The 72,089-nt window shown below is 45.7% G+C and overlaps 1 long non-coding RNA gene and 1 pseudogene across 1 annotated transcript; one reads left to right on the top strand and one right to left on the bottom strand.

Annotated features, from left to right (window-relative positions):
- Window positions 1-7,849: 7,849 nt before the first annotated feature.
- LOC149356402 (uncharacterized) lies at window positions 7,850-8,760 on the top strand (annotated as a pseudogene).
- A 30,137-nt stretch (window positions 8,761-38,897) lies between these two features.
- On the bottom strand, window positions 38,898-48,490 carry LOC149356401 (uncharacterized). The gene is made up of 3 exons (XR_016291641.1): window positions 48,204-48,490; window positions 44,326-44,478; window positions 38,898-40,613 (listed from the first exon to the last, which is right to left on the bottom strand). It is a non-coding gene; the product is annotated as an uncharacterized LOC149356401 (long non-coding RNA).
- Between the last annotated feature and the right edge of the window lie 23,599 nt (window positions 48,491-72,089).

Raw genomic sequence — 72,089 nt, 5'->3', positions numbered from 1 at the left:
TGTATTGATTACCACTGTTTTCATAATGGCTTGTATATAGTTCATGTACATAGAACATTACATCACTGTAATAAATACCATGTTGAAGAAAAAAAAAGCTGTTCTGTGGCCGTGTGGTCTAACGCGTCGCTCCAGAGAGTCGACAGGCAATGGGAGTGCGTGGGTTCAAATCCCGCATGGTGAAACTTTTTTTTCCGCATATTTTTTTATTCATCGCAACTTGAACTTCGCGTGACTTGAATGAGAAAACTCGTTTTGTTCAGAATCGCTTGAATATTGTGCCGTGTTCTGAAATGAACTCCATGCATCTGTTCATTTGATGCATACCGCGTTAATGTGAGCTGTCCGAAATTCGTTGTCAATGAGCTCGCACCGGCTTTTGGTCAGCAGTGGCGGTTTTCTTTCCGATTCTGCAGCATTGTGACTATACTTTTTAGATGCACGCGAGAGGTTTGTGCGAAAGATGACATTCATTCGTCGGGCTTAATTAATTAGCACAGTGGTGAGTGCTCTGCAGTGGCCCGATTAACAAGTTGCCGTCTGCAACTTTCGATTTCGCCGTTGCCGAAGAGCCCACTTTTTGTAGGCCTCTCTTAAGGTACCTGACATGTTATTAATTGTTCTGTGCAATCGGTTAGCTGCTGATCAAGTCTTCGCCAAAAGAGTCTGGCACCGACTTTGGCACTGTGCTGTAGAGTAGCCCAAAGAACTTGGCGAGAACAATTATTTTTTACTGATCGCAAAGTTCAGTAGCAAGATGTCTGTTAATTTAGAATGCTGGTTTATCATGCAGGAGCGCAGAAATCATGTTCTAGACTTATTAATCGCCTATTTTCTGACTGTATATGTGTCACATTCTTGTGCATATCTGCAATTCTTTTGTTTTTGATAAGATATCTTTCGTTCTTAAGCAAAGCACATTTTTCTTTGTCATTGAAGAGAGCTCTATAACTTGGCTATTACATGCGGCAAAAGAGCAGTATATTTAAACTGATTGGTCAAATTATTTGTACACACACCACCTCGATATGACCTTTTATCCCGTGTTAAGTGTTAAATTTTGAACATAGTGTTGATTCACAGAGTGACAGAAAATAGTACTGCCTCAAGAGTCAGCTTGACTCGATTTCCCTGCTCTCCTAGAAGAGCAGAAGCTGCTCAGACAGGATTTTCATGCAGCCAGGTAAAAAGAGTTCCAAGCTGTGGGAGCGTCAAGTAAGAATGCAGAAAAAGTTGTACAACGCTCGGAAAAAATATTTCCAAAGAGCAAACAATAAATGAGACAGGACAATAAAGAATGCTGACCCCGCAGTGTTTGCGAGAAATGGTTTATTCTGGAAGCAGCCAATGGCATGGATCACAGTGCATACAAATTAAAGGATACGTCCAGTGGATGTACACCAACACACAATCAGTCAAGTTCTCCAAAATTGAAAAAAAAAATGTGGAGCCATCGAACAACACTATTTGACAAAACGAAAACCTGACCAATGTACTAACGAAGACATGACTCGAAACAAATTCACACTCAACTGAGCAAGAGCCAGCTTAAAATCATTCACACGTCCGAAAAATTAAGGACAAAACGTACAATGCTGGCTACCTCAACACTGGCACTGCATAACATGTCAAAACGACCAGAGATTGACAGTAAAGCAAGACAGCACCAAACCAGGAATCTCTTTTCAGGACATGAAGATCAGACACCCATACATACCATTCCCAACCCTCCCACACAAAATCAGGACAATGCCTAGGGGTTTGTGAATGTTCGAACTTTTTGGACAGCATAATTGAATAAATTTCTGTTCAGTTAGTTGAACGAATCAAACAGTATATGTTCAAAATTATTTTAAATGAATCCAATTTGCTCTTAAATTTTCAGATACTTTTTGAATAATTGACACAACGCTTGATTAAGCTCCACCGTATTTTTCTGCAATTAATCTTCCAAAAACTGCATACATTGACGACGTGTACCAGCATACATATTCTAATTGGAAAAAGTACTATTTGCACTCCCTTACAAATTCTACTTCTATACAGATACTATTAACACGACCACCTCCCCACCTACACTACAAGTTACTGCCCGATACCATTTGATGCAATGAATTGCAATGATGCAATGATTTGATGGAAATATTACAATTTTTATGGAAATGTTACAATTTCCTCGGTAGGCTGATGAACACACACACCCACATGCGCACATATTTCACATTTCCAACCACACACGTACAAAGGTGCTCACAGCAAGCCGATGAGTCCTCTCTCTTTCCTCGGTAGCATATGTATTACACATCAATTCGAAGTCAGACAAGTTCCTCGATGCCACTCAAACTTTCATCACTGGAATCAGTGCTCGACTCATCTGAGGAGGAGTTGCACGAGTAAGAAATGCTGAAGACAACCGGTTCAATTTCAGCGTCAACAATCATATCGCGTTGCCATGCTTCAGCCTCAACTTGCTCCGCATTTGGGCTAGTTGGTGTGAATTCATGGTGGAAAAAACAGCGCAAACTAAGACAGAAAACAGCGCTTGTAGTGTCTCCCCTCTTTTCTGTGTTTTCTGTCTTAGTTTGCGCTGTTTTTTTCCACCATCAACTTGCTCCACATGAACACAACAGTTTTGCCACTTTTCCTGGCTTACAGACGCCAGTGCTTCCGGCAGGAGCTTTTTCACTTCAGCCAAAGTGAAACATTTTTTGCGACTATGAATTTTGCATAAGAATGCAATATCTGCCAAGCGCTATAAATGCTACCGTTTAAAAAGCCATTAAAATGTAAAATGCATGCATGAAATAGGTGGAAAAATCCATGCACTCATTACATGCGCAAACATGAGGTAAAACAAAAAATTATCTACACTGTGTGTAAAACTGCTCAGTTACTGATAAACGGAAGCGGTTTTTGAGGTTTAATGCCCCAAGGTAACTCAAGCGATGAGGCATGCCATGGTGAAGGGCTGCCAACAACTTCGACCATATGGGGTTCCTTAACATCCACTGACACTGCACAGTACACGGACCACTATCACTAATAAATCGGAGAACATTCTATTAACCATGACATGCATGAAAGCAAGAACAGAGCATTCTTACAACCATTGTGTTCAATGCATAATGCGCCTTTCTCGTGAAATAGTTGGCCTTCCCCATCTCAGCGCTGAACTTCGAAGGGGCCTTTACGCCAATGTAGGTCCCGTCGACGCATCCCACGACGTCTGTGATGCCGCCGCGCAGAAGGAAACGCTCCTTAACATACGCACGCTCGGCCGCAGTCGTGGGGAAAGCGAGCCACCGCTTCTGCACAGCCGCGTCGATAAGCGCGTCGGAGACGTCCCTCACCCAGCGGCTCACATTGCTTTGGTGGCGTCCAAGAAAGCGGTCTGCGTCGACGCTCCCCTGGAAGCTCCCCGTCGCGAAGAACCGGAGGGCGCAGAGGACTTGCTCGTCGACCGAAAGCGAATGAGGCCCGGTACGCACTCTCCGCAGGCGTGGGTCGTGGCCTAACTCTTTACACAACCATCGTACCGATGTTTTGGAGAGGCGAAAATGTCGCTGGAATTCGTCGTCGGCCATGGCAGTAAACGGGTCCTGCCGGCCGTACTGACATTTGCCGTCAGAGGAAGCGATGACCCAGGCTGCTGCTGCTGCCGCCATGACAGTCCCGAGATGAATTCGGGGCACTTCACCATTCACGAGTTTAGCTCCGAGTTCACCTGTCAATCAAAACCATTGGTCACGCCCCCGGCGTGCCGTACATAAATTATAGGCGTACGCGCTATGGGTGGGCCCCTCCCAACATCACTGCCGGCTACAGGTATGCTGCGCGGCTGTGCTGATTGCTGACAGACATCGACGATGTTGACCATCGAAATACAACAGGCAAAACGGACGTCATCGCTGATTAATGTAAGCACCTCTGCGAAGGAAACGCAACTTGGCGACAGCCGCCGATTTCTTCGCTCGCATACCAAGATTGCACAACACTATAGCCTGTTGCAACCACGTAAGAGACATAACAACGCTGACGGCGCGTCACACCTGCATGCAAGGCGTCAAACACGGAGCACGACGACGAAACGGTGCTTGGAGCACGTCCTACTCCAACAACATCACATCACAGGTGTTTGGCTTGGCCGTCCTTTCATCGGTGATAAAGCTCAGCATCAATGTGTCAAACACATCCGGGATCGACAAACGGTCGCTGCTCCAGACCCAGTGCAATATAGAGTTTGTAATTTCCAGTACGCAAGAACTGCGTACTTCACAACCGTAACACCTTTCTCTGTTATAAGTCCGATTCCATTATTACAAACAGGATCCCTCATCTGCCGGAATGATATTATTGCGATGTCACTGCGGTATACAACGGCGATCGACGTTAGTGAAAAAACCAGTCCGCAAAACCTTGAAGTGTGCGACGTAAACAAATACTACACAGATACGCGCGCCACCACCTTCACAGCTTTTAGTCGGCGTCTGATGACATAGGATGAGTTGTGCCGCTGGGTAGCACGCTCTTCGCATCGGCAGTGCACTAAATAGGCGTCACACACAACAGGCATACGTAATGAATCATTGAATACAGCCAAACAGCATTTTTTTTTTCTCACACCGCATCACATCCGCTCGCACGGCCAATTTCTACCGGTGAGATTCGCCAAGAGCGTACTAAAAGCAATGGTTGGCCATAGCGGGGTGCGGCAGCGGCCGTAGCAGCGGAGAACTCCACCTGAGGTCACTGCAGAGAGCAGCAGTAACGCGGCGGTGCAGTGCAGTTCAGTTTTTTGCTTTTGTGTATTATTCAAGCCGGAAGATGAATGACTTTTATATTTTGATACACGACAAAATAAAATATATTATCGCAATGGCCGAAAAATAAGACCGATTCAGCGTGTAGTAGTTGCCCAGTCTTTCCAGTCGAAGGCAGCGCTAACGGCGGCGTGTCAGCGCAGGAGCTCTCTCGTTTTCGGCACGGTGGGCTGCCGCTATAGTTCGTATGCATGTTCGTATGCAAGCCACGCGGCAAGCAATGGCCTCACTATCGCCACTAGCGGCAGAAAGTGTCAAATCTTTGTTAATTTCCTAAAGCTATGCTTTTCAACAACAATTCATTGGATTCAGATTTTAAAATACATTTGGAAATGAACAAAATGTTCATAATATTATCTGTTGCTTTTTAACGTATTCGAGAGAAGAGAAAGGGTTGATACAAGAGTGCACCTAGTGCGCACTGTTCATCTTCGGAAATGGAGAGACAGATAGAGCCTGAAAGAGAAGACACGCCTTCTGCACGCCTTTGATGCGCCCGAAAGGCGTGTCAAACAGCTAGCGGCGAGTGTGCAGATAGATAGCAGAGAAGTCACGATTTCGCGATTGCTGATATGGCGCTGATAACTTCAGGTAGCGCTGCGCCCTGGTATTGCGCAGTGTATTGTGTTTGAAGTGTGAAACTGGCGCGCAGGGTGCGCTTGCATCGCCTTCACGTGGCTTTATCTCTACATTTTATTGACCGCTGCCTGCGCACGTTCCGCGCTATCTTCGTTCACAATCTGCCGTCATCGCAAACTCGGATGAAACTCGGGCGAGCGCCAAACTCGGGCCTTCCGGCATAGCGCCCCTGGTGTGTGTCCTGTCTCTTTCTTGGTCTATGTGTGTTTGCCTGTGGACCGAACTTCGGCTAGCCAATGTGGACCGGACTTGGGCTTGACCATGTGGCCCGAGCATGGGTTAGCCCATGTGCGACCCCGCTGCACTGCCGCCTAAGCCCCCCTGGAGGTCCCCTCTGAGAAGCCCATTACTGCCCCTATGGGTCCCACAAAGAACCGAGGAAAGCCCCCTGTATCTTTTTTATGCATGCAGACCATAGGGGTCCCCTGCTGGTCCTATGTAGCAAGCCCACTGGGTTGCCCCTGTGGGCCCCGCGCGATGCCGAGTTCCAAATCCCGCACATATCCCACACCGGGCCCCCATGGGCTGCCCGTGTCGGGCCCATGAGGGCCCGCAATTCCGAGCCCCGTTTGTGCTACTGGGGGAGGCTGTCCATTTGAAGCTGGCGCTTTGCAGGAACATCAGGGAGAAAAATTGCCAAACAGAGAACTTGGACGTTTTATTCAGCATCAACTATTTGTAGATTGCTTCAATTTTGTACAAAATTGACAACCAACGCTTTGCACAAATGGAAATAAAATTATGCGCTTATAAAAAAACTACGTTTGTTAAAATACAAATGCACTTAGGCTATTGATTCTGGTTCCAGTGGAGTAAATTACATTAATTAGGAGCTGTGAGAAAATTTGTTTGCTAATGCCTTACAGTTCCCGATAAAAAGGTACACTAACCACCGAAGGTGTTCTTAAGAAAAAAAATGTCAATAATCTCTAAAAGCCCCTTTATTCATCAGAGCCTTCGCGGTGGCTGAGTTGTTATGATGCTAGGGTGCTGACCCGAAAAACGCGTGCTTGATTTCGGCTGCGGCGATCGCATTTCGATGGAGTTGAAATGCTGAAGGTCCATGTAGTGTGTGATGTCTGTGCTTGTTCAAAAGCGCAAGGTGGTCGAATATTCCGAAGCCCTCGACTACGGCGTCACTCATTGCCTGAGTCGCTTTGGGATGTTAAAATCCATCAATCAATCGTTTTATTGACCAGAATTTCCTTTAACAGAAGAGCTACATAAGAGGCCCTAGTGGCTGAAAAATATACGACGAAAAATGCCAAATTACAAAATGAAACTTGAGATATGATAAAAATTCTAGAACGTCAAATTCTCGCAAGTATACGAAACGAAGCGAACACGCCTAGGTTCACGCGCCTTTTCGTCTGACGTGACGAAGTGGTGCGCAAAAATTTGTTTTTTTTTATATTAACCAATACCCAATTGTAATATATTTTCTGGAAGGTAGAAATTCTGGATCAGAGGACCGCAAAATCTCAAAATCGAATATTTGAACAAAACACACTCGAACCCCGCCTTGCACCTTTTTCAGCAGAGGTGCGGTGGTCTTGTACGCGGTCACATGACATCGCTTTGGAATTCACGGTGCAGGTCCTCGGCGAAAACAAGAAAAAAAAGTAGAAATGTTCCACTCGAAAGAGGATTAATGGCGTCAGAGTGGAAAAGCATGTGACCACCACCCTTCGGCATAAAAATTGAGCCATCTTATGGGCCACCAGAAGAGAACGACATTTCCTACTCTATTGCCGGAGGTTTGCACTTCAGAGAAGGACGTATCTCGAAATTCCAATTTCTCGAATGGGAAATTGTCGGTTCCGCTTCCACTTTGTCGGTTCCGCTTCTTCTCTCCTTCGGTGCTAGCGCCAGCGGTTTCGCATTGCATCAAGTTTGAGATTTCCTCCACAATTACATAATTGCTACCGGCAGGTTCCCTTGCTAATGGTACCCAAAATGTCCGCATTGCAAAATCATTCAGATTTTTTTTCTGGTATTCAATTCTCTAATCTTTATGCCGGTTGTTTTTTTTCATTCATTTCTTCCCGTAATTTCTTGAAATTCCATACTAAATTCCTCGCAATACGTACCCAAAGTTAAATCATTAGCTTGGCACCAAAAGGTAATCCATTAGCTTGGCACCAATTTGCCTTCATTGGGCTCTCCTCACTGAACCCTGCTCAATCCCCCGTCGTGGGTATGTGCCATGCCACCAAGGCAACAACAACAACAACGCCATTCCCGAGGCGCCAAGGCAGCAGCACTTCGCAGTCTGATTACGAGCGCCCTGCGTCCGAGATACCAGACGCGCCACAGAATACTCGGAGTGTAAATCACTACTCCGGCGTCGGCAGCAGCTTCAGCGCTGCACCTCTTGTGACTTCTCGAACATGGCGTCATCAACGTCGGGCTGTGCTGGGTCCTTTGCTGGGACAGGGGGCAGGCCTAGAGACTACGATACCAAGAAGTCTATGAGTAAAGTTTATGCCGACCTACTGAGGCTATGCTACCTCTACCCAAGCTCTAGCGAGAGCGACGACAGCTGCAGTACCAACAGCAGAAACAGCGATTCTATCAGCGACACCAATGACGAAGATGAAGGCAGAGATTATGAGGCAGTCGGCGTCGTCGACGAAGTTTCACCCGCGGCGCGCCCCAGCATCGAGGGGGCCCAGAACGTGGCTCCGCTGCAGCCGTCGTGCTCGCAGGCCGACGAAGGCGCGGACGACGACGAGGACGCTGATCACGAGAAGCAAGTTGCCTCTCGGCGGCATGAGCAGCGTACCACTCGGACCTGCGGTGAGGGTTCCGCAAGTTACACTCGTCAACAAGGCCCAGTTTTTGCCTAAGATGGAGCTTCAGATCAGCCCACAAGGAAGGCTGATGAAGCCAGCTCCGACTGTCTGCTTCAGTAGCCTGCACGACGAGTTGCAGTACGTGGTCTGGATCAGTTTAATCGAAGACTCCAGCGTATGCGCTGGCGAGTACATGCACCCGGAATCGCCCCGACCAGGCACTTCCTGGAACGGTAAACGATTGTCATTCTCCAAGCTGAAGATTTTCGCTCTCCGACGGCATCTCCAAGAAACCCATCACCCTCATGCTCGGCCTAAAGTACTTCCTTCAGATCAACATCGCCAATGTGGACAACTACGGCCACATCTTGAAGCACACAGTCGTTCGCCAAGCCGTCGCCAACACTTGGTTTGCGGCTGTAAACCACACGAAACCCTTGGCGTCATCCACCAAGAGGTCCAGAAAAGCGCACTCGCCAGCAAACAAGCGGCGCAAGTCTGCGTGACAACTTTACCTGGTCCGAGAATCATGAAGCTGGTTTCTTAATAAAAAAAAAAGATGCCACTAGGCCCTTTGTGTAACTTGCCTGTGCAATAAAAAAAGGTGGATATTGGCCCGTAGCGGATAGATTTTCCATCAACGGAAGAAAGCACAGCATTTTTTCACTCTTTTTAAAAGAAACATTTGTATTGATTAATTTGAAATACGCGGCCTAGTCTACTGCAGTCAGAGCATTTGTTAGCCCGCAACTTTTTTCTTATGGCTCATTGAGTCTGTTATGTTATTATACATTCCTTCGCCTGCTTTTTGCAACACATTTCTTTTAATGCAGGTGTTGTACAATTGAGATAACAGTTGCTTTTCTTTTCTTGAAACTTCAATTTCCTGATAGTCCTAGGAACTGAAATTATTTTCCTCTATAAGAGGCTGCTACTTAGCACAAATCCAAAGATATGGTGATTGCTGTCCGGCGCAATGAATTTATATACCAGCAATGCACTGCTTCGGAATTACCCCGAAAAAGTGCATAATAGGGAACATGTGTGGAACCATGAGCCAGCACTCATGCCTTAAACTACCCATTCCACTTTTTTCTTTGGGTGAGAACTGCGTGCCAAGCTGCGGACTAGGCTGGCACAAACAGTTGGTATTTCATTTCCCAAGAGAATATAGCAGAACGCCGCACCAGATGGGATATGCTAGTGCACCTTTACCACTGCGGTTTTTTCACTGCACTAAGAGAGGCCAGTTCCTTAAAGTGAAAAACGTCGGCCTCATCTCCGTCATGTCTTGTGCCGGAAAATTCGCCGGAAAAGAAGGCCATCATTAGACTAACCGTCGTTTCTGACGGTGACAACCTCATGCCCCGTATCATCACTGACTTCAGAAGAAATACATTCACTAGGCAGCATCCTTCGAACCACCAACGATAACTTCCAGTTCTCCACCACGGCTCAGTTATATGGGCTATACTTGTCACTGCTGTACAGAAAACTTATGGCGAGATTTTTTTACTCTTAATTTTTTTTATTTTAGGCCTCTTAAATCGGGTTGTATGCATTATAGAAGAGCAGAGTTACATCCCTCACGTAGGTTCGGTCGTGGATATTCCTACGGTTACGTCTAAAGAAAAAACAGCCGGAACGAGGAGGGAACGATGAGATCGTGGAGTGGTGCAGGGCAGCCCTCCTTCAGATGTGCAGGCAAAAACAAACGGCCTCTCCTGGTCATCTCTTTCAACGAAGATATTTGAAACTTTGTTACTCAGCTCAACCATGTACAGCCCCGGTCAAAAATATACAGGCCACCGAGCACGGCCGCCGAGCGGCTGAAGGCCCGAGTGCTGGCGTGCCCGTCTCCCAAGCGCGCTTGGTGCGAGGGTACAGAGGGTGAGGATGAAAGGCTCCCTTGCTCTCAGGCGGGCGAGAAAGGCAGAGTCGCGCTGGCTGTAAGTGCGGCTTTCGTGTAATTGCGTCTTTCCTGGCGCCTGTGCTAGGGCGCTTGCATCGATGCAAAATGCAGAGTTACCTTCCGAAACTTCGGAATTACCTTCGGAAAGCATGGTCTATGTGTCAAGAAACTTCTGCGGCCGAACAGATTCCGCGCGTGCTTCGGCAGTTAAAAAACCAACAAGGCCTCAAGCCCGCATAGCGCCACGGAACAAGCAATGCGCTGTGCTCAATTTCTTTCGGGCTCCTTTTATGTGTTTTTTGCTACTCCTTTCGTGAACCTTCCAACCTGCGGAGCAAGGCGGCTTGCGCTCGATTTAAGTCGGGCTGGGGAGGCGAGAATCGGCGTTTCATCTTTCTGTGGAAGTTGGTGATTTCAGCAAAGGTCTGGGTATCCTCAGCAAGAGCGTCGGGGTCCGTGGGGCCGGCCACCGAGTTGTTTAGTCCTCGGGCTACTCGGTCGACCCGTTTGTTTCCATAGTTTCCCGCGTGTGTGGGTACCCACACTAGGTTTATCTTATGCTCGGGAGTGCAGCCGCGAAGGATGCGTGCAGCGGCGTGGCAGAAGTGTTTAACAAAGGCGTTCGTCCCTAAGCTCGACTTTAGATACCTCTTGTTTTCTGATTTTGCTTTAGTCGTCATCCACACGTGTTCTAGAATCGGCTGCAGCCCGGACGGGGAACTTAACAAATGGCCGGGGCAGGAACCAATTTCGTGACACACCCTCACCCTCAAGCCCTGCATCGTGCCCTCCCTCACTCGCCCTCACAAATTTTTTCTGCGCCAATCCTCCCGAACCTCCCCAAATGAACCGTTTATGAGATGGGGATACGGACGTCCTCAAGACGGCCTGCACTCGTGAGAGTGCCCATGTCTGGTGCAGATGAATCTAATATCTGATACGCAGATGAGGCAGGTGAAAATCTTTATTTCCATTTCCATAAGATGCGATGCTTTTGCGGTTTTCTACAGACTATTTTTATTTTGTTTGGCTTCATGATTATGGCGTTCCAGGTTGTCGTTCCGTTGGCAAACCCCTTTGCAATGCTCGAGGCTTCTCATTTCTTCCCCAGCCTTCCTCATGATGGTATTATACCGCAGTGATAGAACTGTATTGTGTAATGGTCCAAAAAAGCTTTTCTTTTTTTTGAAACTTTCTTAAAATGTGGTTTTGTACTAAGCTGATAAGATAATTTAATACACGATTCTTCTGAGCACGTTTCTGTTCTCCTGCAGAGGTTCGCACCCTGCTCACAGGTGACTGAGTCGTGCAGACATTCTTCGCCCTGGTCTGTTTTTAGTCTGGCGCGGTTTGATTGAGACAGCTCTCGTCTTTATGCCACGCAAAAATTTCACGACACCACGCATCTGCATTTTCTTTCCTTACAGAGACTTTATCGAAGTCTCGACCACGTACGACCACCTCCTACACCAGAATGGTAGCTCCACCTGCAGTTATTCTATTTTACTTCGTTTAAAATTAGCCTCGAGACCAGTAGGCGTTACAGGGATGAATCTTAATATGTATTTTGGTAACTGTAGGAAAAGGAGTAGAAAAACGCGCACGCAAGCTTTTAGGGCACTGAATTTCCAAAGCTAGCCGACGCATTTTGAAAGTACTGGTGGTACGAAATTGCTGAAATGAGTCCACGAAGGCTGGTCCTGTCGCCTGATATGCGTGGAAGAAAACTTTTAGAACAGCAATTAGTGCCGGTAGCTAAGTTCCTCACCTGGGGACATATTAAGTAACGGTGAATGACACACTGGATTAGAGGTTGGTTTGTTGTTACGGTGGATGTTGTGGACACATATTTTGTGAAGCAAAGGCTAGAAAAAAGTGGTAGGATTTTAACGCAGTTAAGCCGATTAGACGTGCGAAAGCATGTGTTTAGCCTGGATGGCTCAATGCTTTGCTTTGCTGGCTTGTTGCCACGTCTGGCGACGATATTAGGCTCAGGTTAATCTTTGATCAAGGTTCAGCTGATCTCATCTGTTCATGCCGCAGAAGGAAGTTGATGAACACGATGTGCAATGTGCAGCGCGAGATTGTTGCAGTTCAACGCGAGGCGTAATCGGTTGCGGCGATAGCGCAGTGCTCTCGTGCTGTGGGCAGCGAAAATGCGAAATTCGCGCCCGCATGGGTTCGAAACCTAGTCGCGGCAATATTGATTTCATTTCTCCGTTGTCGAGGCCAGGGACGCCACAAGATGCTTTGTTCGTTTTGAGCCCGTGTACTGTTGCTTTCGCACAAAATAACGGCGAGATGCAAATGTGGCTAAGTGTGAGTTTTGTTTCAGAGCCGAAATGCTGGCAGTGTGGCTGTAGTTGTTAAAAAAAGAGTAGAATTGTTTTGTACAGGTCGGAGTGAATTGGCTTCACATAGTTCGCTGCCCATACGTGAGAGATGTACTAAGGTTACTCGTAGTGAATGATGTCAATAATCGAGCGATTTTGGGCGTTTGGAAGCAGAAAAGAAGTTGCATCGCAGGTATCCGAGCATTCTTATTCGTGTTGCTGGTTATGCGGATTATATAAAGCGACCGGATGAGGTACGATGTAATGGTTAGTCCATGGTAGCGGTAAAATATTACGAGGCCAAGGATACTGTTAATAAGATCGCGGGTAGCTGTTCTTGACCGTCTTCGCGATGCACGTAAAACTCCGTATTCAGAGCAGCGAAATTCCAAAGGCTCATGAGAGGAATCACAAATAGCCTCAGCTTCTGCCTGTAACGTACTCACATCCTGGCGATTAGTAAAATCTCGACGCACGACGCAGTCGTCAGTGGACTAGTGCATCTTCAAGTAATGTGTAATGTGCTAAGGTAGGTGGTTATTGTACGGCCTTTGTCAGAAGTAAGGAGTCCACGAGGATACTTTCTAAGCCGTGCAGTGGGACCCTGTGGGATCCATTGAAGTCGCAACTTTTAGACGCCATGAGGACAAGCGTACCTCTCACCATAAAAACATTTGGAACCCTAGTGATGTGACGTCAAGTTTAGTTTAGGCCACGTAATAACAGCAATATCATAAACTGTTCTTCATTTCTCCTTTATTGCAGCTCTCGGGGCGCGCTCATGTAGGAGTTGTGCTAATTAGAAAGACAACTTGTAGCAACATAGCATAGTGGGCGAGTTGGTATTGCATCTTTAAGGAAGGAAACAGCGCAACTAAAACGTTCCTTAAAGATAGAAAGACAATTCGGTCATTATACCCAAATTTTTTAACGCCTCAAACAGCCTGCACCAAATTTTGACCTTCCGCTCATTGTTAAGCCTTTGAACGTGAAACGAAAATAACAAGAGAAAATGAATTCAGTTATTCATTAGTTCCTAAGGTTGGGCGAATTTCTTATGTTGACCTACCTACGCTGATATTTTAGGCGCCATTGCAAAGAAAAAAAGAAATGCAGCCAATATTTTTTAACAAAAGCCACCCTCCTTTAGACTAGTAAGGGAGCGAGCACCGAGCACGTAAAAAGGAAGTTGCGCTTCGGAGGATCGGGGTCATTTGGCTTCACTCCTGCCGCTAGTCGAAACGTGCCTGACTTGCGAGGCTTGTTTCTCCGCCCCGGGTGTCCTTTATGCCTATTCTGGAAAGACGAAACCGGCAGCCGAAACCTGCCGTGCAGTCTGCCCAGCATTCAAAACCGACGAGAATCCTGGACCCGGTTGCAGTGTGTCCCTCGCCGGACGGTGTTGACTCCTATGCTGTTGGACGCAGGTACCGCATTATAGGTCGCTTCTAGACTTCATTAGGTTTGTCAACTTTATTTTATTCATACAACCGTCCCCGTACTTTCCCCGTATTCAATAAACGCCGGGTGCTTGCCTAGCGCCACCTAGGTTATATAAACAGAACTACTGAATACCACACAACCGTTCCCATTATATGCTCTGAATCAATGAACGCCGCAGTAGAAACAGTGTAGTCTATACTTGTTTGACGTTTCGTCTTGCAATGACTTTAATTCTGAACTAGTCTTGTGAATTTCATGTTAATCATCACGGTGCCATACTCAGTTACTTCAACCAACGAAACCATCGCTTTGGCCACGATAGCGTCGATGAAACGTGCTATATCAACACCTGTGGTAGAACCAGGAAGTCTTCGCCGTCAGTTGGACAGGCCGGAATGTTCGAGTGGCGGTCTTGCAGTCCATAGGGGAGCTGCACCCACAACTTGGGGTTATAAATCTGAGCCTCCCCAAATATAAGGATCCATAAAGCCTTCTAGCTCTGAAAATTATTTATTGTGTCCTTCCATTTTGTCTTTCACACAACCTTTTTCTCTTTCTATTCTTTTGTATGTTCAATGGCCTGTTCATTCCAGTAGTAATGTTCAATACCTCCTCTTCAACCCCAGATGCAGGGTCATTATAAGCGGTAATGACTGGTTAAAAAATTGGCTGTGGCTAAGCTTGGTTAAGCCTGGTAATTGCGAAGCAATACGTGGTTCTGCTGCCGTTCTTCTCGTTCTTCTTCTGTCTCCGTAGCTCGCTGATGCTTTCTCTTTGCAACCTGCCGAAGCGTATAGGCTGGAGGCGGCATCTCATGGGCTTGACGAGAAGAGCGCAGTCAGGCCGCGGCCGTGGCTATGCGCCGCACAAGGCAACGGCGTGAGATGGGGCCCCGTTTTTAAACAGATGGTATGACGTCACATGTTATGACATCGCATAGCGCGCAGCGCCCCTGGTGAGAGGAGCGGGAGTCAGGCCACGGCCGTGGCTATGCGCCGCGCAAGGCGACGGTGTGAGATGGGGCTCCATTTTTACACATGGTATGACGTCACATAGCGCGCAGCGCCCCTGGTGAGAGGAGCGGGACTCAGGCCGTGGCTATGCGCCGCGCAAGGCGACGGCGTGAGATGGGGCCCCGTTTTTACACAGATGGTATGACGTCACGCAGCGAGGTCACGCGAAAGGTCAAGCGTGGCTATGCGGCCGCGTAACGGCACTGGCTGAGGTGGTAGCGAAAGTAGTATTGCTTCGCAATAAAATAACACCAATAAATCCAGTTATCTGCTCAGGGTGACGTTCCTGAAAAGCACTCGGAATGCCACAGATTCGGTGGAGTGTGCAGGGATATTTGTCGGCAAGGGCGACCACAAAAGGAGAAAATGAGCACCAAAATGAGCGCACGCGCTTATTCTCCCGCCGTTCGTTTATGCCATTTTTCCCGTGTGAGGCACCCTGGCCAATACCCCACTGTGGGTATGTGCTATTCCACCAGAAGCCAAAGACAACAAAAAATAAAGAGGAAGACAAAGATGAAGACTCCCGGTGCCTCGAGGTCACGCCGTTATTGGGTTCTCTTCTGAAAGGCGGCGGACACTCTCGGCCCACCCGCCGCTTTTCCTTGACTCTACTGTCAGAGCACGTCCCACAAAAATAGCGCAGCGGACGCTCCGGCTCACTATGCGCCCTCCTCGACACCTCAGGTAAGAGCGGCGGGCCCGATGGCGTCAGAGCATTAGAAATAGCCTTCGCAGGTGTCCGCACTGACAGTTACCTCTGCGCAGGGATATAAGTCCTACATGCCGCGACGGCGGGAAGCAGCTGCTGGCTGGCGTGGTCTCCTCCGCCTCCGTAGCGTTCCTGGACGTCAGCTACCCGCTCCTGCTCTGCGCGCTTCTTTTCAAAGAAAGCCAGGTGCGCATTTCAAACAGGCCTTAAACTTTTTGCGATACTCCCTGTAAGGCTAGGCAAGAAATGGAAGAATACAGGCCTTTGTCCCCGTGCCATGTCAACTGTGGTAGTGTCACTGGGCCAAGTAGTCCGCAAGTAAACAAGTATTATTTTCCCTCCTCTTTTTCCTCTCTAAACCCAGCAAAGAAGCCTCGGCCGAGAACTGAATGCTTGGACCACCGCTTTCTACCCAGCAATTAAGTGCAACTTTCTAATCGCCTGGTTCTCTTCTTGAGCCCGAAAGGCGATGGTGATGGCTACGGATCGGAGAGCGCTCTGTTGGCATTTCGAAGGCATTCAAAACTCTCGAATAATTCTGCAGTGCTCTTTGACCCGAATGTCATCTGAATCGAATGCAGCTGAAAAAAACTTCCTCGCAAGTTCGGCAGATGAGTTCTATGACATACAGTTAGAAAGGATTTGAAACGCCTAACCCGCAAAAAGAGATTAGTGGGGAAGCATCCGCCGTGGTGGCTCAGTGGTTAGGGCACTCGGGTACTGAGCAGCAGTTCCTGGGTTCGAATCAGGCTGCGGCGGCCGAATTTCGATGAAGGCGAAATTCTAAAAGCCTGTGTGCTGTGCGATGTCAGTGCACGTTAAAGAACCCCAGTCGGTCGAACTTTCCGGAGACCTTCACTACGGTGTTAGTCATAGCCTGAGTTGGTATGGAGCGTTAGACCCCAAAAAACCAAAGAACCAAACCTTCCTTCTTTCCATAACGGCGTGATTCTGATGTCCAACGAGATGTGAGACTATCACTCTTGCATTTCCTATCGTCAAGAAAATAATTTTATTTCGAATATAATCTCTTGGAATACTGCTCTCGGAGTACAGTGACCGTTCACTCCTCCCCCTGGCGTGCTCTACTCCTTCCTGTTCGTCCACTGGATTGTGCCATCAGATGGCGCTGTACCAAGCACAACTCGTATGCGTGTGTCTATAATATAACTCAAACGAGAAACATGCGTAAGGTGAAAGGATCCTTTGAGAAACTCTGCAAGCCAGCCTCTGTGTGCAGAGAAAATGCCTTCACCATAGCGGCTAAACCTCCCCTCGAGCCGAAATAGGACGAAGCGCTGTAAAAATCCGAGGTTTTATACTAACAAGACTTACCTTTTTGCAGCCTAAAATACGAAGTCGGGCCGTGTAAGTCTGTTATGCGCGTCGCTTATATAAAGTAGTCCCTAACTCAGTGCTTTCCCAGCCCTTCAGCGCAGAGACATGCTCAACGTCGAAAATGTTCCCACCAGCAATCTGATTTAAGGCCCTACCAGAATGCAGTGTTTGTTCAGCATCGCGGTAGTGTCCCATCTACCGGTGTCGTCACTCCCAGCCTACATGACAGGATGACGGAACACGCGATGGCATGCGAACTGGTGTCTCCTGACGAGGGTGGGCAGAGATCGTGGATACCGCCCCTAAGTTATTCCCTGCGCGTAGCTGATCGCTCTATTCAGCGGAGACGGAAACCTACTGCAGCGGCAAGGGGGACAATAGCAAGGGTACAAAAAGGGCGCTGCTGCCTTCGCAGAAACGGCCTGACTAAGACGGTGGTCAGACCTGTGACGCAACGGAGGATGATAAGAATCTCTTTCTCCGGAGAGGTCACCACTGGAAATTGAACCTGGCGACGGTTCGCCCAAGTACCTTTTCCAGTGAGGCTGGCCTAGCAGTGCTGTTCGAGGAAGTAGCGGGTATGAAATGGAATGGCATAGGGATTAGCTAGCTTAGGAAAGATGAGGCGTATACATTAATAAGGGGCGCGAACATATGGTGCAATCATAGATTCGATGAAAGACATTAAGTAGGAGTCGTATTCCTCAACAATCACGATATAGCTGACAGAATAGAGGAATTCTATAGTATTAAAGACAGGGGAGCAGCTATTGTATATAGACCTAATAAAATGTTCCAACTGAAGGTCGTGCAGGCCTACGCGCCTGCATCCAGCCATGATGACTAAATCGTTCAAATGTTCTATGAAGTCGTGAAATCGGCAGTGAACAAAGTAAAAGCATAGTGCAATGTACAAATGGGCGACTTCACTGCGAAGGTAGGCAAGAAGCGGGCAGGAGAGCAGGCGGTAGCGACTATGGCGTAGGCTCCAGGAATAGCAAGGGGGGAGTTATTAGTAGAGTTCTCAGAGAGAAATAACTTAAAAGTCAAGAGTACTTCTATCTGGAAACGATAGAAGTGGCAGTGGATGCGGAAAAGCCGCAATGGCAGGATTACAAACGAAAGAGACTCATACTATGCGCTCACCCTGGTAACATTAGGTTTGTGGGGGTCCTCGGGAAGGCGCGCTGTGGCGACCACAGAATGGTGAGGTCAAGAATTAGCTCAGACTTCAAGGCGGAACGGAAGAGACTAGTAAAGCGGAAGCCCGTTGACCAGTTAGCGGGAAGAGGGAATGTAGAGGAATTCAAGATATAGCTGCAGGGCAGGTTTTCAGCTTTAACTGAGGAAGGCGATCCTAATGTTCAAACAGTGAGCGGTAATATTACAGCTATTGTTACGGTGTGACGAGGAGTAGTGCGTGGTATGACGGTTCGACAGGATACCGGCGAGCTATATCAGGAGACAAAAGATTTGTTATGAAACGCTGAAGAATGAAAGCGTCTAACCCCTCAGAAAGAATAGAACTGGCAAAGATATAAAAGTTAATCAAAAATTCAGGGGGCACTTTGACTGTCTAAAGTGCGTAGAGGCGAAAGCGTTTTCCGCACCACTTTGACTGTTTCTGTGGCACTGGTGGCGTCACATGTAATTGAGTACTAATTACTAAGTGATGACAAATCACTATTTAATGGTTAATTACTGATTGGTGTCTGAATACTAATTAACTGCTAATGAATGACGCTTAAGCTTCGCCTCTAGGAGTGGAACGCGACAGCGTGTTTTAGCGCTGCCAGGGAGTCCACGGAACAGCACCACCCGTTCAGCGCGATGTCTTGCCCTTTGAACGCTTTTTGAGGAAAGGAAATGGAGCAGTAATTCTCTGTCATCTCCGTGGACACACGAACCGCACTTTAGAGGAAGGGAGGAAGTGGGAGTGGAAGAAGAAAGACAAAGATGGCGTAATGAAGAAAATTAAAATTGTATTTGAGGAAAGGAAATTACGCACTAACTGTCTCAGATATCTCGGTGGACACCCGTAAAAATTCAGGGGGGCACTTTTTTGACCTAAAGTGCGGTCACTGATGTGTGGTTAAGGTGTTAAGCTTTGCCTCTAAGAGTGGAACACGACAGCGTATTGCAACGCTTCCAGGGAGTCCATAGAACGCCATCGCCCATTCGGTTCTACGCCTCGCTCGTAGGTAAATTTGTTTTTGAGGAAAGGAAATGTATCCGTCTCTCATATCTCGGTGGACGCCTATACCTCGCCGGAAGGGAAGGGAGGAGGATGGGAGTGAGCGAAGACACCGTATTCACTAGACGCACCTTTGTTCTTCCCAAACCATCGAGCTGGCATGGCGGAGTGGATAGCATGCTCGTCTCGCACTCCGAACACCGGGGTTCGAATCCCGAGCTCGACCAATTTCCTACTCGGTTTTATTTATTTATATGGCCTGACTAGAAAAGTTAATTAGGCTAATTGAGTAATTTATCAATTAACTAAGCTCAGTCCCACTTACTTGGAGCATCATTATACGATCCCTTCAATTAGTTGCATGGTTACTAGCCGAAGTAAAATTGGCCCCTTTTGAAATTCGCGAAATGTGACGTCACGACCGCTTCGACCAATTGAAAAGCGTGACATTTCTGTCGACAAATGCTGCTTACAACGATGAGACATTAAAGGCTTTCGCCTTAATAAGTTCAAGGTAACCGACTTTAGGAAGTTTAATACGGAGAAGATCGAGCTTGCTCTAAAGAATAGAAGTAGCCTAAAACCAGTGGAGCGGAAACTAGGCACCGATAAAAAAAGACAAAAAGACCAATGTCATTAGCAATATGGATACGACAGGTAAAGTAGCCGAAGAGTTCTGCTCAAATCTACACAAATCTATACAACATCCATTTCATTTCATTTATTTCATTTATTTGTCCCTTAAAGGCCCGGAGGATATACATAAGGGGGGCGCACATATAATGTTGGAGGGTAGTGGCAAAGACCAAAAAAAAGAGAGGGGGGGCAAATACATGGAGCACAAAAACAGTACAATAATATACATATTAAAGCAATGAATAAACAAAGAAAAAGAAAACGGAACAGCTGGCACTTCAGTGTCGCAGTATGAATGATCTTTATGAGCAGTGATTAGCCAGTTTTTCAGGGAAAGGTTGGCGGTCGGAGCATGTTATCATGTTGTCGGGAAGGCCATTCCAGAGCACTATGGCGTCGGAAAAAAATGAACTGCTCATTGCGGAGGTGCGGGTTTTAGTGCGTGCGACTGGGCTACTGTGGTTTAGGCGGGATGACGTACGTGGGGGTGGCTGCAGCAACAAATGTCTTAGAGAGCGATAAAGGAAAGAGTGAAAGAGGCATAGACTGGAAATTACGCGGCGAGTTGCTAGCGTTTGAAGGCCGAGGGATCGTTTTAGTAATGTTACGCTGGCATTTATTGAGTACTGCGATGTAATGAAACGGGCGGCGCGATTTTGAATGGCTTCAAGGTCTGAGATGAGATACGATTGTGATGGATGCCAGACAGATGACGCGTACTCCAATTTAGGACGTACAAATGTTATGTATGCCAACTTTTTTTACTTCAGGTGGTGCAGATTTTAGATTGCGCCGGAGAAAACCAAGTGTGCGCGATGCTTTGGAACAGATGGTCTGAATGTGTGTTGTACATGACAGTGGTGATGTGATGCGTACTCCTAGATATTTATAAGATGATGTTCTGGTAACAGCGACCGATTTTATGTTGTAAGTGCTATCAATAACTGTGTTTTTGCGGGAGAATGATACGGATTGGCATTTATTTAGATTAAGAGGCATGTGCCATTTGTCACACCACGTTGAGATAGTGGTTAGATCCTGTTGAAGAGCGGCAATGGCGCTAGTGCTGTGGATGAGGCTGTAAATAAAGCAGTCATCTGCGAATAAACGTAGCGTGGATTTTATGCTGATCGGCAGGTCATTGATGTAGATGAGGAATAAAAGAGGTGATAGCCTGCACCTTGAGGTACCTCGGATGTTACGTCGGTGAAAGCTGAGCGACAGTTATTAACACAGGTGAACTGCTTACGTCCTTTAAGGAAGTGCTCTAGCCAGGAGAGCAAAGTTTGTGGAATGCCGAGCGATGACAACTTAAAAAGAAGATTATTATGGGAAACACGATCAAATGCTTTTGAAAAGTCGAAAATGATATCGTCGATCTGGACAAGGTTGTCTAAGTATTGTAGAATGTCGTGGGTGAGTTCGGCGAGCTGGGTCTCACATGACAGCTGCTCCCGGAAGCCGTGTTGATTCGGATAGAAAAAGTTCATCGATTCTAGGTGGGTCATTAGATTTGAAAAAATAATGTGCTCAAGTAGTTTAGACGGTATACTAGTAAGGGAAATAGGACGATAGTTGTTAGGGCACGTTCGGTCATCCGCTTTAAATATAGGTGTAATTTGAGCTTTTTTCCAATTGTCAGGGACAACCCCGGTATCTAAGGATTGCGTAAAAATTAGGTGCAGTACCTGGCTAAACAATGAAATGGTATTTTTAGTAGCTTAATGTTAGTTTGATCGCAGCCGGCAGATGTAGATATTTTCAGTGAGGCATTAAGCTTTGATACACCATCAGGGTTAATTTCAATTTTAGGCACTTTTGAGAGTGAGATTTCAGGAATGTGTTCATTACCAGTAACGTTAGCAGCGGAAAAAACTGACGTATAGTAATTGTTGTGCGCCGTCGCGCAGTCATCGCTTTTGATTAGTTCTCCATCAGCATCTAGGAGTTGTACATGGCAATCTTGTGGTTTATTGGATAGCATGCGCCAAAATTTGTTTGGGTTAGACTGAATGATTGCTAGTAAATCTTGAGAGTAAAACTTATCTTTAGCACTTGTCAGTTCTGTAGTATACTGTTGGGCGCACAAGCGATATTTTTTCCATGCTAAGTGGCTATTTTGAAGTTTAGCTGTTCGATACAGGTGCTTCTTTTTGCCAAGGAGAGACTTCAGGCGTTTGTTAAACCACTGATTCTTGGTATCTGATTTTATAAGTAGTGTTGGAACGTGCCTACATTCAAAATGTAGCAGGGTGTCTTTGTACAAATTCCAGTTTGAGTTAGGTGTGCGATTTAGATAAGTGCAACGAAAGTTGTCGAAAAATTGTGCAAGATCATTGTTCATAGCGTCAAAATTAGCCCTTTTGTAGTCTTTTATCAGTTTGCTGGTTGGTTATTTCTTTTTTAAAGGCAGCGTCATGGAGATGTGAACAAGGTGGTGGTCACTTAATCCAGGAAGGACAGTAATAGATTTTACGTGGTACGGGTGACTTGTGAGCAAAAGATCAAGGATGTTGTCTCCTCTCATTGGACTTGTTATCACTTGCTGAATGTTAAAGTCAAGGGTTAGTTCCAGAAAAAGTTTCTGTTGGTTTGAAGGTGCCGAACTTAGTGTCGAGAGCAATGACCAGTTAATTTGTCGGTAGTTGAAATCACCAAACAAAAATATGGGTGCTTTAGGATACTCATTCCTAATAATCGTTAATTCATGGCGTAGGGAAACAGGGAATGATAGATGACTGTCTTGAGGTCTATAGCAGACACCGAACACTAGCTTTTCAGAGGCGATGTGAAGGCATCCCAGATCATTTCTAGGTTCTTATCATGCCGGATAAGCGAGGACTGCAGAGTGTTACGAACGGCTATTAGAACTCCTCCCCCATTTCGGTTTGTGCGATCTTTGCGGTATGTGGTGAAGTGGATGTCTAAGGGGAACAATTAGTGATCTTCTATCTCTGGGTGTAGCCAAGTTTCTGTGAGTATGACCATATCGGCGTCTGTGACTTCAATGAAACTTTGAACCTGATGGCGTTTAGGTAGAACACTCCGTATATTAGTAAAAGCGATGTTGATGAGTGCTGGCGAATGACGATTGCTTGGCGGAATCGGTTCATGCAGTTCAGTAGAGTGTCAGTAGAGGCCTGTCAGTTCAGTAGAGGCCTGCTGCATATTGTTATGTGCTCCATGCTACGGGCTTTGCCACGGTCTTGGTGTTCGTATCTGTTTCTATTATGGTATCAGAGGCATGATCGTCGGTGTAACATTTCTTGCCAACGATAAGTTTATCGTACCGAAGCTTAAAGCTACACCCTCGGGGCTTAATTAATTGAACTAATTTGGAACGAGCGAGTCGAGTGGCGAATTCGAAGTCTTCTCGGATAACGTAAGGTGTTTCTTTCAATTTACGAATACATGCAAGCACGCTTTCTTTTGCCTTGAAGTGATTCATTTGAACAATTATTGGCCGCTTTTTTTCCATTGAGAATTGACCAATGCGGTGGGCGCGTTCTGTTGCGTTTGGTTCTAGATTCAAATCGAGTTTTTCTTTGCACAACGCAATAGCTTTTTCCTCCCATTCAGTCCACGATTCTTTGTCGCTGTCATCTAATCTGAAAAAGAGCAGGTCGTTTCGGCGCATTCTATTCTTCGCGTCTCTGTTGGGAGCCTTTAGTTCAGCGTTGTCCTGCCTAATCTGGCTAGTCTCTACCTGTTTTGGTTAGGATACCGTTTTATGCTAGTCTAATTCGAGCACTGCTACTCGGTTTGAAAGTGCAGTTAGTTGTGTTTCATGGCTGATTTGGGTTGTTTTCGATTGATCAAGGTCGGTACGTATGGCTGCATGGTGTTCTTCTAGCCGCTTGAGAGCATCTAAAACATCGGGAAGGTTGGTTGGTTCGGGGCCAGGATTAAGTTCAACATCTCCCGAAAGCAACAACAATAGCTCAGTTAGCAAATCAAAGGCAAGTATGTCACATAACACACGGAGCGCAGTGCGCCATTTCAAGTCGTAGGGGCACGACACCGCGAAAAGACAATGATCGCTACTGCGAGTCTCCTTAGCGCAGTCTTGGTACCAAACCTGGAAGGCCAATACCGGTATGAACATCGTGCAAGAGTCGGTGTCGTGCCCCGCCGACCTGACGTTGTGCCGCAGATTAAATACTGTTTCCTCTGGCCATGAGACTGATGACGTAGTCGAAGCCGGTGGTTTCCAGGCGAAGGTGTCGAGCAGCGCCAGATATGGGCGGTCAGGTCCGGTTGATACTCTAGATGACTGTTTAGGCATCCACGAAGCTGAAGAATCCGGGAAGAGCAGTGTAGGTGATAGGCAGGGGTCCAGGCCACGGCACGTACCAGCGGAGAGCCAGTATGACAGCACCTAGAAGGCCAATACCGGGATGAACATCGTGCAAGAGTCGGTGTCGTGCTTGATTCAGTCAGAAAGCTAAATTGAGAGGCAGTAAGTAGCGCACAGCAGTGGCACATCCCGCCAGTAATGAAACAAGAATTAAAGAAAGCCCTAGGAGAAATGAAAACAGCTGGTGAGGATCAGGTAAAAGCAGGTGTGCTGAAGGACGGAGGGGAAATTGTGCTAGAAAAACTAGCTAGACACCTTATATACCTAACTCCTTATACCCTCGAGAGTACCAGAAGCTTGGAAGAACGCCAATTTTATCTTGAAAGGAGGCATTGTTGCGACCCGGGTAGCATGGCCGGGGACCGGTGATGGGACGAGGAGGATGGGAGACTGGGTTAGAGGAAGGTAACGAAAAACTTTATACACTTATTTACATTATTTACAAAGCGGGACTGAGAATGGCTCTCAGTGGAAGGGGAACGTCTTCGTCAACCGTAGTCGACTGGAGCTAGCAGGCTTCTCTCGGCCACACTCACAGCCGAATTAAATATCGTTCGGATTCCCCAGATCCCTGGCTGGGGAATAATGTTCGAAGAGCACTGTCCAATCGGATGGACCGAAGGGGACGTTCTTGTTACCACCCACGGCAGGGCAGGTGCGGGCTTTTCCACTCTCTCGCAGCTGGGTCGATGAGAGGGGGAGATGCTGACTCATCCAGCCCGGCTGGAAAGGAATCTCCCGCAGTCTTCCAGCAGGTGAATGAACTTGCCTCCCCACCTGTTGTCCAGAACCCGAGTCGGAAACACAGAAGTCTTCAATTAACCGCCAGCGTGACTGGCGCCGCCACGTCGCCTCCGCATCCGATGTGGTTGCTCGGATAATACCCCCGGCGCGTCGCCGGCCTTCGCCGCTACTGCCGTGGTCACCTCCGCTCAAGGAATTTCGCTCGGAGGGCGGCATTCCAAGCACCCACTTCACCACCGCCGTCGCGAGGTTGTCGGCCTCGTCGATTGTTCACGGTTGCTGCTTGATCGAGCCCACGTGGTCAGAAGTACGGTCACGACAGCATGAAGGATTTGAAAAATTACAGATAGATCAGCCTAATATCCGTTGCCTACACGGTATTTGCTAAGGTAATCGCTAATAGAATGAGGACAACTTTATAGTTCAAACAACCAAAATGATCACACAGGCTTTCACAAAAAATACTCGACAATAGACCATCTTCACACTATCAGTCAGATGATAGAGAAATGCGCACAATATATCCAAGCCCTATATATAGCCTGCATTATTGCGACAATGCGTTTGACTCAGTAGCAACACCAGCAACAATGCAGGCATAGCGGAATAAGGGAGTAGAATAGCCTCATGCGAAAATTCTGGAAGATATCTCAACGACTGCACAGCTACCATAGAACTCTATGAAACCAGCAATAAAATTTCCAAATTGAAGGCTGTCATGCAGGAGATACGATTTGGCCAATGTTATTCACCGCCTGTTTACAGGAGGTGTTCCGAGGTCTGGATTGGGAACAGTTAGGGATAAGAGTTCATAGAAAATACCTAAGTAATTTGCAATTTGCTTATGACATTGCCATGCTAAGTAGCTGAGGAGATGAACTGCAAAGCGGTGAGTTACACAGGCAAAGCGGAACGGTGGATCTAAAAATAACATGCAGAAAACCAAAGTTCGACAGCCTCGCAAGGAAAGGGCCGTTGACTTTTGGTAGAGAGGTGCTGGAAGTGGTAAAAGAATACGTCTATTTAGGGCAGGTAGTAGCCGCTGATCAGGATCATGATAGGGAAATAATTAGAAGAATAAGCATGGGGTGAAACTCATATCGTAGGTTGTCTCAGATCGTGAATAGCAGCTTACCAATATCCCTCAAAAGTGAAGTATACAACAGCTGCATCTTACTGATACCTATGGGGTAGGAACGTGGAGGCTAGCAAAAAGGGTTGAGCTTAAGTTAAAGACAAAACCGCGAGTTATGGAAAGAAATATGATAGGTGTAATAATAAGAGACCGGAAGCGAAAAGAGTGGGTTAGGGATCAGAAGCGGGTGAATTACATCCTAGTAGAAACAAAGAAGAAGAAATGGGCTAGAGGAAGGCATGTAATGTGAAGGCGATATTCTCTGGTCTTTAAAGGTAACGGAGTGAATTCCATGAGAAGGCAAGCATTGCAGGGAGCGGCCGAAAGTTAGGAGGGGAGATGAGATTAAGAAGTTGGCGGGCATACGGTGGCCGCAGCTGGCAAAGGATAACATTAATTTTAGAGACATGGTAGCGTCTTTAGTCCTGCAGTTGGTATAGTCAGGCGGATGATAATGACGCGAGTAGCCGAGACGCTGACGCCGAAGAAACGCTGCCTTGTGGCTCGGCCTTTAGGGTCGCGATGTGACTAATCGCGGTTGAAGCCTCCGCGGCAGCTCGTGGTAGGTGAGCATCCGCACACGTCATGATCAGATTACTTCGAATGCAAGAGTGGTCTTACTTAGAGTACTAATATTTCGTCAGTTTATGGCTCTCTGCTGTCCGCGTCATTACCCGCACCAAAGAAGTCATCCCAGGCGACATATTGTCAGGCCAGTTGCGCATCACCAACACGTTGCCACAAATGGACGTCTGTTCGATAACATGACTGTTCGACACCGTCCTCCATTGTTCCTGAGCCTATAAAATGTGCCCTACGGGAGAAATTCTTGATGGAATCCGCGGTCAGTACCACGCACGCGTCGTGATCGTTTCATGGCGGAGAACGGAGAGATCAGAATTGGTACGTCGGTGCCTGGCCAGTCACTGCTATCTGTGTACACTGGTGACGCTCCCCGACAGGACAGCTTGAGCACGCGAATTATGCCCGTGTGAAGTTGCTCGTCTTTCTTGTCGCTTTCGGCGGCAAAAGAGCGTGGTAAAAGCATCGAGGTGATGGCGGCATATCGTGTGCCGCAGAGTGTTCCGGTATGATGTGCCAAGTGCCGCCCATCGTTTACCGCATGAACAGGACCTTACAATAATTTTCAAGCCAACCGAACAAGTCAGTTATCATCCCCATGCCCCTCTACATTTGTGCCTAGTGGAACACGAGACGAATAAAAAAAGAGCTCACGCATCATCCAAGCCTCTGTATATTGCCTGCAGTGTTCGAGAACGTAGATTCCAAAGCAGTGCTTTTTTTTTTAGTCTTCCCGATGATAAACAGCGGCCGTCAGTCGCTGCCATCCATGTCCGCGCACAAGAGCACAGTAACCTGAAGCTCACTGCACTTTCCACCAGCGCTAGGCGTCCCATTTCAAGGCACGCGTTTTGGACAGCCAGATCGACCAAAATGTTTTGTCGGCACACCATACATCTCGTAATTTTTTTTTTCGGTTTTTGGGGTGGTCACGCTTTTTCTTTTGAAAAGAAGTTGGTTGGGGGGGGGGGGGGGGGAGGCGGTAATTTGCAGGAAATCTTTACTCTCTTCACCTGCAAGATACAGAAGGTTTTCTGTTCGTACGACAAGTTTGCAGGGTCTCCTTTTTTTGCAGTAACCGAGACTGCGGCCAGGTGTTCGTTCCATCAGCGGTGCTATGCTATTCCAATAATACATTTTTTTCTCTCGGTAGCTCCGCCCTCTTTCGTAATAAGCGATCTTTCGTTACAACTGCCGCCGTTGTAAGTGCACTCGGCTTATATCTATTGTCAGAATAATGCCGCGCGACCTCCTTGCAGGCTTCCGCCTTCGTTGTTATGGCGATAAACGTATTGAGCGGTAATTTACCAAGCCATTGCTTCCAGGAGCGCTTCAACCTCCCCTCCTTGCAATCGCGAAGGAAAGGTGAAACGCATTGCACCGTGTGGTATTCTGAGCGGCACATAGTATCTGCCCCTAGGATTGGCCGTTGTTCCAAGGGGCTTTTTGTGCGAAGGAAACATGACTTCTGGAGTCTTGCAAAGGGTAAAACGGAGTGTCTACAATGGGTATCGCAGAAAAGGCACGCCACAAGGATTCGTTTTAGATGTGCGGAAAGTGAAATGTCATCATAAAGAGGGCAGTTCAACATCGCGTTCCCGTGCACGTGCCATTGAGTACGAGTAAATGTGACATATCGCTATCTTTATCGGTAGCCTTGGTTATCATGGCGTCTTCTCTTTCGAATCCTTCAAGGCGTAAATTTAACGCTTACAACGCAGGGTTGAATAATGCGCCGCTGTGGACATACTGTTTATTCAAAAAGGAAATGAATGGCGAAAATACACTGCACCCGCTTATTCATGCAGAAACTGATTTCTATACATAATGACGAAATGCACGTTTCGTTTCTTAATATTATTATGCCCTGCAAACCGAGTACCGGAGTGCCTGCAGCAAGCACTTTATTTATTTTCGGAATGCAGTACGCGTGGTTTCCAGTGGTCACACGCAAAGACAAACTTTCTGCCAAGTCTTATTACAGTTTATATTATTTGCCAGAAGAAATCTAAACTATCAAAGGCACACGTACAGAAATACTCGTTCCAAATGCGCGAATTTCATTGTCATTTCTTTAGTGAATAAGTATTAAGCTTAAGGTAAGAGTGAGTTGATTCTCCAAGAGACGAGAACTCAGTGCCAGTTATTGTGACGAATTCCTGCTTCATGAGTGGTGACCAGCGAGAGCGCCATGGCGCAGTGCCGAACAGAGGTGCGCCGAGCTCGGACGTTGATCCCTTAGGTTCGTCGCCACGCGCGTGTGTACAAGATGAGTACAAGATCGGCCCAAAAAAACTAACGCCAACCTCTGAAGGATTACGCCCGAATACACCTCTGTGCATTCCCTCGACCTTCAACCTTCCCTCTGGCCGAACGCCGTCGCGCATTTTCTCGCATTTTTTTCTTTCTTGTTTTCTTCCTTCCTCCGCTTTGCTGGTGCGTGCCAAAGAAGGCCAGCGGCTGATGCTAGCACCACAGGGATACCTACCGTGATCGATCCCGAGAGCGTCCGCTGGTTCGGCACCGCGTAGGGGGAGCAACGGTCGAAAGTGTAGAGAAGGAGCGGCGGCGCAGGAATAAGGAAGGGATGGCGTTACTTTTGCGTTATTAAGGGGTTTTAAATTACCCTCATGCACTCATGTAGGAGGGCGATCAGTGACGTCATCACTGTTCACTGAGTCACATATGCACGCAGAAAAGACTCTGTCCGTATGGCTTCCTAGTCCTGATGCTTGTGTTGACCATGTCTAGTCGGTCACGTGCTCAACTTTCATATCTGAAATCTAGTGACGTCAGCCTCTGACGTTTGTACCAACTGCAGGTGTCCTGAAGTAGAACGGTGCACGCCAGGAGAGAAAACTTTCAGTTGCACCGTTTCCTAACAGCGGATGCGCATGCATACGCCATGGGGACATGGGGCAAAACAGTCTTACTCTGTGTTTTAACGGCGATCCGCATGTTTCATTGTAATTCTATCGCAAACACGAGCCGCAAAATTAACATATCTTATCCCGTACCGCTGCTGCTCTATATTTCTTCCAGCGCAATGCGGCGGGTGCTCACTTGAAAAAAAAAAAAACATCCCAACGGCGTGAATGGGCCCCTGTCGGTGTGCGCAGGAGTCCCGCTGCTGCTTCTGCCTCGCGCCGCCGTCCAGCCTGCAGCTGGACGAAACGCTGTCGACGCCCTTCTTGGCGTCTCCACGGGTCCTCGTCTTCGCCACACTGGGGACCATCCCCCGCTGGGACCTCGACAGGGCGGTAAGCAATGCGCTTCCTCGGGCGGCACGTCCTTCTTGGCGCTCTCACCTTCCTGTACTAGCTCCTAGTTGAAGATGCGAAATAAATTTTATTTCGTTCTCTCAAGCTCACTGAACGTTTTTAACTAGCAGAGAGCACATAACTGTGCCTATTAACGCAATAGCGTTAAGGAGCCGGCGTCGCAGGAAAGCCGGCAGCGTCATTGGCGTCGTTCATCGTGAGCGAAAAATATTGGAGGCGCCACTTAAGCTCCGGATTCTATGTATGATATGATAGCATACTAGATTAATTCCCATATATGCAGTACGTCACTCTCTACTTTACACTCATAGATCTCTGGGAGTCCTCATACAGCTAATGGCGCAGTGGTGCAGCGTTTAGGCAATGCACCACTGCCCTGCGATGGCAGGCGCTCCCAGTGGTGGGCCTTGTCTGACCCTGCTTGCTTTTCGCGAGCAACCAGTCGTTAATTTGACCGCCTCTTTTGAAGTGCCCAGTTTGCTCACTATCCGCTGAGCAGGTTGCGATGAGGTCACGAGGTCACGTGACCTATGTGACCTGGCTGCCCCTCCTAGGCTGCTCTCAGGGGACCACCTGCCAGATCCACACTGGTGAATTTTCGCTCACAAAGCGGACGCCGACAACACCGACAACGGATCTTCTGGCCAGCGGAGCCTTTAACGCTATCCCCAGAGATGCAGCCCAGGAGGGTGGGCCACATAGGTAGCAGGTGGTCTTCCTGGGTCGCGTGACCTTGTGGCGCCACCGTAACCTGCCAAAGTGAGTTTTCGCTGTCCACCGCGGACGGTGGCATTGAAATTAATGCCACCTGAGTCGCACAAGCCACACCAGTGGCAGCACCTCCCATCGCAGGGCAGTGGCGCATCGTTTCTCTTTGCACCACAACGGCAGGAGTGGTACGAGGCGATCCATGAATATCGAGTAGAGAATTACCAATTCTGCGTACGTAGGCATAGCCCATTAGCACTGTCGCGTCATACCCTTAAGGCGGAGCCAGAGTGTCCCTTACAATATTGGGGGGAGAAATTCATAACGCGCTCTAAGTGCTTTTTGCCTTCGCACTTTTGTGTAGGTTACTGAACCGAATGAGTAATCCATAGCTGCTTGTTGTTCTAAGTTTGTGTTTGGCAACGCAGTTCATTGCGTATGCGAGTGATCAGCGCAGTTGCCGGCAAAAAAACTTAATTGCTTTCTTGATCTCTTGCGCTGTATACTACGATTATACCGGCTCACTTAATGCACATTCAGCGGATGAACACGAAAGACGATTCTCATCTGGCAACAGCGTCGTTTTCAGTACCGATCGACAATGCCCAAAAATTGCGTTTGATCGGCAGCACTGTAACTGCGTGGACGACTTAGCTTCGACCGCAAGCACAGCAGGAAGAATACACCTAGCGCAGCGACACATGGCTTAATAGGCCCCGATAAAATATTTATGACAAGCGGCTATTTATTACCGGTCAGCAGCACTTAGTAACTTTACTGCGGACGCATTCATGGCTAATACTGAGGTGCATTTTTGCTGGCAAATTGAAATGAACGCCGTAATAAATTTGTGAATAGAGCTTGTTACGCACGCTCATTGTTTGCGTTGCTGGGAGCGCACTTTTATTCCAAGACATGGTGCATGGCAGGCGGCCAAAGTCATGGCCGCCTTGGAAAGCGTTATTAACAGCGCTGTTATGTAGCCTCGTACCTCTTCTTAAGGTAAGCACTGTCGTCTCGCTCTGGCCTCCAGCTTCTGCTTTCTTTACACCCCGCATGCGATAAGTGCTGCCTTAAGGGAATACCTTAAAAGCAAAGTAAAAACCGCGGAAAGGAAGGTCACCCTAAACGAACCAAAGAAATCACGGCCACGCCTGGTGTTTTCATCGTATAGTCAGTTCACCTCATCCTTAATGTCGCCTTCAACTACGCGTCCATCCCTGAACCTTCATAGCTTTGCGCGAAGCTATGTCCCAAGAGCATGGAAGATCTATAGACACGTCTTTGCAATGACGACGAAATTTCGCGCACGAAGCAGCAATAAAAGCACCGACTCGTAGTAAGGCTGTCATGTGAGCAAAGATTTCGCACGCTGGCGCTCATTCTTGCTGGTATCAAGAGAAGGCTGCCCAGGTCAGTGCAGCAAGAATGAGGGAGGAGGAAGCACCAAATCATTGAAATTATTTCCCGGTAAACCTTCAGTGCATCGGCGTGTTCGTGCACAACATTTTCGTTGCCAATATCATAATGGCTTGGGGGGCTATAGCAGATATTAAAACAGAAAAGCATATTGCACAGACATAGCGATCAAAAATCAAAAGAATGGAAAAATTATACGATAATGAGTGCGTGGAAAATTTTAGGACGGTGTATAAAAAATCCTGATAGCGAGCAAAGTCTAAAGTCTAATGCACATAAATAAACATCGAAACAAAGCACGATAATAATGAGAAATAGCAGAAAGAAGCCTGTATCACTATGTTCAGCTCTGAGCTGTGGCTGCTTGTGATCAGGGTAAATAGCTCGTGCACTTCGGCTGCTGGGTTTTGTGGTAGCGAATTTCTCAGTCGAATAATGTCATCGATCGACTTCAAACTCAATGACGGCTTTTTTTTCGTGGTTTAAGACCGCATCAATGATTTCTGTCGCCCGGTGGTCTTTATTTTTCGTAGCGCCTTGCACTTGTCCAACGCCGACAAATACAAACGCAAATAGAGTGCGCGGACAAATTTGTTTTGATTGGGCGTTCCGACGTAGTACATGCATGCCTCCTTAACCTGAATTAAAATTTCCACAACCGGGGAGCGCTTAGTACTGGTTTCCTTGTTGTCTTGTGACAGCGCTGTTCTTCCTTGATGTCATGGACCAACTAGCCCAACACCAGGCTTGTTGCAGTTGTTTTCTGTCACAGCATGAATATCAATAGGGAATTGACTTTCACTTGGTGCCATACATACACCTTCTTACCTAAAGAGTTGTGCCTTCGTCATTCGAGTTCTTACCCTCAATCCTTGTTCCCCCGTTAACTCACCTGCCTACCTAGATAGTTCTTGCTTAGCTGTTCGATGGTAGCGTAGATGAACAATCCTAAATATTAGTGCCTTGAATCTGCTTCTGTCAGGTATTGTCTGAGTGTTTCTCTAAGATCACTAGTTTTGCAATCGGTGCTTGCCTCAATCAGCGAGTAAAAGTGAACTTCAGTATTGCCAATTGTTTCCACCCATTTGTTCAATTAAATGTCTTCTGAAAACTTTTATCGGTCCTAATCAACCGCGCCACCTTCTCTTCATAGCAACTTAGTCGCACGCTGGCTCTGCGAGCTACTGACTTTCTCAGAGGGTATACCTTGAACTACGGCCACGGAATGCTCCCGCAGGTTCGTGCCCGGGACACTACGCCCCGCGTGCACCCGCCGCGCGCACAGCGTCTTTGCGCGCCTGCGGGACTTGCGGCTGCGCCCAGCAGCTGGTGATCCGTCGTGGGTGCGACACGTGACAGCCGGCGCCGCATGGCCGCCAGCCGCCATTCTTTTGGGCGGCTAGCGCATTGCACTCCGCGGCGTGCGGGGCGCCTCGAGCTCGAGGACCCCTGCTTGCGTGCGCAGGTGGCACTGCATTGGCGTGAGATCCTCACCAGCATGGCCTGCAGCGACCTGCGTGTGCAAGAACTCGTCGCCAGGCCGCAGAAACAGCTCGCCCAGGGGTGCGCCGATTTTTGAAAGCATAATACTCGTTTAAATATTTCTTTATAGTAAATGTGTGTATTAATCCCCAAGAATGTCTCTTTGATGGGTGGTACACTGCACTGATTTCTTTTCGTCCGCCCATTGGTCCAGCATCTTAATCTGTGGAAATGAGAATGGACCCGTTGCGGGATGATTTTCAAGGCCGAGTGTCATGACGGATCACCTTCCGTCCGAAGCACACAGGGAGAATTCTATGCACATGGAAGGAAAATTACGGCGCAGCCTTAGGATTTGACGGATGCTCAGCGCAATGTCTGCGCAGCCGTAATACCTGAATACAGTCTGTGACAAAGTGTAGCTATAGCGAGGTGGCCTTATTTTTCATTTTAAAAAAAAGGTTCGCTTACAGCATGGAAACTATTGGGAATAATAAGGGAGTAACACTTATAAGCAACCACCAAAGCGCTGCGTACGGTCATAAAGAAAAGCTATGCAGCTTCATTGGAAACTCTGGAGTTGATGATCGCCCTGTTTGAAGAGTCGAACAATGAGAACTGATCAATTCGGCGCCTGCCTAGCGCCTACCAGCAGCCCTGTTTAGCTGAGTAGGCAGAGCGAATTCCCCGGACAATAGGCGGACCCGGGCACCATCCCCAGAGTACAACTGTTCAAGTACAACTGCCTGCATGGCTGTTTCTTGTTCGCGAAACCACAGTGGCGCCACTTTGTGCTTAGCTAACTTCAACAATCCTCGGCTACGGCCTCTCGCGGGACATGCCTGTATAGGTTGGAATCATCGCACAACACATCACTTACTGAAGTTGAAAACCAATAGAGCGGTAATTTAAAGTTGATGCGTTCAAACTGCATCGTTCAATGCCGTAGCTGTAATGAAAATGAAGACGCCAGTCCGAACAGCGATTCGCCTTCTTCGTCTCAGCGAAAACGTCCGTCTGGTTACTTATAAAAGGGTTAAGATTAACTCTCGTGCGCCAAAGCTGATATTGTCACAGAGCATTCCTCTTGGGATTTGACACGTTAGGCCCTTTTTTGTCGAAAACAAATATATGTTACAGCGTGCATAGTTGGCGGTTCTCGGATGTTCAAAGACATTTAGCATAGTGAGGACTTACAAGCATGGACGTATCGCAGTTTTCCCGACGCCGGCTGCGCGCTTCTCCCAATGCGCGTGCGCAGAAGGCGTCCGATAAATCGGTCTACCTCCCCACCAATACGTCTCCGCCGTGCTAAAAGTCTCTATTGATGCTCAGGATGGGGCTGCGCGCTTTCTTTCTGTTTCTTTTCGTCTTGGTGTAAGGGCTAAGGTAATTTCTGCTGAGCATGCTAGAGATACTGAAATGGCAGTTCATGTTTTTTCTAGATGATCCTTTTTATTCTATTCAAGAAAATTTCATTCACGTCATGCGTACGTGCGAACAAAGTTTAAGGTGTGAAAGACAAGTCATACAAAAGACTGCAATATTCCACGGCGGCCGAGGAGCATAAGTACACTGGGCGATGTAAAGCACGGTACCCTGAACCGTCAAATGAACAGTTGAGTTTGTGAAGGGAATAAAATGCTCTGCACGGTTATTTGCTCTTCTCGTTACTCCTCGTTAGCAGAGACTTTTAGAATAGGGGCACTTTTGTATTATCCGTTAGGGAGAGTAAGGAATAGCTAGGGAGTAGTGGACATGCCCAGAACAATATCGCCAGGTGAGTTATCCTTCTGTGCATGCACACTCGCACCCTGCTATTCCTCTCTCCCTCTAAGTAACGGGGTTCCCCTATTCTAATTTACAGGTGCCAAAAACACAGACACAAGGCATGAGAAGTGTACAAAGGGCCACTTACAGCTGGTTTATTTTGCAGAAACCACATATTTATTTTCCAAAACCTCATTGCAGAAACCAGAAACATATTAGATCCTACCCTACACGCTCTTGTGAGTCAGGCTTTTCAGCCGTGCGGATCCTTGCCAGGAGCAGCAATATGAAAGCCAGAAAACTGATTTAAGCGTTCTATGTCAACAAGAAAGGCAGTTTTGTGGCAGCGAAACATCTGTATCTTTGTATCAGGCAGAAAAAAAAAGTTTTTTTGAGCCATGTTTATCATGTAGGACTTGATGCGTAGATTTGTTCCTTGCGCAGGTGCTGGCTGGCTGTATACATCTATGAGGTTCCTGCAAAATAAACCAGTTGTTAATAGGGCTCTGTACCGCTCTCTTGTGTGTGCGTGTCTGTGTGTGTATGTGCGTGTGTTCGTGCATGTGTGTGTGCGCGTGCGTGTGTGTGTATCTGTGTGCGTGTGTGTGTGCGTGTGTGCGCGTGTGTGTGCGCGTGAGTGTGCGCGTGCGTGTGTGTGTGTGTGCGTGCGTACGTGTGTGCGTGTGTGTGTGTGAGCGCGCGTGTGTGCGTGTTAGTGTGTGTGTGTGCGTGAGCGTGTGTGTGTGAGTGGCGCCTCTGAAATTACAATGAATCACCAACTAACCGAGCAAGAAGTTCTCTTACCCTATAAAGGCACTCCCTTATTATAATGCACCGCAGCAGAGTTGTCTTTTTAATCACCCAACTCCCCATTAATGCACTGTACCACTGCACAAGGCAACCCATCTGCCCGCACTGGGAGATGGAAGGTCACGTGACAGCTGTGCAGGCGAATGACTGCCGCTTGTGGGCCACGGGAGGATCGCGGGCCACACGTGCGTTAACTATTATAATTTTGTTACCAGGTTGGTACTCAACATGATTCACCTGTTTTCCGATGCCTTGCCGCACTGGAATTTTAACAAAACTAATGTTTATTTCCCAAAAAGACTACAAGGAAGTAGGCCTCGTTCAGAGCCTACATGTGCTGGTGCGACTAGGCACGGCAACGCCAGACACTTTATGGTACTTTCGCTATGCGGTTCAAAGAAAGGACAACGGCAATGGCTGGGACCTATCGAAATAAATCACACCGGTATATAAACGCCTTCAGAAAGCCTCCACATATTTCAGATCAAAGGTTGACAACCTGTTATATGTTGCCAGTTAAAATAGAAGGAAAAGTTAAAATCCCAACCTGTTGAACAATTCAGGAACGTGAGCAGAGCGCCTTGCTCGAGCAAGTCCGTTGTCAGGTGTGCGGACACCAAGCATCTGCTGGCAGCGCAAAACACGCGGTGCAGCATGGGTCGTCTTAAACACCAAGTTGCAAAAATGGCTCATCACCAGCGCCTTGAAAAATACTGAATCAAAAAAAAAAATTAGCGACTGGAAAAGTTCATCGGAAGAAGCAACAGAGGAGCTGTCAGCGATAACTGCTACACTGTAAAAAAAAATGCTCCTCAGTACAGAGAAACCCGCTGGTAATGCGTTGCCGGAGGGGTTTCCGCAACATGAATACAGCGACTCCGTCCGACGGTTGTCACATTCTTGGTAACGGAAAGTTACGCTATGCTATGAACGAGAATGAAATCGTTTCTTTGCAACGAATGCTTCTGTTGTGTTCTTATTAAAGGTCCCGTAATGTGTATGCATACTTCCTCCGTTCACTTGGAAGTCATCTGATCTAGAACGGAAATAATCTGCATTGTAATTATGTACTATCGAGAGCAAAAATAACAGACCCCTGCCAGCGCGTGCCGATCCGCGCCAAACTGCATGTGAGCACCGCCTGACGAAGCGCTCCTAGTGCCGAGACCAGCGCAGTGGCGTGCGCCCATCTCGAGGAGCGCTACGCATTGCGTGCCACTGCGCTCGTCTCAGCATCTGGAGTGCTTCGTCAAGCGGCGCTTGCATGCAGTTTGGCACAGATCGGCCCGCGCTGGCAGGGGTCTGTTATTTTTGCTCTCGATAATACTTTCAGTAGTACATGCACATGCATCTGTGTATAGCTTCTGCCCAGAACGTTCACTGCAGATATAGCAGTCCAGAGGCCGAGGAAATAAGTATTATGTACAAGACTTTCATGCATTTTATGTATTGCACACGTACAAAGAATGCAACTTAGAATGAAAGAGTAGCAAGTGTTTGGTTGAGTACAAGTACATACGTTTTATTTTCATGACAAATTGCACACATTGTACCTCTAAAAATTGCTTTCGGATCCATCTGAAAAGATAAAAAAATCCTCATTTAGTAGCCACACAACCCCTATTATAAATTTCACAAATACATTTGAACCATCCGCTATTGAGCAATCGGCTTTCGTAGAAGCTTGTAAAAGCCATTTACTGAGAACCAAACCAACATGATTCATTGCCTAAAATTTATTTCTCATAACAGTAAACAGCAAAAACCACAGGGCCAGGAAGAAGCAGACAAAATGCGCTTACTCGGACACCACTGTGTGCATGAAAGTCTTTACGGTTGTCTACAATTTTGTGCAAATATAAAGTAGCTAAGGATGGGTGCCAAATACAATTCAATGCAGATGCCTTTCATTACATAGTACCCAATGCACAACTTAGTGAGCAAGGAACATTGGTAACATCTGAAAAAGGCCAGACACTTGCCCACAAGCATGATGATGATTGATTTTTGATGGCGCGAGGGAATCTGAGGACAAAGAGCACCATGGCACAAGGTATTTTCTTCATCTCAAGGTGGGGCAACGAACCATTTGGCAGGCATTTCACCCTAAAGGAGACGAGCACCAGGTGAGGAGAAAGCTTGTACCCATTGGATTGGTGGTTACCCAGCACTTGCCCACAAGCAATCAGGAAGCATACTTCCCCGAAACCTTATGCTTTCAGTCATAGTTTCCATTATCTCAGCATCTGCACGAAAATGTACTAATCTCTGATGTCAGTGAAAATGCAGCCACAGGTGCTGGTTGCAGCTCACTAAGGTATTCAAATATCTCTGCAGTGCGCCTCACGAGGAACAGATGCTTAAGTTTCCACAAAGGGCTCCTTGCAGAAATTTAACCGAAGGCCGCTGCCATGTTAACCTTTTCAAAATGATGGCCCAGAAAGACAAAGTGTAGTCATGTGTCTGATGTAGAAAAAGGATGAAGGCATGAATCTTTCAGCTTCTTCAACAGCTGTGATGTGTTTGTAACTGGTATCGCTTGGTTTGGTTATTAGGGTTTAACGTCCCAAAGCAACTCAGGCTATGAGGGACGCCGTGTTGAAGGGCTCCGGAAATTTCGACCACCTGGGGTTTTTTAACGTGCACTGACATCGCACAGCACACTGGCCTCTAGAATTTCTCCTCCATCGAAACTTGGCCGCCGCGGCCGGGATCGAACCCACGTCTTTCGGGTCAGCAGCCGGGCGCCGTAACCACTGAGCCATCGCGGCAGGGCTGTTGCTGGTATTGCTTCGCACAGCTTCAGTCTTCCCTTTGACATTTCGTGAAATCATTCCATATCTGTGAAAGATCTCGCTCGCAAACATTTTGGTTCTAATGAAGGAGCAAAAAAGACCCATGTCCTAGGCCTTTTTTTGTGACACTAAAGGAAGGCTCGCTTTTAGGGTCATTATTACGAAGAGGTCCATGTGGCAACAAACTTTGAAACAATTTCTGCAAGAGCTGAGTGTTCTGAAGCCTAAGAATTTCTCATGAGGCGCCCTGTAGATTGAGTGCTCTGAAGCCTAAGAATCTCTCATGAGGTGCCCTGTAGATGCATCAGAACACCTCAGTAAGCTGTTACTGGGTCCTGTAAGTGCTATGTCATTTGACATTAAGGGTATGTACTTTTCCTCGACACATGCAGTGATGATGTATATGTCGAGTGAAAGCATAAAAGACTTCGAAGAGTTGCGCTTCCAGATTGCTTGCGGAGGAAAGCACAAGAGTCTGGCCATGCTCAGCTGTTACCTTTGCTTCTTTTTTGTTGAGTTCTGCAGTGAGTACTACGTAATGACAGAAGGTATCTGCATCGACTCATGTTTAACATCTGTCTGTGCGACCTCCATCTTGCACGACACGACAGGCAACTCCATAATGCCCTTCATGCACCGAGTGTCAGTGTGTTCTGTCAGCTTCCTGGTCCTGTATTTTCTGTTCTTAAAGTTATTACTGCCTTCATTCTCCACTCCATGAAGCCTGAATGTGCTACACTGGGTTGCTCCACGCGTCATGCAGTAACCTGGCCATTTTTTTCATACATCGGAGGCACTCAGGTCGCAAGCCATGCTTACTATATTCAGCAGATAAGTGTACATGTGAGACATATCATTTATAACCAATTTTAACAGTGGTATTTCGTGCAAGAATATCTAAATGCTACTCAATTTTTGCTCAAATTTTCAGATACACACTCTTATTCAGATTAAAAACATAATTTGGCTACTGTGCTCTCGTGATGCCACGTCTTGAGTTTGCATCAGTAGCTTAGAATAGTGCCTCTGTTACCTCTGGCGATGAAATCGAAAATGTTCAGCAGAAGATTGTATGCATCCTTTGTGATAGATATATTGAGCGCTGTCGTTTCTAAGACCACGACTTTCTTCTAGCAGACCTTGGTATGTCTACTCTTTATGACATGGATTTTCTACATAAAGTTGTGCTCGGCTCTATTGACTGTGAGCCGTTATTGATGTCACAGCGATTTCGTGTGCCTCAGGGAAAAACCACCAAATGCTATGATAGATTTCATCCTGACATGCATGCCATTTCACCAATGACTCGTTTGCAAATAACACAATTCAACTTTTTATGACACAGAAATATTTGCCTAATTTGCTGTTTTCATTGTTTATTCATTATGCTTGTTTTTCTTTACTATTATTATCATCGTATTTGTGACCATTTTTCTGTATTATGTCTGTTCACGTCATGGTGTTTGTATTGACTTAGTGTGCACTCGTTTAGGCCAATTGGCTGTTCAGGCACATTTAAAATAAAATATCTACCTATCTATTTAAGCAGAAGCACAGCACCAAGGTACTCACCAACTGTTTGAAGCACTGTGCGCAAGCTTTCGTGCCGACATGAATACAGGTACTCTGGAATGCACATTGTCCAAGTCTTCATCATGCCATGCCGCTCCGACTCTCTGGTAGCAAAATTTTCCACTAAAAAAAAGAGCAATTTTGTTTATGTTAGACTAGTAATATTAAATTTTACTATATACTAGGTACTTCTCATCATTCTACCCCAGACTAAACCATACACCAGTGATCATCATGTTTTAATTTTGTTGTATATGATCACAAAATGTGGTATAATTAACATGTTAGAAATTCTGGTCAAAATAAATCTGACAAAGTATTGTTTAAAAAAATCTGGGCACAAGGAAGAAGAAAGCTAGCCAGATAGCCTGGACGAATGTTTTCAGTTTCATGCAAGCATCAGTACCCTTGCACACAAAATGTACAATTTAGTGGGTTTACCCTTCCAGAATGGAATTTCATGCTGCAACCATCTAGCAATGCGAAAAAAATTTTTAACTTCCATTCCAGACAAAGGAAAGAAAATTCCTCTGGTTTTTCTTCACAAGCCTCTGCAAGTATACAATTCAGTGAATCTACTCTGCAAGTACGTGAACCTACCAGCACGAGACAATGACAAGAAAGGAGACAAAGCAGGCGCTGACTCGCAATTGAAGTTTATTGAAGTAAACAGGGAGCACATAGAAAAGCCAAACAACACCACAAACCACACAGTTACAGATATGCTATACAACAACATGAGTAAAAGATCGCTCTTAACTTTCCTCTCATCTAGATAGTCCAACTCGTTGCATATGAACACGATGGACAGCACACTCACAGATTTGTCACCGAGTCATAAGATGTGTCTAGCCTCGATAATTTTCCGGTTAATCTGCTCCGAATGTATCGCCAAAATGAGTGTTGCCAAAAGGTATGGCTAGCAGCCTTCACATTCCTTGCGATGTTCAGATAAGTTAGAACCCCTACCAATATCCAAATATCTCTTGTGCTCCCGTAGTCTTACATTCACACACCTTCGAGTTTGACCAACATAAACCCAACCCCAAGATAACAGTATCCGATACACCACATACATTTTACAAGGCACATATGCTTTTCCCGGACCAAATTCACAAAATTATTCTTAACAATTTTACAGTTTGTAGACAACTTATTAGGGGCCAAAAGCACCATTTCTGCGTCATACATTCTGACCAAATTTTTCAAATTGTGCGACAATCTACGTATGTACAGTAACACAGTCGATCTTTTGGTATCTCGATGGCTGGCCCTGGCCGTATCCTGCCAATCCCTGTGAAAGGGTTTTAGCTTTAACATGCTAAAGGGAAGAATGGCGCAGCATCAAGTAATAAGGACAGCAGGACAACAAGCACACGCACAAGTGCCAACCTTGGAGTGTATACAGAATCCAAGAGCACGTGCTTGACAATCAGCACTGGCAGTCAAGGAAATGAGAAAACACTGATTTGAACATTCAAGATTGAATGAGCCCGACCCTTGACTGCCAACGCTGAATGTCAAGCACATGCTCTTGGAATCTGTATCTGCTCCAAGGTTGGCACTAATGCGTGTGTGCTCTCCTGCTGTCCTCGTTACATGATGCTATGCCATTCTTACCTTTAGCATGTCTGACCAACTTGATCAATCTTATACGCTCAGCTTTAACAATTTATCACACACTCCTGCAATAGCATGGTTGGGGAATAATGCTTTCGTAAGCCTTAAAATCTGCTCATGGAGACCACTTGTCATGCTGTGAAAGCATCACTTCATCAATACCGAGCCTAGCCTAGATGACGCAATGCTATCTTTCACTAGCTTAGAACAGTTCGGCCAATAGTCAAGTAGCTGCTTGACACTCCTGGGTGAATATCGGCAGCATACATGGCATGTGCAGAACATCAAGGTGAAGCCCAGAAACCACAGCTCTTTTTGATGGGACATTTCCTCTAAGGAAATGCTAAGTTAAAGAAAGGCCTTGCTCCTTAAACAACTTGACAATATGCACAGGTCCCACACTATCGCAACCTTTTGTAAAAGACCAGAAAATCAGACGCAGTGAAAGATTTTCCCCCAGCCCATGCAAGTTCTTGGCAATCACTCCATCCACCCTGCTTAAGAGAATATTACTTAGCACAGAGGCATTCAATCGATACATATACTAGACTTTTGAACATATGCCGCACAGCCATACTCCAGAAACATGCTCTTCAAATAAAAGGAAGTAAGTCCAAAAAAAGGCTACTACGCACCTGTTCCTAAACACAAGCTCATCATTGTGCTCCGATATACACATTCACAAGCTTTTCATAAGGTCCTCATACGGGATGGAATAAAATAGTTCTACATCGACACTAACCACCAGACAATCTGCTGGATTGCCATTCTTCAGATACTCAACCACGCTGCGAATTGAGTACAAGAAACCGATCTTCAAGATGCGAAGTAGACAAATGCTTTTGCAAATAACCAGACAAAATTTTGCAAGAACACTTTTCTGAAATTCATCTGAAGAGCATGCTAGTGAATAGCATTTATTTTAAGAGCATGGCTGTAGAGTACTGCAGTGAGGTATGTGTTCAAAAATCTGGTATATGTAGTGGTTCGAAGATGGGCCTTGTGCTAAGAGATATTTTAAGTAGGGTGTATAGAATGATTGTCAAGGACTTGCATGGACTGGGGGAAAAAATCTTTTGCTATGTTGATGATTTTCTGGTCTTTTACAAATGTTCTGATAATTTGGGATGTGAACATATTCTCAATCTGTTTAAGGAGCAAGGCCTTTGTCTTAGGTTTACCTTGGAGCAAATGTCGCCACAAAAGGAGCTGCGGTTTCTGGACCTTACCTTGATAAGTTGATCTGCACACACCATGTGTGCTGGTGATATTCACACAGGAGTGTTAAGCTGCTACTTGGACACAGGTTGGCTATTACAAGCTAGTGAAAGATAGCATTGGACTGTCAAGCCTGGACTCAGAATTGATGAAGTCATGCTTTCTTAGCATGACGACTAGTTTCCAAGAGTATATTTTAGGTTAATGAACAAAGGATTTCCTAACCATGTTATTTGCAAGAGCATACAACAAATTGTTAAGGAAGCCGAAAGCTTTTCACGGCGACCGGCGCAATCAGGCCGGGGCCAGCCAGCGAGATGCCAAAAGACCGGTTGTGTTACCGTACATACATAGATTGTCGCACAAATTGAAAAATGCGGCCAGAAGGTATGATGGAAAAGCGATTTTCTTGGCCCCTAATAAGTTGTTTAAAATATGTAAAATTGTTAAGAATAATTCTGTGAATGTGGCTAGAGAAAAGTACACATGTGGAGTGAAATGTATATGTACCTTGTAAAATGAACATGGTATCAGACCCTGTATCTTGTGGTCAGGTCTATATAGGTCAAACTGGAAGGTGTATCAATGTAAGATTACAGGAGCACAAGAGGGTAGGGGTTCTAACTTTTCTGTATATTGCAAGGGATGTGAAGGCTGCTACCCTTTTCTTTTGGCAACACACATTTTGGCAGTAAATTCAGAGAAGATTAAATGGTAGATTATTGAGGCTAGACACACCTTACGACTCGGTGACTAATGTGCAAGTGTGTTGTCTATCGCACTAACACGCAATGAGTTGGACTATCTCGATCAGGGGAATGTTCAGGGGCATTGACTCATGTTGTCATGTATACTTATTTGTAATTGTGTGGTTTGTGGTGTTGCTTGGCTTCTTCATGTATTCCCTATTCACTTCAATAAACTATGGCCGCGACTCAGCGGCTGTCTTGTCTCTTGTCTAGTCTTTCGCACTGGTAGATTCACCATGATGTCTCACCTGTGCAGAAATCCAACACGACATTTTCCTCTTCACACTTGAGGTTCAGTGCATAATAAGGCCAACGCCAGTCATCCGCAAGAAAAGTTCATGGCTCCATTAACACCGCCTCCTGCTTACAAGACACAGTGCGGCATTCATTGTAGATTCTACCTGCAACACAGAACGCAAAGTTTTAGTTTGAGTGGACTAAGGTAGGAAAGCAGCACAAAATATCGACAGCCAAACGGCCGAGCTGAAAGAAATAGAGGGTAGCGTAATAGTGAATATACTGATATAGTTTTGTGTAACATCTTCTATTCATATAAAATGTACACTTTTTTTTCTTATGTTGACGCCTGGGTACACTATATTGTGCACTTATTGCATGGGCCCGAACTAGCAGCTTGCTAAGGGCCCAGATGCTTTTATCACCCTGTTTGCATAACCTTCATCCAAAGTGAATAAACTGATACTGATATTGCATGCAAGATATATGCATGATATATTGTGATATTCAACACTGCTACCATTGGCTTAGCTAACTATTTATGCATAACAAAAAATGCAGTATCACATAAATACTGATACAGTACTATTAGCGTTAATATTAGCAGTGCAGGTTCAATGAAAAAAAAGGGGGCCTAGTGCTAGCTGCCATTCCCACAGCAGGCTTGTGACCAATCGCCAGTTTAAAGGAAAAAGGAATGACTGAAAAGGGAGAGAGCCAGTAGGAAGGAAGACGGGCATAAAAGGACTTAGGATACAATAGGCAGGCAAAGTTATTTAGACAGCAACCACAAAAGAAACATTAACACCCAAGTAAAGATGTACAAGACCAACCATACCATTGTGCACAGTGGATAACTTGTTAACCTCATTTAGCCCAAAATATATTTTCATATATACTTGTCCTATTAAGTGATTACATTCATTAATAGCATAATTAACCTCATTTAGCCCAAAATATATTTTCATATATACTTGTCCTATAAAGTGATTACATTCATTAATAGCATAACTGACCGACTGAAACCAAAACAGGGGTGAAGGGCGGTGAATGAGCCCTAGGCGTGATGCTTTTGCCTTCCTAGTGGGACACAGAAGGATCATTCAGTCGAACATCGGGTCTTTGAGATTAATATGTAGTTTAATATTAGCAGAAAAATAGAACAACAAAGCAAGCAATGTAGCTGATCATTGTTCTATGCACATGAGAAAAAAAAGCATTATGAATAACCAAGTATGCAATGTTTGTAGCTACACATTTCTTCACACACGTGTCTAAAACATATGCGCATGATTTGCCACAAGACAGTGTCTCGTTTAGATAGGGTACCTGCTATGGCAGTAGTGCACAATCAGGCTGGAATGAAATGCAAACAGCGCCTATGAACAAGACAAAATATTTCACCTGTGTGATTTCAGCTTGAGTATGCAGCTAGCCTGATTCCTGTTTCTGGTTAAGAGATCTACCTAATACACATATATGAACCCTTTCTAAATGTATACCTCGCTGCAAAGTAGAAAAGTACTGCACATGTATGTTCGCATTTCGTTCCGGCCTAACTGTAAATGCATAATGTGTGTCTAATGCTCATCATTATCAGTCAAGGCTGTCACTTCCAACACCAAGCAGATACATGAAACCTGCAAAAACTCCTTGAAGGCAAGAGTCTGGAGACAAGCTTCTAGACCCACTCTGAAGGATGTAGATTTGGTGTTTAGTGTGGCATATAATTACTTCTGCATTAATAGCGAGCATGTAAGGCCAATACAAGGTGCTTCTGAATTTGGTCGCCTAAAATTTGCTTGGGAGAACGCAAAATAATGCTAAAGAGCAATCTATAGACACAATATTGCATGCTGAATAAACAACAAGAAAAAAAGAAGGCAATGCTCTGGAAGCACCTTCAGTCATTCAAGACAAAAATGATGAGGCATGCTGACGCTGCTGCTTGAACAATAGAAAAAAGCCACTACTGCTTACTTACAATAAACGCTTTCTCTGAGCAAGCAATGAAAGAGAGCTGTAACTCATGAAACCTCACGCCATTCTTTTTACAAAAAAGGAATTTAAAAGGTTGCAATGCGAGAATCCCTGCCATAATAGTATTCTCCTCACACTTGGGTTACACAAGCCGAGGCTTTTAACAGCATGGGTTTTTGCATGTGTTCATTCTGAAGCATTACCCGGTTGAAGCGACACAAAATATTTACTTCCCCATGAATCTGTGCGTGTAGCATAATCACAGAAAATATTTTTTACACTGGACAGAAATACAACAGCATAGTGGCGTAACTGACACACAACAGGCTTCGGGGACAGTGCAAGACAATGATCTGAAATCCTACACAACAGACCTGCGACATTACAATGGCTAAATCCTTGATAGTAGTATTTAACAGCCATCTAAATGCTCGTGCGCAACAGGTGGGAGCACTATACTGCGAAGCAACAGTAAACCTTTGCCACTAGTCTAAACAAAAGTGCGCCTCATTGCGACTTCCACTAAACTTTTTTGCTCCCAGTGCAACAAAGCAAGTACACAGGGGGCTCGAATGGCAACGATACGATGTGTTAGGCTATCATGTCATCATCTTAACATAAACAATGCATGTGGTCTCTGTTCCGGACTGCCAATCAGCCTCGAGAAGACAAAGATGCTTATAAAAAAAGAACAAAGCAACAAGCTCTCAAACCTCACAGTGAACATAGAAGTAGCAGAACCATGTAACCTAGCCAGTAGTTCGAAGCTAAGCAGCAGAAGAAAATATGTTAAGGCCAGGACTGAGCAAACAGAAAATCATGGAGGGAACCTAAAAGCAGCAATAAGCAATGAGAGTGGAGTTGCCTTGATGTTCATTGTCAATACCTACTGCTCAAAGTAAAGGAAACCAGGGTATAAGAAATACAGGATTTCATATTATGCTTTGAGCAAATGCAGTGAGAATGAAACAGGGTAGAGATTTGTCTTACAACATTTTCACTCTTTACTTTGCACCTGAGGAAAATAAATTTGTGTGCAGTTCACCTACTGCTTGGCACTGTCCTAGAAGGAATGAATCCAGGTCTCGAAAAGTCTACAGAGAGAATACTGATGCTGCATGTGCATTTCTCTCTAGACTCCCTCGTTTATTCCTTCCCTTAGGTTCAGGAGTCCACCGAGAGAAGTGAGACAGTTACTGCCCCATTTTCTTTCCTCAAAAACCAATTTTCATTTCATTTCTCTGAACTGTCCTGAAATGTGTATAAGTTACCAATTTTTTTAGTGCCCAATTACATACTGTAATTTTTGCAAGGAATATGAGGTTGATGAACAGAAAAAAAAAAATGTCTGGAATGGTACCTTTGGTAACTTAGCACCTGGACAAACAGCTGACCCACTGGGCGTCCCTAGCAACAGTAGCCGGTAGTCCAGATCCAAAGGAACCATGCGAATGATTACCGAAAAGTTTAAGGACAGCAGATGCATGAACACAAAACAGCTTTTCAGCACTGTTGCAGTGGGATGAACGGTTCCAAATCTCTAGACTATACCTGGTAATAAATAAATTACCAGAAGACCATCTCGAGCGCAGAATGATCTCAAATAGAGTTCAGTAAAGCAGAAAGTTGGGCTAGTTGGTATCGATCCATCTAAAAACGGAGCACAGAAAAACACGCAGAACACAGGGAGAGCGGACAGGACAAGCACATTCAACACGCACTACCAACATGGACAGCTTGTGCTTAATTGAATCGAAAAGTTTACGCTGACCGACCAATGTTACTTCAAATAGAGACAGAAAGCGCATGCACGTTGTGCTGATGTTACCGTGAACATAACATGCGACGAGACACAGGGTTACAATACAAACAAAAAACCGCTTTCAAAATTTGAGAACAAATTGCTCACCTTCTCACAAGTTCACGAAACCGGAGACGATGTCGTGTGGCTGCCGCCAGTCACTCGTGATGCAATGCAATGCCGCTGACTTTCCTTGAGCAATTTTCAGTGGATTAAACTTCGAACTGTTCGCACCGACCACCGTTCACCTCACCAAGCATGTGTGCACGGAGGAAGTAAAATTCATGCGGGCAAGTCAGCCGCGCAAAACTCCGAGCACGATGCCATTTGCAGAGCTATGGTGTCTAGCAGAGCTGCACGGGAAATTCATAGCCCCATTCGCGTATTCGCGTCCGCAAAAGCGCACCACCTTGAAAACATATCAAATGTATTTAATTTTACCGTAGCTTTTTTAGCTGATAACTTGAATGGTTTTACATATTAAAATTTTTTTTTCGTTTCATGAGCGTTGTTACCACAAGAGCGCAGGGCATGCAGCTTGGCCATGACGAGTCGAAGCGCTAGCCAAGCCCGCAGTCGGAACCATGCGCGGAATTGCGGAGTATGTGTGGTGTTGAGTGAACAGGTGCTTTAGAACGGTTTTTGTTCTTCCGTGTTCGCTGCGTGCGTCCTGCGCGCTGTATTGTCGTTACGGTGTGTGTATGTGTGCGGCCCGGTGTTGAGTGAACAGGTGCTTTAGAACGGTTTTTGTTCTTCCGTGTTCGCTGCGTGCGTCCTGCGCGCTGTATTGTCGTTACGGTGTGTGTATGTGTGCGGCCCGTACGCCGCATTGGAGTGTACAACCGCTTGCTGTCCCATGCGGCATCGATGCATAGTAAAACGACCGTGCAGAATGTGCGTCACAATGACAGTGGCCCTGCACTAAAGAGGAGACGAAGCCGGGGGAAAAGCTGCTCACCCTCGTGGGACTGCAAGAATCTGGCGAGGAACGGTCGACACGCGTTTCGGTGGATGATTTCGTTTATCAAGCTAAAAAATTCAGCACTGGCCAATAGCACTGATGAGCTGCTGCTGCGTCATGATAAACACCTCTCTAATGTTTATTACAAGCTTGTTGGATGTGAACGTGGCCATGAGTGGTATTCGTCGAGCAGCGGCCCTCAGGAGGTGGAACCAGTCGACACCTGAAGACGATTACTGTTTGCCCGCGCCCTGGCGCCTCGCTTCCAACCGCATGCGTTGGCGTTATTTATATCTGATTTTCACACGTAGTGGAACTGTCGCAAACATTACAGCCGCATCTTTCAAACGTGCCGTGTGAAGAGGACCATTTTTCATATTTTTTTGAGGGAGGGGGTGGGGGGAATGAGCGGCTGCTCAAATGTCATTCTTTATTATTTTGAGCTTATTTTCCATAAATGTGCCAGGTTGTCCCATTCTTGCCTCTTGGTTGCATGTAAGCAGTGCATTTATTTGGCATATATTTCTTTGCTGTTGTATTTGCACAGGGTTAATGATTCTCATTGTATTGTGGTGACACATCATTGTATACACTCCTTGCAGAATGTCTAAGGGGGTAATAAATTACTGAGCAGAGAGTATGCCCTGTGATAAATGCGAGGAACATTACTGATTTACTTCACACTTGGCATGTTCTGTTGTCGTTAGTGGTTATGTATGCCTTGCCTGCTGCTTTCCAGTGTAGGGGCGAGAGGCATGTCAAGCTCCACTTAGCAGCTTTTTTCCGTCCACTCTTTACTGGTAAACATGGTAAAATAAACTGAACATAATGCATGCTTGCTGAGACTTAGCTTAGACTACAATTCATTTATTTACTCTCAGGGCCTATCAGCGCCAGATAGAGGAGTGGGTGGCTAACAAAAATACATGTGTAATAGGCAGATTAGTTAAGGTGATTATACACAGCATACTTGAAGGCATCGGATGCAGTGATGGACATGACAAAGGCAGAGAAGACGTGACAGTTGGAAACGTAGAAAAGTAGAGATCTGCGTGAGCTTACACATGACTTAAGGTGAACACTAGCAAAAAATTAAGAAGGTGCAGAAGACTGAGGCCAGAGTTAAAGCTAGTTTAACAAAGAAAAGAACCTCTCAGCAAGCCAAAATGAGCACATGCAAGCAGTTACGTAAACATGGAACATAAAACTTTTTGGATGGAAGAAAAGCCAAGGCACATTGCTCATTGTGACGTTGCTTAAAAAGTGGGTGTCTAGTTGTTCACCTTCATATCCGGTCCTTCCACACCTAGCAACTGAAATGCCATCAATGAGGAGCATCTCCAATCACTCTAATTGCATGGGAGGTACACATCTCCAGATGTCAGAGGCTTGGTGTCTCATTTTAGTCTAGATAGTTTGGTAGATATAAACATTGCCACATCTAAGAGGCATGTGGTAGCCTTGTAGGGGGTGTATTTTGTAAGTCTTACAGCATGTTGTGCAATGCTGGCATGTTTCATTATTTACATTGCAGTAATATGTTAGCACAGGCGAGAAAGTTTGTAACTGAGCAGAAAAAAACAATATTCATGCCATGTCTTAGCCGCATTCTTAGTACCATATAAAACATAGTGCGTGTAAGGAACTCCTCATTTTTTTATAATTTTTCTTTCTGAGCACTGGTTTTTTTGTAAGTTAGCAGGGTTCTACAGTCTTCTGTGGCTGTCGACTGGCCCGCATGTTTGTCAAAGCTGCAGAGTTCATGATGGGTCGTGTCAGTGCAAGCTAAATAAAGGTGGATAGGAAATTCATGCTTCCAGAGTACATTCCAGAAAAAAACAGCTATTATTTCCTAGTCAGGATGAGGGAACAGCACCAACGGTGCACATCCTCCTTGTCACTGCAGCAATTATGGCTGCTCACTGCTTTTTTGCAGCGTTTCATTTATCCGCAGGAAGACCAGGCATGAATGGCCGGCTATAGGTACCTAATAAATTGAACATTGCAATTAGCAATATTTTGTTGCGCCTGTGCTTTTGTTATCCGTGAAGGAGTTAGCGTTTTTGATTGATGGTTGTGTAGCAAAGATGTGACTGCTACATTGCACTGCATTCACAAATTTGTTTGCCCATGCTTTGGGCTTTCTCAGTGGTTCGTTTCCTTATCAAACGGCAGACGGAAATTCGGCTTTCAGCTTGTGCACTTTCATCATGTTTGTAATGTATTTTCAGCTGGTGTTCAGTTTCAATTTAGAGAAGTTGTCTAACCATTGTCTGTGTCTAAATTTTTTTTATCTCTTGACCTCATTAAGCTGCATTTCTAAATTATTTATTAATTGCATTTAGTAATTGTTACCCTGTCATGTGGTTAGCAACATGGTGAAAATATTTTTTTATAAAGTCAACGTTCTTCTTTTAAAGTTATAGCAAAGTAAGTCCTTTGTTATTTAATGTTGCTTACAATTTGTAGCAATCCCTCAACGTTGAAACAACATTATGCGTCACTTGGGTCTCATTTGATTATCACCCCCCCTCGGATCTTCACCTTTGCACATGGGGTTAATCTCATTTTCGCCATGCTAGTTTGTGGACATTGTTGAACAAGAGTAAACCACACAGATCGGAAATGGGACGTCATGTGGTGCCTAGTCCGGGGGCCAACAGTTACGGCGAGTAATACGTTTCAGAAAATGCATAATACGGCCAGCCACCTTCACGAATATGTTACGGATGGACCCTCAATTTCAGATGCAACAGAGCAAGCGTTCGTTCTGTTATGGAGAGTTTGTACGTAACATTCACGGAATTTTTTTGCAGTGTAGCATTTTGCTCAGCCATTTATATACATGTTCGTTCCAGCATGAGGAACTGAAGCAGAATACCGCGATTGCTTATCTCAGTACAATGCAGTCGAGTACGTCTATTAATGATTTTTTTTTACTATTAGTCAAGCTAGACTTTGTAAATTCTATAAAACAATGCTTCTCTCCGCAGTCTTCTCAATATATGCGTCATATAGCAGCGCCATGACAACATACAGTCCAAGATTACTCCGAGATACTTTAAAGAGACGGCATAATAAGCTGGCTTACAGTCACACGAATGGTTTCGCCAAAGAGAGAGGCATGTCAGTTGCACCAGTTTTTAAGGGATTTGTATAGGATCTTATCAATTATTTTTTGGTTAGCTGAAAAATCATAATAATAATAACACTAGCAATAATAACTTTCTCCTCGCTTTTCAAACAAATACATAGAAAAACAGGCATATCAATGCCAGTGGGGAGGCTAGCATGACTTGACAACATCGGCGAACCACATATAATGGCAGTACAACTGCTGGCATGATTATGCACACTGGTCAGAGTCATGAGTGCACACTGAATGCAAGCAAAACTGAGGTCATAGAGAGCAGGTAATCAGAAAACAGGAGTCAAGAATACCAAAAGTATGCAATATACTTAATAATGATGTTTGTTTACTCTCATTACATGAAAAGGAATGCGATACTCTCATTACATGAAAAGATCGCAGCAAAAAGAAAGAAGCTGCCATTACGAGACCTTGACAATGGCGCTGGCCCCCAAACGATACCAACGGACGCCTGACATTCGCAGTGCAAAATAAATACAATCGCAAAAAATCCGCTCTAATATAAGCATAACTTCACTGGAAACAACATGCCGTTCTTCGTAAAGCATAAAAATAGGACCAAAAAAGAGGTATTACAAGATTAGTGAGGGTGCAAGTGTATTCGACGGATAGAAACTAGCAAAAAAACTGCACATCTTTAGATTATCCTGAAGTGGTTTCTAAGCTGCTTAAAAGTAGTTAGTTCCCTCTGTAAGTTTTGCGCTTACATAGTTTATTGTGCGCAGTAGTACACTGTTAATGTTTCGAGAAAATTTGTCGTTATATGTTTGTACTTTCCAGTGTTTACTCTTGAGCGTAGCGTATATAGCACTTGTGACATTCACACTTAGCTGAGCGAATGGCTGAGAAATCGAGAGCTTTTTAAAAAGGCCATAATTGCAAGCTCCCATTTTTTTTAAAAGAGACTATGGGTGTGAAAAAGAGGGGCAATTTATAATTCGATAAAATTGTTTTGCAATATGAGCATTTTGCCAGTTTCACTTCCCTGTTGCCCCTCAAACTAAGCCACAGCAGCGCAATCCCGAAGGAAACTGAGAATTATAAATCTGTAACGTAATATTGCCACGTATCATTAAAATGTCCGTTCGTTCGCGCTCAAGGCCGCAGGAACGGGGCGTTATCATTTTTATTCGTGACGCGAGAAGCAACCGGACTGATCTCGATTGATCACAGCGATGTAGAACTGCATCTACGTTTTTCCAGATTACTGTAGTTACTTTTGACCTGTTATCTCGAAGTTTCTTTCCCAGCTTTAATTTGATCGATGCAGCGAGCGGCGGGAATTCTGTTCGAGGACCGGCGAGCTCGCTTGTTGCTACGCCGCCGCCGAGTGATTCAGTTCTTTGCAGGCGCATGTCAGCCCAAATAGAGATTGGTTTGGTTTATGGGGTTTATCGTCCCGAAGAGGCTCAGGCTATGAGGGGCGAAGTAGTGAAGGGCTCCGAAAATGTCGACCGCCTTGGGTTGTTTAACGTGCACTGACATCGCACAGTACACGGGCCTCTACAATTTCGCCTCCATCGAAATTCGACCGCCGCGGCCGGGATCGAACCCGCGTCTTTCGGGTCAGCAGCCGAGCACCATAACCACTGAGCCACCGCGGCGGCCGCAACCGTAAAGAGTACTCCGTCTGAGATCATGCTTCCTGGACTCATTAACAAGATCCTTGCTGTATAATTGATACACGTTTTCTTTTTCATTGAAGGTTAATTATCGCCTAGTATTAGTTAAAAACTTAGTATTAGTCGGCGTAGTACACAGGACCGATGAAAAAGTAAGTTGTCGCCCTGTGCCTGCAAGCGTGCGCCGTGCAAACGGAACCGCACACGACCGCCACCCTCCTCCGGGACATTTTATCGAAGGCCAGATCGCCAGCTCTCAGTGTTCCTACACCGAAAGAAAGTCGGGAAATTTCAGCACGCCTTGGGTTTACTGCTTTTTTGTTGAGGAAAGCAGTTCTTTGTGAAATCGTTGCATAAAATGAACAATAAGCAAAGCACGAAAGTTGGGCAAGTTGGATAACGTTCATGATGTAAAAATAGCGCACAAGGAACACAAGGGACGGATAGGAAACGACGCAGACAAGCGCTAACTAGCAACTGAGGTTTATTGCTGACACGCGCAATATAAGATAGTCACTTTAAAAACATAAAAACAAAAACAACCACACGCCGTCCCTCCTCGAAAGACCAAGTCAGAGGGAAAAAAAATGGAATTGAAGCCTCAGGCGCCACTCATCGCTGTGGAAGGATCAGTTAAAAAACCGTTATCAAAAAAAGGAAGTCATTGCAACGCGGAGGCTAGGAAATCAATTTCACAGTCTGCCAAGTTAACAGAGGGCTCACTGATACAAAGATTCTGACATTTCCTAATGTGGTATGCCTCCACTATCCCGCGTACGCGCTGATCACGATTTCTGAAAAGTATGACGGTACTAGAAAAAATCGGTTTGCAAATTTTCCCCTTCTGCTCTTCTTTTTTGCTACATTCTCGGCAATGGTCATAAAGATTGCCATAATGATCTTTTACGGAATTATAGTCTTCCCCCAGCCTAACATTGAGGCATCGCCCCGTTTGCCCAACATAGACAGCTCCGCAAGACAATGGTAGTTTGTACACTACACCCAAGCTGCAGGGAACAAACGGGGCATGGTGCCTAACGGTGCACCCACGCCTCTCTCGCTTATCGCCAACACTTTCTTGCCTGTTCCGTATATGAGAGCATAAACTGGTCAACTTACTTGGCCCGGAAAAAATCACCTGGACGCCATAGCGGCTCCCTTCCTTCTTTAACACATATGCCATTCTACGCCGACTTTCTGCCGCTCCCTTCCAACACCTTGGGATTTGTATCCCCCTTTAATCCAACGCACCAGTTCGCGCACGTCATCCAGATGACATGCACCGCTTGCATCGCATCATCGCATCGCATGCATCGCTGACCTGGCAGCGCTTGGTCGCCCTATACCTGCAAGAACATCTCACGTCGTTGGTTGTCCAGGATCCCTTCGTGATACCTAATTCGGACGCTGTGGTAAACCTTCTGACGACCATGAACCTTGGACAGTGTGGTGTTTTTAGCATAGACGTTGAAGATTTGTACTATTCGATGCCTCATAAAAGATTAATGGAAAGTGTTAAAGTGTGTATCACGGATGACAATGATGAAGTCGCCTTTATGGGCAGATGCGGTGTTTCGGTAGAGTCCTTCATAGAAATTCTGTCTTTCTATCTTTCCTCAACTGTCATCGGATGGGAAGGAGGCTTGTTCATTCAACGTACAGCGGTTTGTATCGGTTCATGCGTAGCCCCCTACTTAGTAAAATTTTCCTCGCACAGGTGGACCGAAATATCGAACGTAATTCATCAGGTTTGGTCAAAAAACTGGCAGATATATTGATGACTACCTTGTGATTTTACTGATCTAACTGTCTGATCTAACTCTTAGCATACCTGACATTTTGATGGTTTTTAAAGAATGCAGCTCAGGGTTGAATTTCACCGTTGAGTCACCCAAAGAAGGGGTTCTACAGTTCCTAGACTTGTCGTTGTCCATATGCCAGGATCACATCTGCTGGACTTACAGCCCCCGTTCTGCCTAGGCCATTCTTAATTTTGCCTCGGGACACTCAGAAATTGTCAAGAATGTCATCGCGACGTCCTACACTAAGGCAGCCATCACAAAAATCCTGCATTCACTCCTTCCAAAAGAGTGTCTCTGCACAGGTGGAAAGGCTCAAGGAATCAGGGTATTCGATGCATGTCATCTCGATGACGTGCGGCAAACTGGTGCGTTGGATCAAAGGGGGATACAAATTCCAAGATGTTGGAAGGGAGCGGCAGAAAGTCGGCGTGGTGCCCTACGTGCATAGAATAGCGCATGAATTTAAGAAGATATGGAGCCGCTATGGCGTCCTGGTGGTTTTTTCCGGGCCAAGTAAGTTGAGCAGTTTATGCTCTCAGATACGGAACAGGCAAGAAGATGTTGGCGATAAGCGGAAGAGGCGTAGGTGCACCATTAGGCACCACGCCCCAATTGTTCCCTCCAGCTTGGGTGTAGTGTACAAACTACCATTGTCTTGCGGAGCTGTCTATGTAGGCCAAACGGGGCGATGCCTCAACGTTAGGCTGGGGGAACACCGTAATTCATTAAAAGATCATTATGGGAATCTTACTGAGCATTGCCGGGAATGTAGCAAAAAAGAAGAGCAGAAGGGGAAAATTTGCAAACCGATTTTTTCTAGTGCCATCATACTTTTCAGACATCGTAATCAGCGCGTACGCGAGATAGTGGAGGCATACCACATTAGGAAATGTCAGAATCTTTGTATCAGTCAGCCCTCTGTTAACTTGGCAGACTGTGAAATTGATTTCTTAGCCTCAGCGTCGCATTGACTTCCTTTTTTGATAACGGTTTTTTAACTGATCCTTCCACAGCGGTGAGTGGCGCCTGAGGCTTCAATTTCATTTTTTTCCCCTCTGACTTGGCCTTTCGAGGAGGGACTGCGTGTGGTTGTTTTTGTTTTTATGTTTTTAGAGTGACTACCTTATATTGCGCGTGTCAGCAATAAACCTCAGTTGCGAGCTAGCGCTTGTCTGCGTCGTTTCCTATCCGTCCCTTGTGTTCCTTGTGCGCTATTTTTACATCATGAGCATAAACTGAAAGCTGGAATGGTTCGCGATGGTTTCGCTTTCGACCGTCCTGTGCTTGGATTTCAATGCAACAAGCCACAGAAGGGCTTCTGTTAATTTTCCTCAAAATTAAGGCATTAAGCTCACCGATCTCAACTTTCTTAAAAGTACGTGTTTGGAGCCACGCTTCAATTCTTGCAGTTTTACAGTGCGCAATATTTCACTGCATATGAGTGGCTTCGCATGCACCGTCACTATGTGATGTTTCTGATGTCTCACGTGTGAGCGACATGAATAAGTTTTAGGAAATGTTTTTCCGTGTCCCTTGTCTCCAGGCACAGAGGCAATGCTTCGGCATTTTCTCACAGCTTGCTCCGGTTTAGTGTGCGACTGACATCTACGCTGACACAGCTACCTCCCAAGACCGGCCGCCAGATGCACGCCAGTGTGCACATGCACCTACGCGTCGAGCCTTGCGATGTATGCCAAAAGGTGAATTTGCGCAATAAAGAAAAGGTGAGCCTCGAACACCCCGAACGGTTGGTTTTGGCACAGTGCCCTAGTACTATAGAGCAATTTTGGTCCATCCTGTTCGTTTAGATTTATTGGATTCTTGCTAGACTTGTCTTGAATCGTGTATTGATTTAAACAAAAAAAAAAGCCTTGTGGTTGTACACCGTAAAATAAACTATAAGTATTTCACAAGCAGATATTTACACTTTATTTTTATTCGTAACTGCAGAAGAGAAGGCCAGCGTAAAAGAAAAATGGCAAAGGTGGTATCACCAATTGGTCAAAACCTGCCAAAGCCGATCGCGAGCCACGCTGAAAACATATATGGCCAGCGTTCTTTGTGGTTGTCTGCATGTGCGCTAGTTTTTCTTATTTTTTCATCGTCAAGCGCTGCTCGCCGACGGTGTTGCTCTTGAGATCGACGAATGAGTATCTCCCGCGTCTGTAGGTGACGTATGTTTTGTGAAAAGAACATAATTCACAGCAAAAGAAAGAAGGAATTTGGCCCTAGGCGTCGTTGAAGTTGGGCAGTGGAACATTTCTTGTGAGAGTGGTTATTGAAGGGAAGCAAATATGCGAAAATGCTCCCTGTTGCGGTTAAGTAATACTGGTCATTGAAAAAGGTTGAGGTTAGAAAAAGATTGCCTGCGTCGCGTCGTCCTCTTATGCCCGTAATCCTAGCCTCTACTGCATAACTCACGTGGAATGAGCGAAATGTAAACACACATCTCTGGAGCCCTTTAGTGGTCCTCTGCAGAGGAAAGAAAGGCAATTTTCACAACAGGTATTGAATTTCAGAAATATTCGCTGTTGATTACAGCCTCAACGCAATGCAACCCCGCGCAGGAACAAGCACTTCACCCTTATAGAGCGTAAAATTTTACTTCATTTGCTCTGCATGCTAAACGCTCGAGAGTTCTTGACAAACCTGCTCACCTCTGTATGTGGACAGATCACCGTAACTGTGTTTGCTGTGGTTATGTAATTTGTCATATGTGTATATTGTTTGTACTGTTTGTCCCTTCCTAAGCAGCCTTCCCGTGCTATAAATTATTGTTCGTTGCACCTATTGCTGCAGCTATTTTTGTTTCTTAATAAAAACAGTGGCCTCCCGAGGTCCTCAGACAAAAAGCATGCACAAACCGCTTGGATAACCAGGATACGCATGCGACCCTTCGATGGTTAGGACTTCCGTCGGACGTCACTGGCCATGCGGGCAGTGACGCCTCATGGGGCGAAAGGCACCCGCTGGCAGTCGAAATAAATGTGCCCGTCCAACACCAGTACTAATGCATCACTTCTGTGGCACAGGCAGTGGCGCAAATTGGTGAAAGGGGAATAAAAATCACAGCTGCCATTAGGGAAGCGGGACGCAATAAATAAACCAGGCCCGTCAGTAGGCTACGTACAGGAAAACGCATGCCAAAAAGTGAGAAAATCGCAAAACAGGGGTTTCCCGTGTTTTCTTACAATCCGTGTTTCTGTTACGTAGTTTTTCGATTTTACGCACTTCTGTGCCAAATCGAAATATTTTAAGAACTATGGCACTCATACATTGCAGAGGGCACGTTTCGTTCGGCAGACAACCTTCCGTAAACTTGGAAGCGAGCCACCACGTGCACGCACACTTTTCAGCGGGCGCCGCCGAATAGATCTTTGGGTAAATAGCGGTTCTGGCGAATAGGTGAAAAGAAAAGCACTAAACCTTACCTGCTCTTTGCCTCGAAGGAATTCTATTCGGCGGTTTGGAATATGGGCTGAGCTTCTCTGCAGACTGGAGTTGTACGTATCAGACTCTAATCCTTGGATACAGCTGTCTTTAATTGAACACCAGAACACAATGCTTCAGAAAACATTCCATGAACAATGAATGGTCCAAGGGGCACAATCTAGTGAAAATGAGAAGGGAAGCTCCAAATACTGGTCTCTTGCGAACAGCACAACAGCAGTTGCGTCGCAAAGGAAAAAAACAAAGAACTTTACAGATATTACCACCGCTATCGGAAGTTCAAACGCAAAATATGGTGGCAAACTTGGTGGCGATAGTACAAAACGATGTGGTCAAGGTGGCAAAGATGGTCGCACTATGGTCGCGCATGGTCGCATTGTGGTCGCTTTCTGGTCGCACTAGGTGGAACGCATTTTGACCATGGTGGCGGTCAAGGGGCATAGGGTGCTGTCCAGTATGCGATAGCGTCACGCAGACTGAGAAAGGCGGTGTATGTGGTGCAAGTCTCCGCGTCTATGGTGGGTGCCACCATAAGATATTAATGAGCAATGTGGTCGTGTTATTGGAAAGTGTGCAGCCGCTGTGGTGGCTCAGTGTTATGGCGCCCGGCTGCTGACCCGAAAGACGCGGGTTCGATCCCCACCGCGGCGGCCGAATTTCGATGGAGGAAAAATTCTAGAGGACACTGCACTGTGCGATGTCACTGCACGTTAAAGAACGCCTGGTGGTCAAAACTTCCGTAGCCCTTTACTGTGGCGTCCCTTAAAGCCTGAGTCACTTTGGGACGTTCAACCTTTATAAAACAATAAATCAACCTTGAAAAGTGTAACACGGTGGTTTGCCGAGATTACTGACTGCTTCAGCTCTCCTGGTAGACGTGTTGGTCATAATTCCGTCTGAATTGATGCCTTAATGAAATTGGATCTTTGCGGACCGCTTTAGCTATATAATTGAATATTTTTGCTTCGCATTTCAAGAGATTCGTTCTTACATTGCGACTTTCGCATTATGCATTTGTTATAGCATATATGGAGAATTATTTAATTATCTTTAAAGATGGCCGATATAACGGCAGCGACTGGAAGCGTGTGCCAGGCTATCATTTTTTCAAGGACTGTATAGACTTGACATCGCGCTCTGAAGCGGAATCCAGGCGATTAGCGAGGGGCTTGGGCAGTCGTGCTATCAGCGTAGCGGATAGCCTCACCCATGAAAATGGAGACATGCCAGATTTCGTCAGGGGTGTGTATTGTAGCAGGAAAATCACTTTCTCAGCCACGTTTCCAACTTAAGTGACCTTTCCATAGCGTCTTGGAACCCCCGCAAACCTTCAGCCTGAGCTAGCTGGAAGCGGAAAATTTTCGGGTGGAAGCAGGAAAGATTCCAGCTGGGCACAATTTCCATTTCACAATCCCGCTGGAAATGGGAGCTTTTTTAATCAGTTATTTTATTTTTGTTTGAGCATGAATCCCTAAAGAAACCGGATTCACAAATAAAAGTGTTACCCGAGCTTACTTAGCTTCAGTAGTTCCAAATGAACCCTCTTTGGGTAGCACTAACGAGCAATCATCATAGTAACTGTCCAATGCCCTCTTTTTATATTTTATCGAGCGTGCTCACTTGCAGTTTCATTTCACAAATGCATGAACACCAAATGCCTGGCTCAATATTTTATTCCATGCTACTTACGAAGTCGTGTTGTACACTAAATATTACTTACACCTAGATGCGATCTCAACAATAACTGCTAATATTGTTCAGTTGTACCATTTGTATGCTTTGACAACATCCATTTCAACAGTGAAAGTAACAAAATTGAATTTTTTTTCACTCAGATACTATTTGCAACATTTAAAGACATGTACCTCAAAAACCTAAATGAGAAAAAGAGCCTAAAAACGTGCTCTAGGGCATCAAACAAAACAGACGTTTCTTGGAGTGGACCATAAAAAGAGAAATGCTGCACATTCGTGTGAGCAGCATAAATTGTTTTCATTTTTGCATTTCGTTTTCGCACTTTTTCTACTTAGAGCAGACATGCCTACGCATATTGTGTTAAAATATTATGATTACGCAAATTTGTGTGTAGCCCAATTGTTACTAGATGCCCCTCCCAGACAATGTTCTGCTATATAACCAAACCATTAGACAAGAAACTGACGAGATATGCAAGGAACTTCAAATACCGAACACGCTACCTAGCACTACGAAAAGCCTTCAGCTGCTACCAGCCAGCCTATGATTTTCCCACAGTGTCAAATCTGTGCCTTACATATTTCGGTACGAACTAAGCTCCACAGAAATAGCTTGCCCTAAAAGAACCGCATGCGAATATTAACAGAGTTCTATGCAGGAAGCTGAAGAAACGCACTGGAAGACAGCATCCGAAGTGAATACAGAGAATCGGGTAAAACCAACTGTACTACACTGCTGACAAACATGTACTACTGAATTTTGTGCTGGGCCTAGTGAAAAATAATAAAGAATAGTACCAAAAACAGTAGTAACTGTACAGTCTCCCTGAGTGTACTCAGAGCATTACTGGCATAAAATGCTCTGACTACACTCAGGGAGACTGTAGAGTTACTAGGCCAGTAATGCAGTCAAACCTTCACAGTTGCCATGGCAAAGGTACATAAAATTCGGTTCTCCTCTGTCGAGATTCATATACGAATATGTGGTAATGAAAAAGGTGATGCATGTGCTACGTGAGCTGTGAAAATAAAAAGCAAAAAATTAACCTTTTTTTATAAATACTGTACTATGTACTATCGCGCTCAATATGACTTGCAACCTCGATCAGCGTGGCCAGAGCGCTTCCCGGAAACATGGTGGAGCCGACAAGCGATGCGCTTGAAAACGAAAGGGAAAGGATTTTGCTCCTTCACCACTCAGTCTTCTCCCTCTTTGGTCTTGGCAGTACCATGGCGTTATCGCATCGTCGGCGCTTGCGTGACGAATGCGATGCGTATGCCACAGCTGATTTTGTTTCATTCCTTTTCCTTTCACCTAGCTGTCATGCCCGATAAAACCGTGGCCCAAATCGCGCTTCAATCACAGTATGACTAAGCGGTTTAGACGATTTGAGGCTAGACGCGCCGGCGCCTGTGACAATCAACGAGCTCAGATTTCGTTGACCAGACGGCCCTGGGATGCGCCTGGTTGTTGGAACAGCAGAATTCTTTCCACTTAATTTTCAGGCGTGCCGCTTGTCGGCGCCGCCATGCTTCCGAAAACGCTGCAGCCACACGCTCGTGGGTTGCAAGTCTTATTGAGCGCGATAGTACACAGTGAACTCAGAAGTAAGTAGCACTCGTTGTGTGATAATAAAGTAAGTAACAAATGCACCTACGTATGTTCATCTCGGGAAAACTCGTCATCGAGACACCAGGAGCATTTTTTAAAACAACTTTACGCTGTTTTCGTGCGGGAGGAAACTGCAGTATGTGGCTATGGCTGTCTACTGAAAACCAGACTTGCGAACAGCTGTTGTGCCATAGAGGTGGTCCCGTAGCGCTCGCCACCCGTTTCGTGACCATGCGCTGCCAGCATTCTTGGCGGTAGCGAAGACTCGGACTCCGGCTGTCCGTGCGATTAAGAAAAAGAAAACGTTTTATGCATTATATACAGGCCGTCGTATAGAAAACATTGGCACGGTGACCGAGAGCTAAGAGTCAATGCGACTGTTCTCGCACAGCTACTACCGGCGAGACTCCAACGCGTCACACCATCCGACTCCACTCGTGAGCAGCACTCGACTCACGGTGGGTTGGTCTCCCTCCAAGCGGCAGCGCTGGGGCTTATAAACTCCGAGAAACGGTTGTCACTCAAGCGGTCCAATCCAAAGGCAGCACTTGACGGCATTCCAAGAGGTCCAACCAGCGACCACGCTGGCCACCAGCTTCAAATTTGCCGCACGCGGAGACTTCCAGGAGAAAAGGAAACCGGCGCCTCGCTGTCTTGCAGCTTGCTGCATGTTTGGGCATGTTGCTCGCCGATACTTCCCCTTAGGGCACTGTTGTAATGCGGCGCATCACTGGGGCTTGCCAAAGGGGCGTCCCGCAGAATTTTAATCTGACCGGGATGCACGGGGATAACATAACCTGTATCTATTAGTTAAAAAAAATATCTTTCAGGTAGTAAGTAAAGACAAAAATAAGGTTGGCCGAAGTAAGTCATTTTGCTTAGAAAACTACTGCACGTATCTTATGGCATACAAATTTAAAAAGTGTGTTGCCGACTACCTAATATTACATTTTCGGGGACCAGTGTTTATACTTCAAATGCGCTTCATTCAGTAAGGCGGCAGACAGGCTGAAATTCTACATTCCTTTTCTGTGCCCTCATGGTGCACAAAAAAATAGGAAAAAATGCATTATCAGCATTTCGCTGCTTTCACTATGAGAAATGCTGATGCCCAGGGGTGAGAAGCTTACCACTGAATTCCATCCTTGCTGTTTAATTTATAGTTTTCTCAGGTCTATAAGACTGCAGCACTACACAAATTAAACGTCTGAGCTCATGTGAAACAGTGCAGGCTACTCATGTCTTATTCTATCATATAAGCAAACTAACAAATGATATAAACAACACAAATAAAACGTACTGCTTCTCTGCTATCCCAAAAACATTTGCACCAGCGAAATTGCTGAACAGTGGAACACATTATGCTCACTGGACTGATGCAAGCTGTGCTGAATAAATAGTCAGAGGTATAAGTAAATCCACCGGTACAGGAGCGCTCAACCAACACACAATTTCGTAGCTATTAAAATGTCTTTATTTCACTTGTTTGGCTACACATACAGGCAAGGCTTCTAAAGATGTCCTTAGTACCGGTATGAGCGCATGCCCTATGTCAGAATTTGCTGAACTACGAAAATAAAGGACACATATATGGAGCCGTGCTAAACTGAAGAAAATTATGAAATAAGTTGTTTTTTTTTCTGCAGAGGTCTGATCACTACTATGAACCGTCAATAAACTACTGGAAGCGTAAAATATTTATCAGAGAAAGGGCCCTAGCTGCACCAAAATGCTACCCATCAAGAAAGAACGATAATTAATTCTGCACTTCGAACGCTTGCGGGCCAGTTCATGTCATAGGTGCTATGCTCACAACCAGCTCAGTGTTGTGTTCTGGCTGTTTATATTATAGGTTTCACCATGGTTACATTTGCAGCATGCTTCGCTAATATATCTCCCGAACAAAAGGTAATGAAAGCAAGCCCTCACCATTACCTAAGTGCACCGCATAGAACTCAAGTGCTTTTTTGCTGCAAAGAATGACTATGAGCAGGCAGCTGCGCCCTGCAAGACGTCATGTCTCTAAATAAGAGAAAGCATCGCAGTCACAAGTGTGATAAAATAATTATGCACTGCGTAGAAAAGCATTACATTAAGGCTAACAAAGAGATCTTCGGGTGCATCAGAATAATTGGTGGCCAGACAATTTAAATTCTGTACATATTTTTGCCACATCTATGTCATTATCGCACCCACCTAACCCTAAGCCTGTGGCGATATACTAACTTTTTCTAAAGGCAAAATCAAGGAACTGGAGAAATGCACTCTGAAGACTGTGAAAGCTGAATTAAGAAACGAACGCGGCGCTATGCTCCCGCACTTTTTCGCCTTGTATCTGGTAACCAGTGGTTGCTTTTCCACCCAGCAGTACAAGGCAGCGGATAACAATAGACACTGCGAAGCCGCTAGATACAAATGTTGCACTTGTAGTGTTGTAGATCGTTTGGCACAGCCTAGCTTTGCAAACATACGGCCGCGACTCCCTGTAGTTTTATTTTAGCATAATCAAAGCCCCCCCAACACACACACAAACACACACACACACACACACACACACACACACACACACACACACACACACACACACACGCGCGCGCGCGCGCGCACGCACGCACGCACGCACGCACACACACACACACACACACACACACACACACACACACACACGCGCACACACACACCTCTCTTCTGCACGCGTTTTGTATGCTATGCGACAGCCAACCAGACTACTCTGGAACGGTCGCAGCAGTGCGTAGTTCTGACAGTGTTCAAACTTTAGCAGGCGTTCAGGGCGCCTTGGTGCGTCAATAGCGCAAAATTAAGCGCTGCCAGAAGCGACCGCGATTATGACCTTCGCAGCCCACTGAGCGCACTTGCTGCTGTCGCCTCCGCCACCGAGTTGAAAAAAATACAAACATTACAAACCGTCAGGCAGTGTAGCAACCACCTTTAGATTCGTAGCCTACTTTCTGAGCTTAATACTACAGCCTCACCAGAGTAGTCCGACTCGATAAAATATGAAGCTCAGTGAGTAACATGCTTGTAGAATAAGAGCAGACGTGCACTTCGGCGAGAAAATAGCGCAGCGAGAAATTCCAAACGCAAACACCAAGCATTCTCTTCTCACGAGCTAGCCACTCGAGGAACATCGAGACGGCTCTGTTTCCGCTTCCCCGAGCACACTTTACACGCATTTGCGGTGCATTCTTAAAAACACAGTGTTTCTGGCGCTGATCAATGCACGAGTAGCAAGCTGGTGGCCAATCGCACACCCCGCGCATGCATGCACGTAGAAACACAGCATCGCACTGCACGGAATTCACCGGTGTTTCGATTGCGAGCGGGTTGTTTAACATCTTGTCAGTGGAATAACACTCACAGTATCGCGATCAAATGCCTCCTTGCGAGTAACACACCCTGCTTTGCGCAGTGATGTGAAAACAAACACTGCCACTCAGCTGAGCACGGAGCGCGGAAACAACAGTAAAAACAAACCTGACACTCTCAATGAGCTCCCAACATTCGCTCGGAACTTAGTTAATAACGTGACCGCTGCGCGGCAACAGCTGCATACCGCTTAATTAACAAAAATTAAGAGTAATAATTGTTGCTTTTTTAATACTTGAAAAGGCATATTTCTTCACAATATTTACTAATTGAAATGCTGATAATATAATAATAATAGATTTGTTCCAGAAGATGATAAGAAACAGTTTTCGAGTCTTCGACCGCTGAAATATGGTGAGGAAGGGACACCCAACGGCCATTTGGCGGACTGGTAACGAAATGGCGTTTTAGCTGTTGCAACTATGGAGGAAAAAAAAACTGAGGAGGGAGTGTCCGGCGACAGCCTTGAAGCCTAGTCTTAACAAGTAAAGATATAGTAAAAAAAGAGAGCGTGTCCCCCCATGATCACACCATGTGATAGTGTGCGGTAAAATCTAGCCCCGATGCGCGGGCGCATGCGCGGATTACCGCGGCAGGCTGACTGTAGACCAACCTCCTTGCTGTAGACGCCCGCGCCGCGGGTCGCACATACGCGCGCACTAAAACATACCAAAATCAAAAGATAAAGGACTGACTCGGAGAGCAAAAAACTGAGGGAGAAAACGGCTTCGTAAACACTCGGCTTGCGAACGCTGGCCGCGTGACGTCACGCCCCCTCCCTAGTTTTTTTTCCTCTATGGTTGCAACTCGAGGAAGGATGAAAACATAGAGCTAATATTCCGGATGAAAAGGAAAGTGCACGGGCTTGCCTACTGGCACGAGCTGAGGTAGAATCGCTGCCACGGACGGACAGAGGAGAGTTGAAAGATGTGAGAGGAAAGATTAAAGAACAGGCGAGCGTCGCAACACCCGCGTCCGCAGAAACGACGTCCAACGCATTAGCATTGCGCCGTTGGTGGGGTCCTTGGAAGAAAAAAAGGGGTGGCGGGGCAGCCGCGGAATTTGCGTCGTTCACGTTGTTCGCCACATGCGTTGGACACAGGAGACACTGTTGGTGCTCCTGAGGATGACCAGTTTCCCTGGACGCACGTTCAGCGTCTTCGAAGCAAGGCAGCGACGTGGGAAACGGGCGATGCTGTCGTCACCCTGAATGCCGGTGAGTTGTATGTGCAGTGTTCGTTAGATATCGCGCTTGTGTTCCGTTGTTGCTGTGCTCCAGGTTGCTGGCACGCGAAAGAGAAAATAACCCAATCTCACACTCAGAACGGAATGCACTAACGCATGAAACGATGGCCGACTTTAATCTCTAAGTGAAATGAAATGCACGTGCAGCCCCTGCCCTTATAAAAATGGTCTATAGACTTTCTATAGACTTTTTATAGACTCTATAGCCATCCTATAGACTTTTCCTTTTGTCTATAGACAGTCTATAGAAAATCTATGGACTAAAGTCTATAGCTGCTTCAATTTCCTTTTGTCTATAGACGGTCTATAGCCTCTCTATAGACTAAGGTCTATAGCCGCTTCAATTTCCTTTCGTCTATAGATTGTCTATAGACCCTCTATAGACTAAGGTCTATAGCTGCCTCAATTTCCTTTTGTCTATAGACTGTCTATAGACTCTCTATAGACTAAGGTCTATAGCTGCCTCAATTTCCTTTTGTCTATAGACTGTCTATAGACACTTTATAGACTAAAGTCTATAGCTGATTCAATTTCCTTTTGTCTATAGACGGTCTATAGACTCTCTATAGACTGAAGTGTATAACTACCTCCATTTCCTTTCGTCTATAGACGGTCTATAGACTCGCTATAGCCTAAGGTCTATAGCCGCCTCAATTTCCATTTGTCTATAGACTGTCTATAGACTAAAGTCTATAATTGCTTCAATTTCCATTCATCTATAGACGGTCTATAGACTCGCTATAGACTAAGATCTATAGCTGCCTCAATTTCCTTTTGTCTATAGACTGTCTATAGACTAAAGTCTATAACTGCTTCAGTTTCCTTTCGTCTATAGACGGTCTATAGACTCTCTATAGACCAAGGTCTATAGATGCCTCAATTTCTTTTCGTCTATAGACGGTCTATAGACTCTCTATAGACTACGGTCTATAGCTGCTTCAATTTCCTTTCGTCTATAGACGGTCTATAGACTCTCTATAGACTACAGTCTACACCTACCTCAATTTCCTTTCGTCTATAGACTGTACACTATAGATAGCCTACTGCCTATAGACCAGTCTACAACAATCGTAATTTTATCTATGTTCGATACACTGACTTTCGGCTAAGTCCAGAACAATGTCAATTTCTTTTTGCACTGCATGTTGACGGGATGCATCTAGTGACCGCAACTATGTCGGGAGTCCCCCACCTCCTTCGTTATTACGGAAATTAAAAAGTATTGCGTAAGGCCATTACAACACCCTCCGGTATATTGTTTTCAGGAGCATTGACAAGCTCGTTTTTGTTATACCATGACGTATATTGTCAATAGAATTAGATGTTTAATGCTAACAAGTAAGCCGAGGAAAGGCAGCCGTTCTTAAAGTAAGGGCGCCCGCAAACTGTACTACATCGAACGAATACGCTGTCCCTTAAAGGAATCGCTCTACACAATTCTATTCCATCTTTCGATCGTTACTGTCGAACGCGCTGAAATCAGAAACATTTCATCAACGGTTCTACATTTCTCTTTTAAACGTCCTGAAAATAAAGGGGGAAATACGGGTGTGAGAATTCAAGGAAGCGCCCATCCCTTAGAAACATCTTAAATTAATCTCAAAGAGCCTGGTCCTCTGTGCGATTAACATCTGCCATTTCTACCTTTGCAGTTTGTATTCACGTGAATAAGTGCTGCGACGCAACAATCACAAAGCCAGTATTTTTTCGTTCCTACCCTTAGACCTGTTGCTTTGGAGCCGATGACACGCTGATGTGGCGCATATCAGTTTTCTAAACACGAACACACGCAAAAAAGACGTTATGCTATGCAATCTTATAATTATTATTTGAGAATTGTACCACATACTAGTCGGTGGGAGATGCGGCGCGTATACCAACAAGAAGTTAGATTTCGGTTCTGTTTTCACGAAAACAATAAGATTTTTAGAGGTTAAGCGAAGAATTTAAGCTTATAAACCAATTTCCTTCTGTGGTCTTGGATATCCAGATCAAGCTGCACACGGCAAGAGTGCGAGTGATAAAGATACGACCGTGAAATGGGTTTCTGTTTCACGTTTTACCCATTTTACCGCGAGACGGCGGAAAATCATTCGGGCTGCAAACAACCCTGTGCGTGGCTGCATCAATGGCGTTGGCGTGTTGTTCGCGGATTACGTTTTCTTCAAAATCCAGCTTCATCGTCCGCTTACGGTAAGTCTACACGTTTATATTTTATTAATTTGGTCTCCTAAACCACTCTAAGCAGAGCTGTGTGTGCAGAACAGATTATGTGCGCAGTTACAAACGTCCTATCTTCGTTTCTAAGGCGGAAGCCATCGGGTTCTCGACTAATGCCGCTTATCTCTGTCCCGCTGTCTTTACTAACGCGCGGAAAGGCAGTCTGTGCGATGCCCTTGATGATAAGCCGCTCCTCGCGAGCTGTCTACTAGATTTTTCGTGTTTCAAGATAGATGCGCGACCAGAATGTCGTTTAGCCTGTGAATAACGGCCGAAATGGAACTGTGTGTTAGTTAGCGCCGTGTGAGCTCAATTTACTTTGCACCTCCGAAAACGTACTTACATACAGTCTCGTTCAGTGGTGGATTACATATATTTTCTTATCTTTGTGTTATCGCCTGTCTGGACCATAGAGTGCTGTTCTTTTTGAGGTGTGCATTGCTTGCTGCGTATGGACGCTCGCTCGGTGCGCGTCGTGGACGCCGACGTTTCAGCAAAGGTGTCTTGTAACCGTATAGACTGGAGCGCGAGACGTTTGTCAAAGTTGTATTCAAGCGGCGCTGGAGGAATGCTTGTAGTGTGATGGGTGAATAAAATTCGTTGCCGGCGCGAATGGCCGGCGTGCTCAAACACCGCGAAGAACCCACGAGCTCCATCCCATCTCCCCTTCGTTGCACACGTATGGATTCGTCCGTGCTTGTCATCAGAGCCGTTGGCCGCCGCCGCTGGCTTGCGGGCACTTCATTTTGAAAGCTGGGTAAAGGTCGGCTCGACAAGAGGTGGCTTACATTTCGTTCCGAGTGGTTCGTTCATGAATACCGCTCACGCGTGCACAGATTTCTAGAATACCATTTGCGCGAGAGGGAAAGTATGTGTTTCTGATTTCAGACAGCTACGTTACGAAAGCGCCGATGTGACTCGCCGCTTATTTGCGCCTAAAATTAAATTAAGCTCTCGTGTTATTATAGCTGCGCCTATTGAAGGCGTTAATTGTTTCATTGAAATACTTCCTACTTTGAGCACGTTCAATGCTTTCGCTGATTTTTCTAACAGCGTTGGGTTAGGCTGCCTCCATGCAAGAAACACACCTCTTTACTGCGCTGTTGGAGCTGCACTTGAAGGAAAAACTAAGTGAATTTCAGGCGGTATTTTGTCGTGACAGTAATTTGCTGTTTCAACCTCGCCACTGCTTTTGAAACGGCGCAGCTGCAGCCTCTGTGTGCTGTATTAGTTTTCTGAATAATGAGCGCGGCATGGAAGCGCTGCAACCCGCTTGTTTCTAAGAGCGCGCGCAGATGTACGAGTAGGCTGTTCCGTCTTTGTGCTTCAAGTTATAGGCGCAAATCTGTGGTGAACTGGTTGCTTCTGTGCACTCGGCCAAATCTTTAACTGGCTTAGGTGTTGCATCGCTAAATGCGCCTTGTAAAAAGGTGCCTTTTGGCTACACTGCTGGCATATTCATGTTGTAATTTGACGCGTGAGATGGCATTTCATAGTTTCTGTTTGTTAATATAATGTTTGAGTGGAGTAGTTGCATGTTTAGATTAAAGTTATCAGAAATATTCATCCTCAGCCGCTACGAAGAGCCGAAACAAGCGGAATACGCAGCAATGGTTCTGGTAGCGCATTTGCACTAATCTGGGTAAACGATTTGTCCGCCATGAAAGGAGTGGTACTTTGCCCAGAGGATGAGGCCATATGGACCAGATCCATTGCTGCGTATGCCGCTTGTTTCAGCTGTTCGTAGTGGCAGACGAATGGTACTGATAACTTTGATCTAAACACGCAAGTACTGCACTCAAACATTATATGAACAAAAAGGAACCACGAAATGAGATTTCACTCGTTAAATTACAGCATGAATACGCCAGCAGTGTAGCCGAAAGGCACCTTTTTTACAAGGTGCATTTAGCGATGCAACACCCGAGCCAGTTAAAAATTTGGCCGGGTGTACCAGGCTTAATTCACGCAGGGTATTCTGAAGCGCTTCTTCTATAGCGGTTATAAGAATAAATGCTGCAATATTCTCCTTTTTGGATCCCTCTGTAAGGTGCACTGAATCTGTATTTTATGGAGGTGACATTCTTAACAGCTCCTTGCGAGTCAATGCAGATATGTGGCACAATTGTTCGAAGTCTTCTGTTACAAATAGTGTAAAAGGATTGCCATAAAGAGATCAGTATTGGCTGTAACAGTATTGCCATACAGAAATCAATATCAGTACTAGATTCAGAGTAGAGTGTCCAGGGATTAGGGGTCTTTGTTGCAATGTTTTATGACGACACTTATAATCTGTCGTGTATTTACTGAAATGATTGAGCCGGCGTGATAGCTCAGTGGCTATCATGTTCGTATGGCGACCTGAAAGATGCAGGTTCGATTCCGGCCTAGGCGGTCGCATTTTAATAGAGGCAAAATGCTAAATGCCTGTGTACTATGCACAGGTGACCGAAATTATTTCCCAGCTTTTAACTTCAGCGTCTCGTTGCCTTTGTCGCCTTGGGTCTTTGAACCCCATAAAACCAAACCAAAAGATCAAGATTGCCTTTCTAGAATGGCATAGCCAGGATATGCCTTGCATTGTAAAGCACATGTGTCGAGATGGAATGGGATTTTTTTTTTCAGTTCCTCTTATATTATTTTTTTCCTTTGTGCTGTACAGGTGAACATGCCTGGATGATTTACTGCAGACAACAGGCCACAAGAATGCTTCTGAGGAAACTAGCCGGACTGTTACTTTCAACTTTTAAGTTACTGTGGTGCATTCTTATGGTGCATTTATTGCATATTCCCAGCCTGGATAGCTTGGAAATAAACTAAATTTGTAAGTATATTGATTGTTTCATGTGT

Source organism: Amblyomma mixtum, chromosome 3 (assembly GCF_055824585.1).
Source record: "Amblyomma mixtum isolate Tamu chromosome 3, ASM5582458v1, whole genome shotgun sequence".
NCBI lineage: Eukaryota > Metazoa > Arthropoda > Arachnida > Ixodida > Ixodidae > Amblyomma > Amblyomma mixtum.
Note: the sequence above shows the minus strand (reverse complement) of the source record. Positions and strands in the feature narration are given on the sequence as shown.